Genomic DNA, 72,089 nt, shown 5'->3' with positions numbered 1-72,089 from the left:
ATTAGGTGCATACTGTAGTTGATTATCGGTTGTCCTGGTCAATTTTGTTTCGCCTAGTTTTCTCAAGCCAGTTAGAAATGTTGTGAGTTTGTTTTTAGATATAAAATACAAGTTTAAGAATGTTATCTAATGTATTTTTTTCTGTCATCCTCCCTCTGACAGAAACCACTGTGCCTATGTGGTTGAGAAGACTATGACATTCACCATGCAGAATGGTGTAACACCCATTGTTAAGGCTGAGTACAACAAGTGTGCCTGGGGTCAGAAGTGTTCAACCCTCATGTGAGTGACCGATACTGCATGAGACAACTATTACTAATAGTTCTACAAACAAACTTACTGCCTTTGACATTGCTACTGTTGTTGCTGTTTCTACTACTGCCTACCAAGACCATGGCGACTATGTGTATAACTGCTGTAAAAACAACCACTATTATTGTTTCTGCTGCTATTAACATATGAAAAGGGTATGAAAACAGTACTGTCATTCTTCCTCCTACTATTCACAGGCGTCACCTTACGCAGTTTCTTGAGCAATGTTTTATATTTTGTCGATCAACCCACAGGTACCGTCTGATGTACAAGCCCGTCTATAAAGTTGCCCATAAGACTCTCACTGAGCTGGAATGGCGTTGCTGTCCAGGCTACTCTGGCTATGGCTGCATGGAGGGACCCCCAGCCTACCACCACCCAATTAAGGCAATGCCTCCATTCAAGGGCTCACTGTTCAAGGGCCCACCCGTTAAAGGAACTCCCTGGAGTCAGACCAAGGGCCCTCCTCCCATGAAATCTTACCCAATGCTTGCCAAGGGCCCTCCCATGAAGGGACCTCCTCCTATGAAGTCTTACCCCATGAAAGCAAAAGGTCCTCCTCCCAGCAACGTCAAGTCCTACCCTATGCGTCACTTTGGGCCTCCTATGACCCAGCCTTCCTACCCAGTGTCCTCCTTTGAGCCTCACCCCTCTGTGCCACAGCACCACCGGCAGCCAGACCACCACCAGCCTGGACCAGACCATCACTCAGATCCAGACCACCACGAGCCAGACCAACATCAACCTGAACTAGAACACCATGAGGAACCAGACCACCAGGGGCCAGACCACCACCAGCCTGAATCTGATTTAGAGCCAGACCACCACCACCAGCAGCCTGGACCAGACCAACCTGATCACCCAGACCACACAGATCACTCAGAGCCCGTCACTGAAGAAACAGCTCTCCCTGCTGGCAGCCAAGAAATCGATGGTGAGACGGAGTGTTATTCCAATGCATATTCAGTACTGCTGCTCATCATGAATATTACATGCAGTTTTAATAAGATTTTTACCTTGCTTCCTCTACTGGAAGAGGATATCTATATGTATCTAGAGTGCATAACTGTCCAGAAATTCCATTGATTTTGGCAACATTCTTCAAATACTTTATGCAGACAAATAGTCCTTAACATTATGAATTATCTTACATTTACTCTCTCAATCTCTCTGATGTATGATTGTGTATGTAACACTCTTCTCCCCTCTGTAGGCCAGGCTCTAGACACAGTGGACAGTGAGTCTGCAGAGCGTCTGGATCGGATGGAGGAGGACGTGCAGCGCCTATCCCAGGGTCTGGAGGCTCTTAGGGGGACAGTGAACAGTCTGGAGGACAGCCTGCGTGCCTCACTACGAGAGGACGCCAGCAGGATGCTCTCCGCCCTTCTGTCTGCAGCACCAGGCCCAGTCCCTGCCCCCGCTCTGTCCTCCTCCCCCCACTCCACTGTAGGCTTTGCAGACATCCCTGGAGGGGACCCTGATGCAGAGGGCCTGGATGGGGGCCAGGCGTTCCCAGGGCTGGGCGAGCTGACGGGAAGGGTGGAGGAGATCCGGGCTGAGCTGCAGGCCAAGGCCGCTGAGCTGGAGGAGCTGAGAAGCACGGTTATCAAGCACGACGGCGCACTGAAGAAGATGTCAGGAGGGGCGGCTAGCTTAACAGGGACCCCAGTGAGAGACACCCAGAAGGCCATGGAGGATCTAGTGGATGCCAAGTTGGGCGGGGCCCGGACAGAGATCGTCGATGGGTTTGAGAAGCGCGTGGAGAGTGCTGAGAGCCGCTGTGAAGAGAATGCTGGGGAGGTGAGGCGGCAGTGCCACAGAGAGCAGCAGGACAGGCAGGAGCGGATGGAGCAGGCCCTGGAGGACAGTGCCACGGGACTGAGGAAGGAGCTGGGAGATGTGCAGGCTCAGATTCAGGGACATGACCTGACAGAGGGATGCTGTGGTAGAGTCACTGGCCTGGCTGAGAGGGTGCATATGCTGGAACAGTCAGTGGCAGGCCTCAACCAGTCCCAGGAGCACCTGAGGGTGGAGCTAGGCGGGCACAAGGCCCATGTAGAGGGCATGCTGGAGGGCCGGCTGGGGTATGTGGAGGCCAAGCTCAACCTGACAGGGAGTGGAAAGGTCAGGGGTGGCAGAAGTGGGAGCAGTGGTAGTGGTGGGGTCCAGGGCAGCAGCTCAGAGGGAGAGGTGGGGCCAGGCAGCCTGGAGGTCCGTCTGGAGGGGAAGCTGAAGGCTCTGGAGGGTCGTCTGCTGACGGCTGTGGAGGAGCTGGGGAACATTACAGCCCCTGCCCTGCAAGAGGGCCACACAGTGCCCACGCTGGAGACAGAGCTGGAGTCCCTCAGGAGAAGGCTGGAGCTGGACGTGGACAGAGTGCAGAAACAGCTGCGTGGCTTGGAACTCCTCTGCATCTCCTCCTCTCAGCCCATCCACCAGGGAGACACAGCCACATTGAACACTCACATGGTGGAGGAGGAGGAGAAGAAAGGAGGAGGAGAGGAGAAGGTGAAGGGTCTCCTGGACGTGCAGGCTGAACGTCTGAACAGCGTTAATCTCACCCTGCAGAGCCTCCTGACCAGACTGTCCCAGAGGGAAGACCACCAGGAGGGAGAGGGGAGCTCAGTCCAGGGTGAAATCATGCTGCTTAAGTTCAACGTCCGCTCCTTGAAACGCATCTTGAAGGGCCTGAAGGACTCGGTAGTGTCTGTGGTCCGGGATGTGGGGCATGCCAACACCACCTGGCAGGAGCGGGAGGAGCGCCTGGCCCAGCAGGTGAAGGGCGTGGTGCAGCTGGTGGGGCGCCAGGCCTCCATGCTGGGGGCGGGAGAGAGGAGGCTGACCCGGCTAAAAGGAGAGCTCCAGGAGCTGAGGAGGCGGCTGGCCGGGGAGGTGCAGGGCTGCCGCTCCACCGCGCTAGGAGTCCAGAAGGAGGTGGTGGAAGTGGGGGGCCGCTTGGCCAGCATGGAGGGCCAGTGTATAGGCTTCAGTCACCTGGCTGAGGATCTGGAGAGGATCAGGGCGGAGCTGGAGAGGCAGTCAGATGTGTACCTGTCCCAGGTCAACAGCACCCTCACTAATCACGCTCACCAGCTGTCTGAGCTAAGACAGGAACTCAGGAACTGCACGTGGAAGGCAGAGCCCACCCAACAGAGCCTATACCTCGTAGAGCAAGAACAGTTAAGAGGAGACCAGTAACATGTCATGAAACCATTTACTGTAAGAGGGAGGCCAGTGTTCTGTACTGAGTGATAATGGACCATTATCTTGAGCCCCTGAGACAAGGGCTGGTGGTGGTATAAACAAAAGGGCAATGTTTTAACCCACTGGTGCTCCATAGAGAATTTCTAATTGTGTTGAGTTTTGTTTAGCAAAATGTTTACATTTTTTAATTTTTTATTGCTGTTCTTTAGTAGGCCTTTCATTGTACAAGTATCCAAGATACTACGTTTTTATTTTGTATGATTATTGTCTTTTGTATTTTACATTTTTATAAAACATAACAGTTCTTTGTGATCTGCATTCCTCTTGCTGTTAAAGTATTGTTTGTATAATAAAGAGGCGTTATGTCACTGTTACTCTATGGTCTGAAATGTATATATTTGTAAGAATAAAAGTATAAATTTGACAACAGTAAATAAAAATATGTACTTAAGTCCATCAGTGCATGAACACAATGGCAAAAGTAGTACATTAGGCCACATCTAAAGCCACCAGAGGGCAACAGAGAGACGTTAGATTACTCTGTCACTACCCATTGAGAAGCATCTGTGTGCAGAATCAAGACAATACTGAACAAATCAGTCTGTCTGTCTTATTACACATATTGGCCAAGCCCATTGATACTGAAGCGCCTTCAATTTCATCCATTTGTAGAACATGAAATAAAATATGTAGTTTTGCTTACACAGAATGTATTATTCAATCAATATATTGAATTTGGCCATTCAGTACCCATCCTAAAAATGTGGTGCATGACACTCCTGATTGTAAATCATATATATATCAAAGGAAACTAAAACCATAATCAGGGTGAGGACTAGACATACCGAAACTGTTGACTGTCTGCTCAACATCCTCTCTCTCAATAATTGACTGTCTCTGTTCTCAAAGCACAGCTCTGATGGTTCCTTATGACGGCCCATAGGTGACCTTCCAACTTACCCTCCCCTGTCAGTCCCTGTTCCCAATCAGACGTCTCACCATTAAAATTACTGATTTGTGTGAGATGAACTGCGGTTATGTGAAAGTGTTTTGGCCACAGAGGTGGAGAATGGTGGTGCATAGTAACTCAATGCCTGGGAGAGAAGGAGAAAATAAAAAAATACACACAAAATGTAGGAGGCAAGATTGGGTGCTGAATGATAGTCATCTGCATGCACACACACACAGCACTGCGGTTGGTTGTATCCAGAGGGCACTGTCACACGTTATCACCTTCAGACCACTCTCTTAAGCACCACCATCCACTTCCTCCCTTTAATCAGCAGCACACCAAAACAGATCCATCCTGTAATCTTATCTCTCCTAATCAAATCACAATTGTATTTCTCCTCAGGGCAAACAACACAACCTCAGATCTTCTCATTAAAAAGGCGCTCAGGCTTAGAGATAGGGACTATCCCTTTCCATCAAAAATTCATTCTGGCATAACGTCCTTATGTCTTGGGAACGGGATTGTCAGAAAGGGAGCCGCATTACAGAAAATCCATTACATTAGAGATAAATGTTGTCTGAGCAAGGCGCCATCTTTAAACGCACAGCTCTCACGTCTCCTCTTGACTCCAACAGAACATCGCTGCGCAGGTTGCAGTCCTGCTTTTTTTCATTTAACCTACACTTAATTTACCAATTATTGTCACTACTGGTCGGAGAGTACAGTGCACTCACTAGGCTTCCTGGATCATATAATTCAGTAACTGATTAAAAGAAAAAAGACAAGAACAAAAACTAGCAGAAGCCTAATTTTGATTGCATCAGGGCTCCCCACAAAATATTACATTATACTATTGTCACTAGTTTTTTGCAGACTTTACACAGTAGTGTTTTTGCTGACATGACTATAGTATACTATAGTATACACAGAGTGTACAAAACATTAGGAACACCGTCCTAATATTAAGTTGCACTCCCTTTTGCCCTCAGAACAGCCTCAATTCGTTGGAGCATGGACTCTACAAGGTATTTATATGGGCAGGTTCAATCTAGGCCCTTCACCCAGACAGAGCTGAGTAGTTGAGCATGACAAACAACTCTCATAAACAACAACCAGTATGCATCATTAAAATGTGAGTACAAACCTTTTATCTTATAATATAGGATAGGAAGAGGACTCCATCACCATTGTTTGTTTTGTATAGTTGATGTCGGCCGCTAATGGCTGCAAAATGCATAGCTTTATGGCTATGCTTGCTACTTCCGTTAGCTTGATATTGTTTGCTTGCCATGCTATGTAGCCATTGATAAATTAGCCTGCTATAGTTTCTGTCTACCATGCCACATGCTACTGCACCCCCTTTCTGGCCATTCATTATTAACTGCTGCTATATCTATGCATAATTTTATTATGCATGCACATTGCTGTTATTGACAGTTATTATTTGCACCTTTCTTTGTCTCCTTTTAGTTAAATCATACTCCATACAAAGCCAACCAAGTCTCAATTCAAGACAAGAGTCTCATGTCAACAATTGTCAATCATTCCCTGCCATGTATCATTTCCATTACCTGAATCTATAAAGACTCTTAAACTGAACTGCATCTCTGCCTCTGCCTGCTCTTTAACTGTCCCACAGTAGATGGGCATCACCATAACCCTCACCTAAACATCAATCAGCTACAATCTTGTAACTGAATAATATTGTGTGGCAGGCTAGGAACCAAAGTATTGGCCAGTGTTTCCCCTGGGCACCCTTATTAGGGGAGGACATGCAGGACATGTATAAAAGCACCCCTTGGCCATGTTCAGGTGAGAAACTATAGGGGTGCCCGTGTGGCTGGGGATCGGAAGTGGCCGGTGTGAGAGAGGCAGGTTGAGGTGGCCAAGGAGAGTAGTGCAGAAGATGTTGTATGCTGAGGCAGTGAAGAAAGTAGAGGAGGGTGGATCAAGGGTGAGGAATTCTGAGAGGATTCCTGTGAATAGTAGATCTGTGCCAGAACAGAGGGATAGGCCAATGAGTGATATGTTTCAGTAAGCTTGGCTTCTTAGCGTTCATAGCAATGGTTATCAACTGTACCGCAGAGATGGAACGTAAGTCAGAACATAGATGTTGTGGTGGCAGCTGCAGAGAAGTACTTGGGTATACGAGATTTGACTTCAGAAGAGTTACAGGGTGTGTTGAGTGGTAGTGTCCTGTCCTCTCAGGTCGTTGGCCTGGGATAGGATCAGATAGGGTTAAAGTAGTGGAATAAGGTTGTGGGTTTTAATGAGTGTAGGGTTAGTTGGTAGGGTAATTACAAATATATTTATTTTATTTTTCCCGTTTCCCGTTTTCCCATTTTGTATCACGAAGTGTAATGGATTTATACTATAGTTCAGTTTGGGGCGGTAATGCAACAAATTGTATGCCAACCGCCGTTAAACTGACCCAACTCAATATGTGGCCTGTCACGAACCGGTCTTATATTCTGGTTGAGATGTTTCTCTCATTACAGTAACTGGTGTAGTTTGGTAGTTGTCCCATTTCAGCTAACCCTAGTCGGCAGGTGTTATTAAATATACTAGTCATGTCTGCAAAAACACTACAGTAAATACTACAGTAAAGTCTGCAAAAACACTACAGTCAATACTATAGTCTACTACAATCACATCTGCAAAAACACTACAGTCAATACTATAGTCTACTACAATCACATCTGCAAAAACACTACAGTGAATATTACAGTAAGTCCGTGACAAGAAGCTGCCACGTGGGGAATCGTAGGTGGCTCGTTTCAGCTAGCTTTATAGGTGCGTTCAGGTCGCTTGAACGTTTACTACATTGCGGAACGGTTTGTACTGAGCGACACGTTATCCCCAAAATATTATTGTACATTCTTGAACAGACTGAGGTACGTTTGTGGCTTGAAGCAATGATTGACATATTTAAAAGTGCAGTGGCCATGCTGACAGCGTTCCCACAACCCCTCCCCGTTTTTCAACTGGTTGTTCAGTACAGCACGTTCCAGAACGTAAAAACTTACTGAACGCAGCGAATTTGTTGTGAGGTGTTTTATGGCAACAACAAAATAACTGCTAGTTAACCAACAACTGTAACAATGTATTTGAGAGACAAGTGCTCATTGTGCACATTTGTGTATTCTACAGTAAAGTCCGCAAAAGCAATACAGTGACTACTATAGTATATAAATATAGTAACACTACATTATTTAGACCATATTTTAAACTGGGTGGTTCAAGCCCTGACTGCTGATTGGCTGAAAGCAGTGGTATATCAGACCGTATACCACGGGTATGGAAAAACATTTATTTTTACTACTCTAATTATGTTGGTAACCAGTTTATAATAGCAATAAGGCACATCGGGTGTTTGTGGTATATGGCCAATATACCACGGCTAAGGGCTGTATCCAGGCACACCGCGTTGCGTCGTGCTAAGAACAGTCCTTAGTCGTGGTATATTGCCAATATACCACACCCCCTCGGGCCTTATTAGTTAATTAAACTTTAGTATTTTTTCATGTGGGTTAGCTGTAAATGTGTACAATGTTTGAACTAGGACCACAATGGAAATACATTTGAAATTGTGTTATTTTCGAAGAAAAAAAATCTAAATGCATTGTATCCACATTTGTGGTTCTATTGTGTTTTTAAATAGTCAAATACAAAAACAATCAAGGAATACTACAGTGTGGAGTATAGTATTCTACAGTATACTACAGAATTGAGGGGAAACCTCAGAGGAAATCCTGAGCATGAGCTCCCCAAGGACAGCATGTTCAAATCTAAACAGAATCGACAAAGCTAGCAGCTAGAAGTAAAGCTAGCTAGCAGTCCAATTGATCTAAACATTCTAAAGTAAGCACTACTTGATCAGGGGATACTACAGTGTAGTATATTATTCTGAGATACAGGAACCGGAAAGCCTGGCACCGACGATCATATCATGCTCAAAGTCGCTTAGGTCACTCGTTCTGCCCATTCTAACGTTAAATTGAACAGTAACTGAATGCCTCGATGACTGTCTGCCTGCTTTATATAGTAAGCCACGACCAAGTGACTCACTCTGTAGGAGCGAACCATTTTTGTGAACGGGGTGGTGTACCTAATAAACTGTATAAACAGTGCATTCTGAAAGTATTCAGACCCCTTGACTTTTTCCACATATTGTTATGTTACAGCCTTATTCAAAAATTGATTAAATAAAAAATGTTCCTCATCAATCTACACTCAATAACCCATAATGACGAAGCAAAAACAGTTTTTTAGACATTGCTGCAAATGTATAACATTTTTTATAAAAAAATAACTTTTACATAAGTATTCAGACCCTTTGCTATGAGACTCGAAATTGAGCTCCGATGGATCCTGTTTCCATTGATCATCCTTGAGCTGTTTCTACAACTTGATTGGAGTCCAACTGTGGTAAATTCAATTGATTGGACATGATTTGGAAAGGCACACACCTGTCTATATAAGGTTCCACAGTTGACAGTGCATGTCAGAGCAAAACCAATCCATGCGGTCGAAATAATTATCCGTAGAGCTCCAAGACGGGATTGTGTCGATGCACGAAACTGGGGAAGGGTACCAAAAAATGTCTGCAGCATTGAAGGTCCCCAAGAACACAGTGGCCTCCATCATTCTTAAATGGAAGAAGTTTGGAACCACCAAGATTCTTCCTTGAGCTGGCCGCCCAGCCAAACTGAGCAATCGGGGGAGAAGGAACTTGGTCAGGGAGGTGACCAAGAACCCAATGATCACTCTGACAGAGCTCCAGAGTTCCTCTGTGCAGATGGGCGAATCTTCCAGAACGACAACCATCTCTGCTGCACTCCACCAATCAGGCCTTTATGGTAGAGTGGCCAGACGGAAGACACTTCTCAGTAAAAGGCACATGACAGCCCACTTGGAGACTCTCAGACCACGAGAAACAAGATACTCTGGTCTGATGAAACCAAGATTCAACTCTTTGGCTTGAATGCCAAGCATCATGTCTGGAGGAAACCTGGCACAATCCCTACGGTGAAGCATGGTGGTGGCAGCATCATGCTGTGGGGATGTTTTTCAGCGGCAGGGACTGAGAGACTAGTCAGGATCGAGGGAAAGATAAACGAAGCAAAGTACAAAGAGATCCTTGATGAAAACCTGCTCCAGAGCGCTCAGGACCTCAGACTGGGGTGAAGGTTTAGCTTCCAACAGGACAACGACCCTAAGCACACAGCCAAGACAACGCAGGAGTGGCATCAGGACAAGTCTCTGAATGTCATTGAGTGGCCCAGCCAGAGCCCGGACTTGAACCCAATCGAACATCTCTGGAGAGACCTGAAAATAGCTGTGCAGCGACACTCCCCATCCAACCTGACAGAGCTTGAGAGGATCTGCAGAGAAGAATGGGAGAAACTCCCTGAATACAGGTATGCCAAGCTTGTAGCATCATACCCAAGAAGACTTGAGGCTGTAATCGCTGCCAAAGGTGGTTCAACAAAGTACTGATGAGTAAAGGGTCTGAATACTTATGTAATTTTCTTTTTGAAAAACCTGTTTTTGCTTTGTCATTATGGGGTATTGTCTGTAGATTGTTTTTTCATCAATTTAATCCATTTTAGAATAAGGCTGTAACGTAACAAAATGTAGAAAAGTCAACGGGTCTGAATACTTCCGAATGCACTGTATATGTATGAATACAGTACCAGTCAAAAGTTTGGACACACCTACTCATTCCAGGGTTTTTCTTTATTTTTACTATTTTCTACATTGTAGAATAATAGTGAAGACATCAAAACTATGAAGTAACACATATGGAATCATGTAGTAACGAAAAAAGTGTTAAACAAATCAAAATATATTTGAGATTTTTCAAAGTAGCCACCCTTTGACATGATGACAGCTTTGCACACTCTTGGCATTCTCTCAACCAGCTACATGAGGTAGTCACCTGGAATGCATTTCAATTGTGGCCGAGTATTGGTGCTAAACCGTGTTGTTGGAGGCTGGCATGCTAGTTGGCTGTGGCGTCATAGGATTCGGTGCCCTATACGGTTTTCACGGAAGAATACTGTACCAAGTTAGCTAGCTGAATAAACTAAGTTAGTCTATTCCTAGAAAACATTGAACCGCTGTAGTTTACAACAATTATAGTTTCTGAGGTGGAAGTTGGGAGAGTTATATTTGGGTGTTTCAGTGAAACGTAAGTGAGGGAGGCCCCGCTCTCTCGCTTTCCCAGATGTTTAGTTCATTTAATTCCGATCTCCTTTGCATTATTGTAGCCATTTTCTGTAGCCTGTCAACTATGCCTCTGTCTATCCCTGTTCTCTCCTCTCCGCACAGGCTATACAAACGCCTCACACCGCGTGGCTGCTGCCACTCTAACCTGGTGGTCCCTGCGCGCACGACCCACGTGCCGTTCTGCGGCCAACAAGGCAGAGTTCATCTCAGCCTATGCTACCCTCCAGTCCCTCGACTTCTTGGCGCTGACGGAAACATGGATTACCACTGAAAACACTGCTACTCCTACTGCTCTCTCTTCATCTGACCATGTGTTCTCGCATACCCCGAGAGCATCTGGTCAGCGGGGTGGTGGCACAGGAATCCTCATCTCTCCCAAGTGGACATTCTCTCTTTTTCCCCTGACCCATCTGTCTATCTCCTCATTTGAATTCCATGCTGTCACAGTCACTAGCCCATTCAAGCTTAACATCCATATCATTTATCGCCCTCCAGGTTCCCTTGGAGAGTTCATCAATAAGCTTGACAAGTTCCTTTCCTGAGGATGGCTCACCCCTCACAGTTCTGGGTGACTTTAACCTCCCTACGTCTACCTTTGACTCATTTCTCTCTGCCTCCTTCTTTCCACTCCTCTCCTCTTTTGACCTCACCCTCTCACCGTCCCCCCCTACTCACAAGGCAGGCAATACGCTTGACCTCATCTTTACTAGATGCTGTTCTTCTACTAATCTCACTGCAACTCCCCTCCAAGTCTCCGACCACTACTTTGTATCCCTTTCTCTCTCGCTCTCCTCCAACACTACTCACTCTGCCCCTACTCAGATGGTAATGCGCCGTCGCAACCTTCGCTCTCTCTCTCCCGCTACTCTCTCCTCTTCCATCCTATCATCTCTTCCCTCTGCTCAATCCTTCTCCCTCCATTCTCCTGATTCTGCCTCCTCAACCCTCCTCTCCTCCCTTTCTGCATCCTTTGACTCTCTATGTCCCCTATCCTCCCGGCCGGCTCGGTCCTCCCCTCCTGCTCCGTGGCTTGACGACTCATTGCGAGCTCTCTCAGAATGACCTTCTTGATCCAAACCAGTCAGGTTTCAAGACTGGTCATTCAACTGAGACTGCTCTTCTCTGTGTCACGGAGGCTCTCCGCACTGCTAAAGATAACTCTCTCTCTTCTGCTCTTGTCCTTCTAGACCTGTCTGCTGCCTTTGATACTGTGAACCATCAGATCTTCCTCTCCACCCTCTCCGAGTTGGGCATCTCCGGCGCGGCTCACTCTTGGATTGCGTCCTACCTGACAGGTCGTTCCTACCAAGTGGCATGGCGAGAATCTGTCTCTGCACCTGGTGTCCCCCAAGGCTCAGTTCTAGGCCCTCTCCTATTCTCGCTATACACCAAGTCACTTGGCTCTGTCATATCCTCACATGGCCTCTCCTATCATTGCTACGCAGACGACACACAACTAATCTTCTCCTTTCCCCCTTCTGATAACCAGGTGGCGAATCGCATCTCTGCATGTCTGGCAGACATATCAGTGTGGATGACGGATCACCACCTCAAGCTGAACCTCGGCAAGACGGAGATGCTCTTCCTCCCGGGGAAGGACTGCCCGTTCCATGATCTCGCCATCACGGTTGACAACTCTGTTGTGTCCTCCTCCCAGAGTGCAAAGAGCCTTGGCGTGACCCTGGACAACACCCTGTCGTTCTCCGCTAACATCAAGGCGGTGATCCGATCATGTAGGTTCATGCTCTACAACATTCGGAGAGTACGACCCTGCCTTACACAGGAAGCGGCACAGGTCCTAATCCAGGCACTTGTCATCTCCCGTCTGGATTACTGCAACTCGCTGTTGGCTGGGCTCCCTGCCTGTGCCATTAAACCCCTACAACTCATCCAGAATGCCGCAGCCCGTCTGGTGTTCAACCTTCCCAAGTTCTCTCACGTCACCCCGCTCCTCCGCACACTCCACTGGCTTCCAGTTGAAGCTTGCATCTGCTACAAGACCATGGTGCTTGCCTACGGAGCTGTGAGGGGAACGGCACCTCCGTACCTTCAGGCTCTGATCAGACCCTACACCCAAACGAGGGCATTGCGTTCATCCACCTCTGGCCTGCTAGCCCCCCTACCTCTGCGGAAGCACAGTTCCCGCTCAGCCCAGTCAAAACTGTTCGCTGCTCTGGCACCCCAATGGTGGAACAAGCTCCCTCACGACGCCAGGACAGCGGAGTCACTCACCACCTTCAGGAGACACTTGAAACCCCACATCTTTAAGGAATACCTGGTATAGGATAAAGTAATCCTTCTACCCCACCTTACCCCACCCCCAAAAAATTAATAAAAAAACATATTGTAAAGTGGTTATCCCACTGGCTATAAGGTGAATGCACCAATTTGTAAGTCGCTCTGGATAAGAGTGTCTGCTAAATGACGTAAATGTAATTAACAGGTGTGCCTTGATAAAAGTTAATTTGTGGAATTTCTTTCCTTCTTAATGTATTTGAGACAATCAGTTGTGTTGTGACAAGGTAGGGGTGGTATACAGAAGACAGCCCAATTTGGTAAAAGAACAAGTCCATATTATGTCAAGAACAGCTCAAATAAGCAAAGAAAAATGACAGTCCATCATTACTTTAAGATATGAAGGTCAGTCAATCCGGAAAAGTTCAAGAACTTTGAAAGTTTCTTAAAGTGCAGTCGCAAAAACCATCAAGTGCTATGATGAAACTGGCTCTCATGAGGACCGCCACAGGAATGGAAGACCCAGAGTTACCTCTGCTGCAGAGGATAAGTTCATTAGAGTTACCAGCCTCAGAAATTGCAGCCCAAATAAATGCTTCATAGAGTTCAAGTAACAGACACTTCTCAACATCAACTGTTCAGAGGAGACTGCATGAATCAGGCCTTCATGGTCGAATTGCTGCAAAGAAACCACTACTAAAGGACACCAATAATAAGAAGAGACTTGTTTGGGCCAAGAAACACAAGCAATGGACATTAGACTGGTGGAAATCTGTCCTTTGGTCTGATGAGTCCAAATTTGAGATTTTTGGTTCCAACCGCCGTGTCTTTGTGAGACACAGAGTAGCACGGAGGAGGAGGTGTGATGGTGTGGGGGTGCTTTGCTGGTGACACTGTCAGTGATTTATTTAGAATTCAAGGCACACTTAACCAGCATGGCTACCACAGCATTCTGCAGTGATACGCCATCCCATCTGGTTTGTGCTTAGAGGGACTATCATTTGTTTTTCAACAGGACAATGACCCAACACACCTCCATGCTGTGTAAGGGCTATTTGACCAAGAAGGAGAGTGATGGAGTGCTGCATCAGATGACCTGGCCTCCACAATCACCCGACCTCAACCCAATTGAGATGGTTTGGGATGAGTGAAGGAAAAGCAGCCAACAAGTGCTCAGCATATGTGGAAACTCTTTCAAGACTGTTGGAAATGCATTCCAGGTGAAGCTGGTTGAGAGAATGCCAAGAGTGTGCAAAGCTGTCATCAAGGCTACTACTTTGAAAAATATATTTGTCCAAACTTTTGACTGGTACTGTATACAGTGAGGGAAAAAAGTATTTAATCCCCTGCTGATTTTGTACGTTTGCCCACTGACAAAGAAATGATCAGTCTATAATTTTAATGGTAGGTTTATTTGAACAGTGAGAGACAGAATAACAACAACAAAATCCAGAAAAACACATGTCAAAAATGTTATAAATTGATTTGCATTTTAATGAGGGAAATAAATATTGGACCCCTCTGCAAAACATGACTTAGTACTTGGTGGCAAAACCCTTGTTGGCAATCACAGAGGTCAGACGTTTCTTGTAGTTGGCCACCAGGTTTGCACACATCTCAGGAGGGATTTTGTCCCACTCCTCTTTGCAGATCTTCTCCAAGTCATTAAGGTTCGAGGCTGACGTTTGGCAACTCGAACCTTCAGCTCCCTCCACAGATTTTCTATGGGATTAAGGTCTGGAGACTGGCTAGGCCACTCCACGACCTTAATGTGCTTCTTCTTGAGCCACTCCTTTGTTGCCTTGGCCGTGTGTTTTGGGTCATTGTCATGCTGGAATACCCATCCACAACCCATTTTCAATGCCCTGGCTGAGGGAAGGAGGTTCTCACCCAAGATTTGACGGTACATGGCCCCATCCATCGTCCCTTTGATGCGGTGAAGTTGACCTGTCCCCTTAGCAGAAAAACACCCCCAAAGCATAATGTTTCCACCTCCATGTTTGACGGTGGGGATGGTGTTCTTGGGGTCATAGGCAGCATTCCTCCTCCTCGAAACACGGCGAGTTGAGTTGATGCCAAAGAGCTCCATTTTGGTCTCATCTGACCACAACACTTTCACCCAGTTCTCCTCTGAATCATTCAGATGTTCATTGGCAAACTTCAGACTGGCATGTATATGTGCTTTCTTGAGCAGGGGGACCTTGCGGGCGCTGCAGGATTTCAGTCCTTCTCGGCGTAGTGTGTTACCAATTGTTTTCTTGGTGACTATGGTCCCAACTGCCTTGAGATCATTGACAAGATCCTCCCGTGTAGTTCTGGGCTGATTCCTCACCGTTCTCATGATCATTGCAACTCCACGAGGTGAGATCTTGCATGGAGCCCCAGGCCAAGGGAGATTGACAGTTATTTTGTGTTTCTTCCATTTGTGAATAATTGCACCAACTGTTGTCACCTTCTCACCAAGCTGCTTGGCGATGGTCTTGTAGCCCATTCCAGCCTTGTGTAAGTCTACAATCTTGTCCCTGACATCCTTGGAGAGCTCTTTGGTCTTGGCCATGGTGGAGAGTTTGGAATCTGATTGATTGATTGCTTCTGTGGACAGGTGTCTTTTATACAGGTAACAAACTGAGATTAGGAGCACTCCCTTTAAGAGTGTGCTCCTAATCTCAGCGCATTACCTGTATAAAAGACACCTGGGAGCCAGAAACCTTTATGATTGAGAGGGGGTCAAATACTTATTTCCCTCATTAAAATGCAAATCAATTTATAACATTTTTGACATGCGTTTCTCTGGATTTTGTTGTTGTTATTCTGTCTCTCACTGTTCAAATAAACCTACCATTAAAATTATAGACTGCTCATTTCTTTGTCAGTGGGCAAAAGTACAAAATCATCAGGGGATCAAATACTTTTTTCCCTCACTGTATGACCACCTCCATCCTGGTCCCGTGACTGTCTTATAAATTAAAGAATAACATTACAATAGAAAGGCATTTCGTAATGGTTTGCTGTATGGTGATGCTATTGATCGATATCAAGCAGAAGTAGCTACTGTTATGCATCTGTTCAGTGACTAGTTAGTTGTCCTGTGTTCAGTTATGTTTGAGATTTGAGCCACTGACATGAGATATTAGTGTTTGGCAATTGTGTATGGTCAAGTAACAAACAGTGGTATATAACTTGTTTCATTATTGTTAATTCATTTCTGCAGATGTTAATGTCAAGCATGCATTTAAAATAGGTATTTACTGATTGCTGAATGTTAGCATCTGTCTGATGGTGGCATTTTGTGGTGCTTAAAAACAAGGAAAGGCTGTGTGTGAGAGATAAACAGAGAAAATATGCCCACGCACAGAGGGTGAGTGGTAAACAGATAAAGGGAGGGGGACAGAGAACGAGAGGAGGGGGGGGGGGGGGGGGGGGGGTTGAAGAGAGATGGGGAAGAAGAGGGGCAGAGACAGAAAATAGAGAAAGAGGAGGAGGGAGAGTCAGAGAAAGAAAGAGGTAGAGAGAGTCAGTAACAATGAGAGCGAGAGAGAGAGATGGGGGGTTGGAGGGAGAGAGAGAGGTTTATGGGGGAGAGAGAAGGGTAGTGGGGAGAGAGAAGGAGGAGGAGAGAGAGGGGTAGGGGGACGGTGGTACTTTGATTCGTCAGTGACACTCAGAGCCTCCCAGTCAGTGTTATGCTGATTTCTCTCTCTCGTTCTCTGGTACATTAGCATCACCCTGGCCTTTTCTTCCTGGCTGCACTACAATGACCCACTGCATCTCAGAGGAAATGTGTGCAGGCAAATGTACTGTCTGTCTGTGTGTGTATGTATGTATGAGTGAATGTGTCTGTTAATACATTCCTGGCTCTCCACCTGGCCTCCATGAGTTTATCTGAGGACACACATTTCCTCCCTGGAAGGTAGGTACCATAGACAGGCACAGTATTTGGCTGCATGGTGTGGGGCTGTAGGCAGGGTGTGGGGCTGGGGCTGGCTGCATGGAGGATCCGTTCTGTCTGCTTTCAGTTCAGTGTTGGGGATTAGAGGATTACATGGCTGGTTCATGGGGATCACTGTTGTTGATGCAGCTACATGACCTTACAAGTTATAGCTGATGTTATTTTATTGGACTATTTTAGTGTAGGGATAGTGTACAGGCATGACATTTGATATAGGGGAACTACACATGCCGAAGAGAGAATGTTATTTGTCATATTTACCCATTCACTGTCTGCATGTCTCGGTCTCTCTCTCTCCATTTCTGTGTGTCTGTCTGTATGTCCCTCTCTTGTGTTCTCTCAAATATGTTATAATTGGTTAATTTGTTACTGTTTTAATTACATGTATTTGACACATCACCTGATGTGTAGCGGCAGGTAGCTTAGTGGTTAAGAGCGTTGTGCCAGTAACCGAAAGGTCGCTGGTTCTAATCCCCGAGCCGACTAGGTGAAAAATCTGTCGATGTGCCCTTGAGCAAGGCACTTAACCCTACTTGCTCCTGTAAGTCGCTCTGGATAAGAGCGTCTGCTAAATGACTAAAATATAAATATATATAAAATATGTGATGTTGTTGTCAGGGAAATGGCTGCAAAAGCAACATTTAAAAGTGTGACAGCAGTGTTGTATGTGTCCATGCATGAGTTGATGTACTGTAAATGGATGCTATCTAACAAGGTTGAAGCACTCTCTGGAGTAGATTTAAATGACTGTGTTTTAGATTTAAATGTTCTGCATTGTGGGTCTCTACTGATTAGATTAAGGCAACAATGTCACCCCTTCTCCTCATGTGGATTGTGTCAAGCTGGACTTTTGCTTAGATCACAAATAATGTATTGCATCTTACCACTACTGCTTATAAAAGTCCATTATGTGAATGGCCACTCTGGAAAATCCCTGGTTTCTAAAGCTATAATGATGAAAGATAAACTCAAGGCTTTATTTACCATTTTCCAAGAACTGCATCAAATTAAGGCAGAGATTAGGTCAGGGTAGCGGACTACACAGTAGACCTCGATATTGAGTTACCCTTGATATCTGCACGTCTCTAAAGCTCATTCAGTACCACGGAGTCTGGTTTGTTAGACCGAGTCAGGTTTGTTAGAGTTATTTCACAAAATTGTTTGACTGAGGTTGTATTTCACACAATCACGTGCTTGTGTGTTTATAGGGCAGGGGAGTAAAGAATTTGTGTTTATTGGGAGATGGAGTATGTATGGAAATGTTTAGATGCGCCTGGATAGAGAATGTATACGAGGGAGAGGAGGAACAGGGCACACAGGGTGTGTGTGTGTGTGTGTGTGTGTGTGTGTGTGTACAAACCATTAGGAATATTGAGTAGGACCCCCTTTTTTCAGAACAGCCTCAATTCGTTGGGCCATGGACTCTACAAGGTGTCGAAATGCTTCCCACAGTTGTCAATTTGGCTGGATGGACCATTCTTGATACACAAGCAAACTGTTGAGCGTGAAAAACCCAGCAGCGTTGCAGTTCTTGACACACTCAAACCGGTGCACCTGGCACCTACTACCATACCCTGTTCAAAGGCACTTCAATATTTTGTCTTGCCCATTCACCCTCTGAATGGCACACACACAATCCATGTCTCAATTGTCTCAAGGCTTAAAACTCCTTCTTTAACCTCTCCTCCTCTTCATCTACACTGATTGAAGTGGATTTAACAGGTGACATCAATAAGGGATCATAGCTTTCACCTGGTCAGTCTGTCATGGAAAGAACAATGTTCTTAATGTTTTGGAACACTCAGAGTATATAATACTGCTGTAATCTGAATGCTGTTGATGTTTACATGATTTATATCTAAACTAAAATCTTAAGAGGGCACTTTTGTGGATTGCATATGTAAAAGAGTTAAATACTTAATTGTAGATGTTAGTACTAGCTTTTTGATTTTTATGGATTTGAGCATCATTGATGTAAGCAACAGTAGCATGCTGCAATCCTACGTAATGTCTGCTCACAAACATGAATCAAACCATTACAAGCTAACTGCCTGTGAATGGGGCTAACTAACTGAATGCTGCATAACACCTGCAGTCGCCCTGACTATGAACACACCAAAAATAATCACCTCTCCTCCCAGGAGAAGAAAAGCTCTCTCTTACCTCTCAGGGACCCCAATATGGATAATTTGCCAAAGAAAAGTGGGCACTGGTTCAAGAGGTAAAATATATTTTTTTAATTAAGCAAAAGCGTAGAAACTTTGTAGAAGTTAAATGTATGAAACTTATAATAAGATACAAATACAACAGCTCATCAGGGCTAGATAGCCTAGTAGCAGAGCCACTGCAAACCAATGGTGTCAGAGACAACCCACAAGGTCAGTTTACTCAAAGCTTTATTTTGAATGACAACCAAATGTTAATGTTTGCGTTATGCGTATGTTGGATTATGTTCTGTTTAAATGTATGTTTATTTATTGAAATATTTATTAATTCAGTTGAATGTTTTTTTATGTTGCATTTCAAAATGTGTTTGAGTTCAATGCCAAAATTGCTCTGCTCTAACTGTATTGTACAAACTACACTTACGTTTATGTATCTATATATATTTTTTTCAGTGACATTTGATATTCCATGTAGTAGTGTTATTATTAGTTAATAACAGGGTGATTATGTAATATGGTTAGCGGGGAGGGGGCATCTGAGGCAGAGTAGAGTGATGATGACATGAGTAGCTGGGGCAGTGAAAACATTTATTTGCATTCCTCTGGGCCGTTCTCCTTCCCATGGGAGCAGAATAGTCTTAAGGAAGGCTCTCCAACACTCACGTGCCCATTAGCCTGTCTTAGCGTACTCTATTTGTCAAGACGTCATCCAGAAATTCTTAGGGAATTCTTACCGAGATTGTAACAGAGGAAACGGAAGCAAGTCTAGTAGGCCTAAACTATTTAATTGTTAGCACTGCAGCCAGTGAAAATTGACCAGGGGGAAAGGGGGGTATGTCACAAAAAGCTGGACTAATATTCCTAAATACTGACTCAATGTTCTTATAACCCATTGTCAATGGTATAGCTTCTGTAATCAATTGGACAATCAACTGTCATTTCTGAATGTTTATCAAAGTTACTTAGCTATCTAATTGATCCTGCTTTGTTGTTATGTTAAGATAAGGAGCCTTTACACATAACAAGCACACAATCATCCCAAACAATGGCTGTCAATGAGAAAAGATAGAAGCTAGCTTCCTCCACTGTCCCTGTCCCAATACTGGGTTTGAACCAGTGGGCCTCTGATCGCAAACACCTCGTTGACAATGTACAAACCAGTTGAGCTATAGAAAAGGATCCAATTCGATAACTCAATTGGCAACATTTCAAGCTAGCTCTGGAGTGAGTTTACGGCACATTCTTATCTCCGTTACACTCACCCCTTCTAAATTCGCTACACAGCGAGCAACCCCAGCTGTTGAGCTGAGCTCAACTGCGGATCCCGGTCTTCACAAAACCAGGATAACCAATGTCAGTGTGCTGCTAACAGTTTAGTTTCCCACACTGTCCCCATCCCCATACCAGGCTCGACCCGCCTATACTTTCTTTGGATTGGTGGATACATCTCATTGTTGTCATCCTTCTATAAATATTTGATGAGGGTTGTTGAGGTCAACCGCCTGTATTCAATGGAGAGAGACGCTATACTACTAGCCTCATGCCATGAATATGCATAGCCAACTCAACTCTGATATCACGTGTCCTACTTATATCAGTACACTCTTAACAACTTAAGCATTACGAAACTCTATTCTATTTGATCAAATAAACCTCACATAGCAAGTAAGCCATACATTTTTTGGTTGACCAAACTCGACACACGCTCATTGACCTCAATACAAAAACTCCTTGCTTGGTGAGTGAACAACAACAAAATGCCACCTGCTGGAGGGAGACAGATTTTCTGCTGAGTTGGGCCTCTCTCTTCCTCTCTGATTGAATGCAAGGGAAGCCAGCGAGCATTTGGCTTACCTTGATCAAAATAATAGCCAATCAGCTTTGAGCTAAACTGAGTGTGCTCAACTGTGAATGGTCCTGGCGCACCAAAAAAATAACAAATATTGTTAAGGGAAGCCAGTTTGGATTTGTCTTCACACTAATCACATCAAAAGCAAAATGTCATTGACAGAAAAAACGTGAATTGTTGCATCAAGTTGTGTTGTCCTCCGGTTGCTAGCTAAAATTGGCCTTTTCCTAAATTAGCAATGGATGACGATAGGGATTTGGACTTGTGGTTTTACCCAATTCTCCTTACTGGCCAATGATTATAATGCCGATTCTGATCCAACCATAAATTCATACATTGTGCCCCTGGCCTGAAAGGATGAAAGTTGAATATGTAGTAGGCTAATGTTAAATAGGTGGCACATCATTGCCCATGAAAGGAAGTTAGGCTAGCGAGCAAGCATTTTAGCCAGGTAGCCTAAGACAACAAAAGTGAGGAGGATGGCATTGGTGTTTCTCTACAAGTAGGGTGAGTCAACATGTTTTTTGTACTTGCACGCACGCACTAGAGAAATCAGAACCATGGACAGCCACATCATATTTAGCTTATGTTGACTGGACTAAATTGTTTTTGGTATCTTTTAGTTGTGGAGGCAGCTCCTGTTTATTTTGCGACTTGCGGTCACAATCTGTGGTTCTAAATCAATAGTTGTTAAGTAGTCTGAAAATGTTGGAAACATTAACTTGCTTGACCATGCTGTAGGTCATGTAACGGTTTGTTACATGCAAAATGCTTTGTGGACTTCACTGCTCTCTGGTTTTGTGATGAAACAAAAGTGTGGTTGAATTTATTCTGCCACTGTCTTCTTATTGTCTCGGCCTTAGGCCAATATATAATTGTGGCAAGGCATATGAACTAACAGGTTATACAGTCGTGGTCAAAAGTTTTGAGAATGAAACAAGTATTGGTCTTCACAAAGTTTGCTGCTTCAGTGCTTTTAGATATTTTTGTCAGATGTTACTATGGTATACTGAAGTATAATTACAAGCATTCCTTAAGTGTCAAAGGCTTTTATTGACAATTACATTAAGTTTATGCAAAGAGTCAATATTTGCAGTGTTGACCCTTCTTTTTCAAGACCTCTGCAATCCGCCCTGGCATGCTGTCAATTAACTTCTGGGCCACATCCTGACTGATGGCAGCACATTCTTGCATAATCAATGCTTGGAGTTTGTGGGTTTTTGTTTGTCCACCCGCCTCTTGAGGATTGACCACAAGTTCTCAATGGGATTAAGGTCTGGGGAGTTTCCTGGCCATGGACCCAAAATTTCGATGTTTTGTTCCCCGAGCCACTTAGTTATCACTTTGCCTTATGGCAAGGTGCTCCATCATGCTGGAAAAGGCATTGTTCGTCACCAAACTGTTCTTGGATGGTTGGGAAAAGTTGCTCTCGGAGGATGTGTTGGTACCATTCTTTATTCATGGTTGTGTTCTTAGGCAAAATTGTGAGTGAGCCCACTCCCTTGGCTGAGAAGCAACCCCACACATGAATGGTCTCAGGATGCTTTACTGTTGGCATGACACAGGACTGATGGTAGTACTCAACTTGTCTTCTCCGGACAAGCTTTTTTCCGGATGTCCCAAACAATCGGAAAGGGGATTCATCAGAGAAAATGACTTTACCCCAGTCCTCAGCAGTCCAATCCCTTTACCTTTTGCAGAATATCAGTCTGTCCCTGATGTTTTTCCTGGAGAGAAGTGGCTTCCTCGCTGCCCTTCTTGACACCAGGCCATCCTCCAAAAGTCTTCGCCACACTGTGCGTGCAGATGCACTCACACCTGTCTGCTGCCATTCCTGAGCAAGCTCTGCACTGGTGGTGCCCCGATCCCACAGCTGAATCAACTTTAGGAGACGGTCCTGGCGCTTGCTGGACTTTCTTGGGCGCCCTGAAGCCTTCTTCACAACAATTGAACCTCTCTCCTTGAAGTTCTTGATGATCTGATAAATGGTTGATTTAGGTGCAATCTTACTAGCAGCAATATCCTTGCCTGTGAAGCCCTTTTTGTGCAAAGCAATGATGACGGCACATGTTTCCTTGCAGGTAACCATGGTTAACAGAGGAAGAATAATGATTTCAAGCACCACCCTCCTTTTAAAGCTTCCAGTCTGTTATTCTAACTCAATCAGCATGACAGAGTGATCTCCAGCCTTGTCCTCATCAACACTCTCACCTGTGTTAACGAGAGAATAACTGACATGATGTCAGCGGGTCCTTTTGTGGTAGGGCTGAAATGCAGTGGAAATGTTTTTTGGGTTAAATTTTGCCATTTTCATGGCAAAGAGGGACTTTGAAATTAATTGCAATTCATCTGATCATTCTTCATAACATTCTGGAGTATATGCAAATTGCCATCATCAAAACTGAGGCAGCAGACTTTGTGAAAATTTATATTTGTGTCATTCTCAAAACTTTTGACCACGACTGTAGAGCAAAGAACGCTATTATCACAACACAAAGTTATAATATGGCTTTTTCCCCCTGGTTTGGCTTCCCCAGTGGTTTTACCCACGCACCTCTACTGCAAATTCGATAGCTCCATTGGTGACATTTCAAGCTAGCTGTAAAAAAAGCTTACGGCACGTTCTTATTCCGTTACACTTGTGGAGTAGTAGTTGTTTTGGCTGTTTCTGACTAATTTAAGGCACGGACACACCGGTAGCGTTTGCCGGCTGAGAGTACTTAGAACCTCTGAACAGAGTGGCAGATGTAATTTGCAAACCGATTCTACATATTTCAAAACAACAAACCGAGCTCGCCATCATTCCGCATTCAGCATGAAAAAAAAGTGTTCTATTGAAAAAGTTTGGTTACTAGCTACCTTTTGAATTTGGATCCCATGACGTGGTTAGCCTCAGTTGCTGGGAAAATAGCTTCAATGGCTTTTTACAAATACTGATGGATTCAACTAACAAAATAATTGATAATTTGACCAGAGAGGTCCAGAACCTTAAGATCAGTTTGCAGTTCTCCCAGAGAGAGGTGGATTTCCTGAAATAGATTTGCAGCAAGATAACAACAAATTAAGTCCACGTGAGATGACATCAGCACTGTCTTGGAAGCATAATTAACAATGAATGGAAAAACAGACTATCTAGAGGGACAATCCAGGAGGAATAACATAGTTGTGGATGGCATACCAGAGTCTTCACATAAGAACTCGGCTGACTCTGAGGAGAAAGTAAGAACATATATCAGTGAAAAGCTGCAGATGGATCATAAGTAGATTGAGGTGGATGGAGCGTGCCCACAGATCTGGAAAACCTGTAACCAGCCCAGGTGACAGACCCAGGCCGATAGTGGTCATGTTCCTGAGGTTTAAAGACAAGATGGCTGTTCTGGAGAGAGCCAAGAACTTGAGAGGAACTTGCTTACATCCGCTACGACAGGCTCATTGCCCACTCTCCCTCCCAAAAGACTGGGAGGAGTGAGAGAGCTTCCAGGTCAGTAGCTTCAGTCCCACATCTCACACACACACACCAACTGACACTCACAAGTGCCTGATTGACTGACTCTATTAACCAAACCATGTTCTTGCCATGCTTTGTGCGTTTAATTTCTTTATATTATGTCTATCTCCGATTAGCTACCCAGGAAAGGGCAATATTAATATATGTAGCCTTAGAAATAAGGTTCATGAAATCAATAACTTGCTAACATCAGATAACATTCATATATTGGCAATCTCTGAAACTCACTAAGATAATTCCTTTGATACAGCAGTAGCAATACAAGGATATAACATATACAGAAGAGACAGGAATGCTTATAGGGGAGGTGTTGCTGTATATGTTCAGAGCGATATCCCTGTAAAGCTTAGAGAGGACCTCATGTCTAATGTTGGTGAAGTGGGCCTTAAAATAGTGTATGAGCTCATACAAAACGTTTTGTAATGACTCCTATGTTGAATATGTAAAGAAATATGTTTTGGTCTGATGTGTGTAATGAGGAGCATCCAGACGCTGCACTTGATGCATTTATTAAATTGTTTCTTCCAGTTGTTGATAGGCATGCACCTATTAAGAAACTGACTTTTAGAACTGTTAAGTCTCCATGGATTGATGATGTATTGAAACATTTCGTGTTTGAGAGAGATGAAGCAAAAGGAGTGGCTAATAAGACTGGCTGCACAGCTGATTGGCAAACTTACTGTAAATTGAGAAATGATGTGACTGAACAAAAAGAAAAGAAACTGTATTATGAAAGATACTTTATATAATTTGGAGTACTTTAAATGAAATTAAGAAAAACTAATTCAACTCCATCTTTCATTGAATCAGAAGGCTCATTCATCACAAAACCTTTTGATATTGCCAATTATTTTTAATGACTTTCACTGACAAAGTGGTCAAACTCAGACATGAAATGACAACAACAAACTGAGCCATCATATTCATGCATAAAATACCAAATCATGAAAGAAAAACACTAATTTTGAATTCTGCAAAGATATTGTGGGACAGGTGGAAAAATGATTGTTGTTGTCATCAACTTCCAGTTAGAAACCAAGGAAAAGTAATGGAATCCTACAGTAGAAACATATTTACTTTGTGGAGGGAGTACACAGATCAATTCTCTATGGCATTGAGTAATGTTGTTGTGGTCCTCAAGTCTCTTCGAGGTTCATTCAGGTCCCAATTTGTATTTTTTGTCGTTCCTCTAACTCATTCTAACACCCGGGCGGGCCCGAGCATTTCTGCCTCCATGCAAAATGGTTTCTAACTCACTGCTCATTTCATTTTAAGGAGCTTTTCGCAATTTCATTTTAAGGAGCTTTTCGAGGGTGAAAGCACTTCAAAGCCCCCTGCTTTTCTTGATATGCAATTTATGATGACAAGGCTATTCACCGTTAAGTTCACATGCGAATGTGGAGGAGAAGCCATGCAGAATATTCAGATGTGAATAAGAGATGTGAGATGTAGCCTAAATGTGAGAGAGAGACTCAGTGGTATGAGAAGAGGCAGTTTTCGAGGGCTGGTAAGATAAGGTATTAGGTCTCAAAGCCCATGCAGATCATGTGTTTATAATTATCTAATTTGAAAGAGACATCAAGGCACATGCATCATTGGCAACCAAAGGGTTGATTTCCAGGTCATATATAGATTCATGACTATGACTAATGCAACTACATTTACTGCATCTAAATGTTTCATATGCTGACAGAAACCAATTCCCAGCTAAGTCAAGGCATAGGCTATACACAGCAAATACAAGTCAACGGAAACCGCAGGATTATGGTGACATTTACTTGTCAGCTCTGGGTCGGTGGAGGATGCTTTTACACGGAGAGCACACATGCGGTTCAACTCACTCCCATGACCTCAAGGAATCTCCAGAGGCCCACTTTGGGGATGTGACACACAACATGCCACATGTGTGTGAGACAGTATGGGGTTTAACATATTTACATAGCTTATTCTTCAACGTGGAAATGCAACAACATGCATGTGATGCACCACTTGTATTGTGATCATAACTGGCTTTGGCTTCCAAAATTAAATGATCCATGCTACTACAAGGGAAAACATACAGAATGAAAGACATCCTGGCGAACAGTATCATATGATTACCATCTGAAGATAAGCTCTTTCATAACATTTAGCCTTGATGGAAACACAGTTTGAAGGTCTTTTTTTTCATATGCATGCTTTGCAAGCATTATCGTGTCACCGCTCACATGCTCATTCATGCGGCAAATGCCTCAAATTTAATTCAGACTGTACACGGCCACCACCATGCTACAACAGGCACTGATTCCCCCAGTTATCTCACGAGTCAAGACCATCACACAGTATGAGTGACATTTCTAGTTAAAGTGGAGTCCTACAGTATGTCGCAGACTAAATAAATGTAACTGAGGGGGAACACAGAACGTGTGAACATTTGACTGACATCCAGCCAACTATAAGAGGAGAGCATGAGACAGACATGACCAGACCACAGCCGTTAGTGCCTGGAACTTCGTCTCTGGAAATCAAACAACTGAAGTGTTTTAAAGGCAACAGTAACATGGCAGAAGAGAGAGACTGAGAATAACTGAGGAATTGAGTCAGATGAACACTGTTGTGCCCATGCAATCACAGGGTTCAGTGTCCCTGCACTAAGGGGTGTCATGTACCCATTATTTTAGAGTGGGCACGAAGTACGTGAGGATGGAGGGGCCGTGGTCTTTGCATTTTTCAAACCCCTGAAACATATTTTTTTCTGCAATCTAGAGCCATAATCATTATGCTTAATTCTACAGTGCCTTCAGAAAATATTCACACCCCTTGACTTTTCCCACATTTTATTGTGTTACAGCCTGAATTTAAAACAGATTAAATTGAGATTTTTTCTACTGGTCAAAAGTTTTAGAACACCTACTCATTCAAGGGTTTTTCTTTATTTTTACTATTTTCTACATTGTAGAATAATAGTGAAAACATAAAAACTACGAAATAACACATATGGAATCATGTAGTAACCAAAAAAGTGTTAAACAAATCAAAATATATTTTATATTTGAGATTCTTCAAATAGCCTTGATGCCAGCTTTGCACACTCTTGGCATTCTCTCATAATAATGTTTTTCGAAATGTTTGCATATTAATTAAAAATGAACAGCTGAAATGTCTTGAGTCAATAAGTATTCAACCCCTTTGTTATGGCAAGTCTAAATAAGTTCAGGAGTAAAAATGTTCCTAACAAGTCACATAATAAGTTGCATGGACTCACTCTGTGTGCAATAACAGTGTTTAACATGGTTTTTTAATGACTACCTCAACTCTGTACCCCACACATACAATTACCTGTAAGGTCCCGCTGTTGAGCAATGAATTTCAAACACAGATTCAACCACAAAGACCAGGGAGGTTTTTCAATGCCTCACAAAGAAGGGCACCTATTGAATATCCCTTTGAGCATGGTGAAGTTATTAATTACACTTTGGATGGTGTATCAATACACCCAGTCACTACAAAGATATAGGTGTCCTTCCTAACTCAGTTGCCGGAGAGGAAGGAAACCGCTCAGAGATTTCACCATGAGGCCAATGGTGACTTTAAAACAGTTACAGAGTTTAATGGCTGTGGTAGGAGAAAACTGTGGATGGATCAACAACATTGTAGTTACCCCACAACACTAACCTAATTGACAAAGTGAAAAGAAGGAAGCCTGTACAGTATACAAATATTCTAAAACATGCATCCTGTTTACAAGGCACTAAAGTAATACTGCAAAAAATGTGGCAAAGCAATACACTTTTTGTCCTGAATACAGTGTTATGTTTGGGGCAAATCCAATATAACACAATACTGAGTACCACTCTCCATATTTTCAAGGATAGTGGTGGCTTCATCATGTTATGGGTATGGTTGAAATCGTTAAGGACTGGAGAGTTTTTCTGGATAAAAAAGGAAACAGAATGGAGCACAGGCTAAATCCTGGAGGCACTGGGAGATGAATCCACCTTTCAGCAGGACAATAACCTAAAACACAAGGCCAAATATACACTGGAGTTGCTTACAAAGAAGACATTGAATGATCCTGAGTGGCCTAGTTACAGTTTTCACTTAAATCTACTTGACTTAAATGGTTGTCTAGCAACAAAGTATTGACTCAGGGGTGTGAATACTTATGTAAATTATATATTTCTGTATTTAATTTTCCATAAATTAGCAAACATTTCTAAAACATTTCATTGATATTGTGTGCGTAGATGGGTAAAAAAATATTTAAAAATAATCAATTTTCAATTCGGTACTCTTTGCCTGGTCCAGTCAGTGTGCCCCCGCCTCAAAATACAGCTGACAGATCTTTTTATAAATAATTATGATAAAACATGGGCTTAAAAATTAAGTAAATAAATTAACATCTGAATAAATTAACATCAGACATTTTTTTTAACAGTACAAATCTGAGGGGGCACGTACCTTTGTGCCCCCTATGGGCATGACGCCACTGCCTACACTCATCATTATTACTACCTGTGTTTAAACAGGTAGAGACTAGAGACAGATGCACAGAGGGAGATACAGGAAGGCATAGATTCAGTATGAAAAATAACACAGTAGTGTCAATTGTAAATCATTGACTTCTGATATTTGTGCAGGCCGATCTAAGTTTGGACATCTAAACTGGGTCTGTGGTTGCGTCTCAAATGGCAACCTATTTCCTATATAGTGCACTACTGTTGACCAGGGCCCAGTAGCGCACTAAATAGGGAGTAGGGTCTCAATTGGGACGCAGTCTGTGTTTGTCACTATCCAGGGCACCCAGTACACTAGAGCCGACCAGAGCAGCTATTCAACTGAACTCAAAGACACATTCGCTGTGGCACAGTTCAGCTGGTCCCCAAAAAACCAGATTAGCCACAGTTGACCAACGTCGCAGTTCAGCCGGTCAACCAGTGGTAACTCAGCTTTCTAATGTGGTGACAAGCACGCATGGATGCACACACAAACGATCACGCATGTACTGTACTCACACATGCACAGGCACACACACACAGCTGAGGGAGGGTGTTCTGGATGTTCTGGTACTCATGTACTGTTACTAGTGAGCATGCCCGTTTCTTTGGGAAAAACACAGTGAGCAGAACATGGGCATCCACTGTAGAGCTGTCATTGGAAAATATGGTTTGTTTGAAAGTGATGACACACATTGGTCTGTAACGAAGCTTTCCAATGTATATTCAACATGTTAAAAAAGTACCAAGAGGTTTGGTTTGCGTGATATCAAAAAACAAGATCTGAAATATTAATGTCAGGGTCTTTTTGAAGTAGTTCATAACAGAGTTGTTATTGGTGTCTGTTTGAGTAGCAAAGCCTGGCTGTCTCTTAAATGAAGGAACACCCTCAGTCTCTTTTTTTGGGGGGGGGGGGGGGGGGGGCGACACTGCTAACTTCCTGCAATTTTACAGTGTATGTAAATTTGAATGTTAAGTAGGTCAACGATGTGAACTCACTGTTCTTGGTGCGGTTTAAATAAAGAAAACCTGTTTGAGATGGTTAATGGTTATGACACGGATCATTTACACCTGGCTCAAGTACCCAAGTGAAATATGACTGAGGTACATTAAACATACACAGTTCCATGTGCTGTCATGACATGATCAGTACATTCAGACAACCAACCCATTTGCTAATGTCTGTCAAGCATACATGTAACATTGTTACCTACATGCACCTGAATATATCGGATAGGGTTGTTATGTAATCATGTGAAACATAATGACAAGTCAGTCTATTGGAAATTGATATTCAGGTCAAGGGGAAATGCAAGGAGTAATGAGTTCTGTGGTGCTCTTCCAACCAGACTCAATTACTGAGAATCACTACGTTATATAGCCTTGCTTCTAAAGCACCGATGTAATACATTATTAATATTTCCTAGAGTTGTGGTGCTAGAACTATTGTCTTGCTGAGTAAGATATTGAAATACTGATTGGAGCAAGGCTACAGGTTCAAGGACTCTCCCTATATGACAATGAACGGTGACCTAAATGTTTATTTTTAACAAAGTTCCCCATTGATTCTGCTGTCTGTCAGACTGGGCACGTCAAATGAGGTAGCAGATTCAGTTTGATGACTGTGTTGGGTTGCATATAGAACCATACTGTAATGTGCAATGCATTGCTGCACATAAGATGCAACACACTTGGCTTGTCTCACACTTACACCCTCATCATCATGCAAACGCATTGGGAACACTTTACATTAGGGTTTACTTTATAAAGGGTTTATAAGTAGCTTATAAACTGTTAATCATTTGTTTAAAGATTTTTTTTAAACGGATAGGCAATAAATCCTTATTCATTTGGTTACTAAATATGGACTAGAAAAACAAGCACACTTGGGAACCTACATAAGGATGGATGCTTGAGGGCCATGAATGTCTAGGGAGATTAGAGCCTCTGGGGGACTGGGAGGCCCATTCAGAACACATTACTGGTGCTCAAGGCCCTTTGTGTTTTGACTATTTCCTGGCTTTCATTTTATGTTTTATTTAGCTTTCCTCTGTCTGCATAATACACACTGAATTCCTCAGCAGGAAGCATTTCCATGTGGACAGCTAGGGTCTCTGAACTGGCTCTGTCCAGCTCCTCTGCATGACTCATAACAGGGAACATGTGTGTCTCTGATATAATACTGTAGCTAGTCAGGCTTTGTTAGCAGAGGGACTGCCAGGCTCCTCCAACATCCCTCACATCAACTGTCACAGACATATCCAACAACCTCTGCTTATCATATAGCATCAGTGTGTGTGTAGTTTGTAGTATGTAGTGTGTGTGTGTGTAGTGTGTGTGCGAGAGAGATAGAAAAGTCTCACTATCTGAGATAATACACATTTATTTTTTTCTATCTGCTCAACACTCTCTGGAGCAACTTTAAGCTCCCATTTATCTCCCTCTCTGTCTCTCTCTCATGACTAATCTTCTCTGTGGGATATTTGGGTTCAGTAAGATAATCAGACTTTTTGGGCATTCATTTTTGAGTGCCACCATATCTGCTGTGAAACGTTCAATCTCTCCAACTATATTTCCCTCTATTGTGCCTTTATACCACTTCAAATGTGTCTTTATCACAAAATCTTGGTCTTTATCTAACAACACTTCTCCTATAGTATATGCCATCCACTCTGCAGAAACTGCAGCATAAAACATAATAATACAGCCTCCTTAACACATCTACTCCAACATACAAACCAACAGCTGCTGGGTGAAGAGCACACATTCAAACTCTTAGCAAAAGTACAGGCAGTGTCTTGATTCAGTGCTCAACACAGCTCTCTACATAACCACAGTCCCAAATCTTGGCACAATTTGGGTCTCTGCAAATAGATTTATTGTAAGGACATGTATGGTGCAACGTTTTCAATGGTGTGATTTGGCTTCTATTTGTCTCTCTGGAGTAATGAAATAAGATTAACTAGAAAGTAGTGCCCTTTTGAAAAAATATGTTAGGCCAATTCATTCTTTTAAATTCGATGTATTTTCAATTAATATATTTTCCATTTTGTTGTTTATCAAAAGCAGACAACTGTAGGGCTAACAACAACAACAAATAGTGTAGGGAAGCCTTTGTTGCTAGACTACTTTCTCACTTCCGTTATCTGTTTGTTTCCCCTCTGATGTTTCCCTTGTCACACATTCACTGATTATTAAATGAGATGATTTAGAGAGAACTTGTGGCTGTAGTGGAGCAGATCACCAACAAACTAACATGGTCCAAGCACACCAAGACAGTCGTGAAGAGGGCACGACAAAACCTATTCCCCCTAAGGAGACTGAAAAGATTTGGCATGGGTCCTCAGATCCTCAAAAGGTTCTACAGCTGCACCATCGAGAGCATCCTGACTGGTTGCATCACTGCCTGGTATGGCAACTGCTCGGCCTCCGACCGCAAGGCACTACAGAGGGTAGTGCGTACGGCCCAGTACATCACTGGGGCCAAGCTTCCTGCCATCCAGGACCTCTATACCAGGTGGTGTCAGAGAAAGGCCCTAAAAATTGTCAAAGACTGTTCTCTCTGCTACCGCACGGCAAGCGGTACCGAAGTGCCAAGTCTAGGTCCAAGAGGCTTCTAAACAGCTTCTACCCCCAAGCCATAAGACTCCTGAACATCTAATCAAATGGCTACCCAGACTATTTGCATTAATTAACGCTAACAAATATTACGTAATTACATAATTAACAATCAACTGCACTGCTGTTCTCTGACTAACCGTTACTCTCCTCTGTCCTCTGCAGATGGGAAATGCTTCAGACACAACCCTGTTTGTCTCCACAATCTCAAAGGAGCTTGACTTCCTCATGGGCATGCTCTACAGCATATTCTGTGAGTTCATATTCCCTGCCAATGGGTCATATTTACTCACTGTTGATCCAATCACAAGTCCTTACATTTGAGTAAATCTGATTCCAGCTAAGGGGAGTCAGTCACTGCCACATACAGATCAAATAGAAGATTCAAGGCATTTTCAAGGCATTTACCCTCATCCATTCTTAGAGTACTGTATGATTTTATGCCTGGATGTATACCCCTGATTTGACATATTCTTAATTCTTCCTCTATGTTTATGACTTTATTTACAGTGCATTCGGAAAGTATTTAGACCCCTTCCCCTTTTGCACATTTTGTTACGTTACAGCCTTATTCTAAAATGTATTCAGTAATTTTTTTCCCTCATCAATCTACACACAATACTCCATAAAGACAAGGCAAAACAGGTTTTTAGAAATGTTTGCAAACTTATTAAAAATAAGAAACAAAAATACCTTACTTACGTATTCAGACCCTTTGCTATGAGACTCGAAATTGAGCTCAGGTGCATCCTGTTTCCATTTATCATTCTTGAGATGTTTCTACAACTTGATTGGAGTCCAACTGTGGTAAATTCAATTGATTGGACATGATTTGGAAAGGCAGACCTGTCTGTCTATTTAAGGTCCCACAGTTGACAGTGCATGTCAGAGCAAAAACCAAGCCATGAGGTTGAAGGAATTGTCCGTAGAGCTCCGAGACAGGATTGTGTCGAGGCACAGATCTGGGGAAGGGTACCAAAAGATGCCTGCAGCATGAAGGTCCCCAAGAACACAGTGGCCTCCATCACTCTTATATGGAAGAAGTTTAGAACTACCGTCTGTGGCGATGGGAGAACCTTACAGAAGGACAACCATCTCTGCAGTACTCCACCAATCAGGCCTTTATGGTAGAGTGGCCAGACAGAAGCCACTCCTCAGTAAAAGGCACATGACAGCTCACTTGGAGTTTGCCAAAAGGCACCTAAAGGACTCTCAGATCATGAGAAACAAGATACTCTGGTCTGATGAAACCAAGATTGAACTCTTTGGCCTGAATGCCAAGCGTCACATCTGGTGGAAACCTGGCACCATCCCTACGGTGAAGCATGGTGGTGGCAGCATCATGCTGTGGGGATGTTTTTCAGTGGCAGGGACTGGGAGACTAGTCAGGATCGAGGGAAAGATGAACGTAGCAAAGTACAGAGAGATCCTTGATGAAAACCTGCTCCAGAGATCTCAGGACCAAAGACTGGGGCGAAGGTTCACCTTCCAACATGACAACACAGGAGTGGCTTCGGGACAAGTCTCAATGTCCTTGAGCGGCCCAGCCACTTGAACCCAATCTAACATCTCTGGAGAGACCTGAAAATAGCTGTGAAGCGACGCTCCCCATCCAACCTGGCAGAGCTTGAAAGGATCTGCAGAGAAGAATGGAAGAAACTCCCCAAATACAGGTGAGCCAAGCTTGTAGCGTCATAACCAAGAAGACTCGAGGCTGTAATCGCTGCCAAAGGTGCTTCAACAAAGCACTGAGTAAAGGGTCTGAATAATTATGTAAATGTAATATTTCAGGGTTTTCTTTTTATAAATTTGCAAAAATGTCAAAAAACCTGTTTTTTCTTTGTCATTATGGGGTATTGTGTGTAGATTGAGGATATTTTTTTATTTAATCCATTTTAGAATAAGGCTGTAACGTAACAAAATGTGGAAAAAGTCAAGGGGTCTGAATACTTTCCGCATGCACTGCAGTTGTCCTCTTTTTTTCCTCATATTTCAGTCTTTCTCTTCTAGGTGTTCTGTCTCTCCTGGGGAATGGCATCTTGCTGCTTGTTGCGTATCGTAAGCGATTGTCCTTGAAGCCTGCCGAGTTCTTCATCATTAACCTGTCCATCAGCGACCTTGGGATGACCCTGTCTTTATTCCCTCTGGCCATTCCCTCATCATTCGCTCACAAGTATTTGATATTCTTTCTCTCTTCTGGCTCATGGAACAAAAAAACCCTAGGGCATTCTCGAGATCTCACTGTTATTCTGTGTTGCAATGACAGTGACTGAATATTTTAGTGAAAACTTTCTTCTGTTTAACTCTCTTATGATCTCTCCCCACTGTGTAGGTGGCTGTTTGATGAGATCACCTGTCAGTTTTATGCTATGTGTGGGGTTCTGTTTGGCCTGTGCAGCCTGACCAACCTCACAGCTCTCTCCTTTGTCTGCTGCCTCAAAGTCTGCTTCTCTAACTATGGTGAGTTAGATTTCAAATCGGCTATAATCAAACCTTTATTTTTTACTGTACATTAATCTCTGAGATGGTGAAGTAGTCTTAAAACTGATGCAATCTAATGTGCGCTTTGGAGATTAATAAAGCCCTATTTTATCTCATGTCAAAATGCACATTTCTCCTCCTTCCTTTTCCCCTTTGTCCCATTTTCCATCCCCAGGTAACAAGTTCTCCTCATCCAATGCCTGCTTCCTGGTGGTGGTTGTGTGGTGTTATGCCTCTGTGTTCGCCATCGGTCCCCTGGCACATTGGGGACACTACAATGCAGAGCCTTATGGCACTGCCTGCTGCATTGACTGGAACGTACCAAACTACAAGCTGTCTGCCATGTCCTACATTGTCTGCCTGTTCCTCTTCTGCTACGCTCTGCCCTGCACCGTCATCTTCCTCTCCTACACCTTCATCCTGCTGACGGTGCGCAGTTCTCACCAGGCCGTCCAGCAGCATGTGTCGCCCCAGACCAAGACCACCAACGCACACGCCCTCATCGTCAAGGTCAGACAGTATCCCTGTGTCAGCAATCCAGTTCACAACAACAGCAGCTCAGGGATTATGTAACTTTGTGTGTGGTTAGGCTTGTATAGTTTGCAGGGTCTGTGCCAAAGTTAAAAAGCCTTATACCTGCAGACTTTAAGTAAAGAGATATTGAATATTTATGCCTATTTATATATATTGTGTGTGTGTGTGTTTTTCAACAGTTGTCGGTAGCAGTATGCATCGGCTTCCTGGGTGCATGGAGCCCTTACGCCATAGTGGCCATGTGGGCGGCATTTGGTGACGCCACCCTGGTGCCTCCTACTGCATTCGCCCTGGCGGCCATCTTTGCCAAATCGTCCACCATCTACAATCCTATGGTCTACCTGCTTTGCAAACCAAACTTCCGCAAGTGTCTTTGTCGAGACACATCCACGTTCCGCAATAGGATCTGCAGGGGCAGCCCCCAGCCTGAACAGAAAGACCCATTTGGATCCACATCCCAGAGAAACAACAAGGACATGAGTGTCTCAAACGGACAGCCAGAAAGCCACAGGGCGTGTCTGCACTCTGACGAGGACGGAGCGCACTGCCACACTGGGATTACACCCCAAAGGACTGCCCGAATACAGACAGGCTCCACCTACAGCAATGTGACTGTCGGTCAACTCTCTGCCAAACTGCAGGCTGATTTCCTCTAGTAGTGAATCAGAACTGTATCCTACCCTAATCATTCAGACAGGGATGGAGATGGCCAGGTGGAAAGACATGGCCAGGAAGGGAGAGACAGACAGTCAAATGGCAAAAATGATTGGTGGAATTCAGATCTTGCACACAGGGCAAGATGTCAGCATCTGTGAGAGATGGGCCCATCTTGCCTCATCAGCATTTGCCTCAGCTACAAAACCGTGCATGCATTCCCCTGTGCCATCCATCACCTCAAACATACATTTGTTTTTCGCTGGCTGAGTTGCTGGTAATGGCGCTTATCTGTGCAGTATTTGTCATTGCCTCCATTCCAGAACGAACATTATTGGCAGTACAGCAAGGTGCAGCCTGCCTCAGCATCCCTATAAAGAGAGCCTCAGTCCATTCTGCTCTGACTAAGGTCACTGCCAAAAGGACCACAGCTTCAAGGTTGGATGTTTTGCAAGAAAACATATTTCCTGAAATGTTTATGTATCTCAGCAGCTGTTGCACTCAGTCTCACTCACCATAGCAAACAAGTTGGTCAATGCAAACAACATTAAGTTGTACATTTACATTTTAGTCATTTAGCAGACGCTCTTATCCAGAGCGACTTACAGTTAGTGAATACATATTTTTTTATACTGCCCCCCCGTGGGAATCGAACCCACAACCCTGGTGTTGCAAACGCCATGCTCTATCAACTGAGCTACATCCCTGCCGGCCATTCCCTCCCCTACCCTGGACCAATTGTGCGCCGCCCATGAGTCTCCCGGTCGCGGCCGGCGGCGACAGAGCCTGGATTCAAACCAGGATCTCTAGTGGCACAGTTAGCACTGCGATGCAGTGCCTTAGACCACTGCGCCACTCAGGAGTACAAGATGTACAAGATGCCTAAAGACAAAAGTGTTAACTGAACTATTTAAATATAACAATAAATGTTCTCTTTTATAAATATAAGTGCAGTGGATTTATCCAGGACAATCACATGACAGAACCAAAGGAAATAGGAGCCCAATGATCCCACACATCATGCAATGTTCACATCCGTGTAGTGGGGGCGATTTGAACATCTTTCAGCTAATCACTAAACTCGTCTGGTGATACTATGCCAGTGTAGAGAGAGGCCTTGGCAACATTTCTCCTGACATTATTTCCAATACATTGCTGATAGTACTGGGCTGTGAAGTAGTGTGTATTTGTAATAAGAGAGCATATCTAGGCTATATTTTCATCATGATGTCCTTATTAAAACTGTGAAACAAATATGAGGAAATTGCTTTAATTAGCAAATTGTAGAAACAATATGGAAACTACCAGTCTGGTGCATGGTTATAATTGTTTGAAATTTAAGTCATGTTTCAAAATGGGCAATCAAAATAGGCCTACCTGTTGTTCTGATGGGCAGGGAGGTTCAGGCCTGCATGCTGTGGGTCAGGTAAGGTAAACTCATTATTTGCGGCATGACATATGTCATGTGCTGTAGCCTAATGAGATTAGATTAACCATCATCTCTGTTTTTTCAATAACATTTTCATGGCTGCCAATTTTTGAAGAAAGCTTGGAATGAGATTTGCTATGTGAATTTCATTGCCCTAGATGGAAAATGTTACTGTTTTAAAGTTAATTCCCTGCAATTCTACATATTTTGACATGACTTAGATGTATGACCAGGATGGAAAAAATTATCATTTCAACCACTCAGGTCAGGTGTATTCAGGATGCTTTAAACATTAAATAAACACTCCAAATTCGACGACTTTGTTACTTTGAGATTTTTGGGGGGTGAAATTTTAAGTAAAATTGTAATATTAATGGTTGATGGCAGTGGGTAACCAAATCATAGATTGCAGCCTCCTTGTCCATAGACTGCTTTCAAGGTAAGGACACAAACATTTTGTAATTTGGGTGAACTCTCTCTTTAAAATAGGGCTGGAAGAAAATCCTGCTTGCTCTACAGGAGGGTTGGCCTACCCTGAAGTGCTGGGTGTTTGAAAATGTTATTGTTATAACAACACATTTCTCAAAAATCACCCAACCTTCAAGAAAAATCAAATGAATCTTAATATTCAGGTGGTTTATTCCTACTAGTTGAAGATCATCATCTTACTCTACATAGACAAAATATTATGTGTTTATGAATTGTGAGTACCCCTACCATCTCTGCCTAGCATGTGCACAATACTAAAATGTCAAACATTATATTTGAATTATAGAGAATTTAATATCCAATGCTTATTTGTATGACTTATTCAAAACGGTCCATGAATGGCTGCAAAAATACATAGCCTCATATAAATCATTTTCAAAGTCCATATCAGATTTCAAATATGTGATTACACTAGCAAAATAGGGAAGTGGAATAATAAAATGTGTGGGGAATAACAGTAGTGTTCTTGCTGACAAGCACAGTAATTACCCTATATTTTAGCCCATTGTTAAGAATGAGAGTTGTTCCACTGATCCGACTAAATAAAGTAAATAAGTAATACAATCTCCTGAAGACAAGATGACATAAATCTGCCCTTACACCCTAAGCAAATGATTTGTCTATTTATTGTCGTCGTCGTCCCCCTAGAATAAAACGTACACTTTAGGGTTCACAATCTGTTTGACAAAATTATTTTCATAGTTACAAATCAGGTCACCCTACCAAACTTCCCTGCTAAAACATACTGTAGGTCTGTCTGCTGCCTATTCGTTGTCACAGCCTAAACGCCAATCACCAAAACGAAGGTGGATTAAATCGATTTTAGTACATGCTGTCAAAAGGCTGCATTCAGCAATAGAGAGTAACAGCAACCTAATTTTGCTGACAACATTCTACATAAAACAACGCTACTGTTTACTGCTTTTTTTTTATTAATTGTTTGCTATCTAAGCTGGTTAGCTAGCTCTCAATCTATTGACCACCCAACGTTGCTAACCCTAGTTAATATATATACTGTATATATATTTTTTTTTATGTTAGCTACCTAAGTTAGCCATATTATGAATACAACTCATCTGCTGTCGACATCACGATACAATTTGAGAGCACTAGTTTGCTCCAAAAGTGGTTAGTAACTTGGGCTGCATGCTGACAGTCTGTGAATCCTAAAACAAGATAGACATAAAATGCATTATTCTGACAGGTGGTAGGGAGCAAATAAAACTAAATGTTATTTGTCACATGTGCCGAATACAATGGGTGTAGACTTTAACGTGAAATGTTTACTTGCAAGCCATTTTCCAACAATGCAGAGTTAAAAAGTAAGAATTAGCAAATAAAAATAGAAAATAGTAACACAATAAATAACAATAATAAGGCTCTATACAAGTACCAGTTAGGGTTAGGGGATGCCCTTTTTTTTTGCACATGCCCCCCAAAAGGTCTGTGCACGGCCCTGGCTGGGGTAATAGGACAGTTTGACTGTGTGTGGGGAGTCTTTTATGACCAGGGCCAACATAATCAGGATGACATCCAAGCTACATCTGAGGGCAGGAGCTCGGATGTCTGTGTCATCACAAAATAAGTTCAATACTGCATTAACAGAAAGTGAGCATTCCAAAACACAGACAACTTAGAGTTGAGGGTGACCCAAAACGAGCTGAATAGTAAACTGAAGGAGGCACAGAAAGAACATATGAAGTGTGTGGAGCAGAACTTCCTCACAATGAACTCTAAGAAACTATGGGACTCTATTAGAGTGATATCAAACATGAGCTCTGCTAAGAAATCAGTGTATGCACCTAATGAACTTGACAAAGCAAACAAACTTAATGACTTTTATAATCTATTTTATGTCCGATTTTTCTACAAAGTGTTGTCACAAGTGTTTTTAAGAGCATGCGCGCTCACATCCATAGTGATGAAGTCCTTAAGAGAAAATCATGGTTGGAAACCTACACACTGATGTCCAACAATTCCTAGATCCCTATCAGTTTGCATACAAGGAGGAGAGGGACACGGATGGCACTATTAGCACAATAATGCATCTTATCCTAAAACCCTACCTCTTTAAGGAATACCTGGGATAGTATAAAAGTAATCCTTCTACCCCCCCCCCCCCTACCCCACCCCCACAAATTTTGTTTTAAAAAAATGAACTAACATAAATTAAAAATATACTAAAAAATTAAAAAATTTAAAAAACTGAAAAAAAACATTTAAAAAAAAATATATATATATATATATATATATATATAAAAAAAACATATGAAAATTAAAAATATACTCAAGAATTAAAAAATTAGAATAAAAACAAAAAAGGTAAAGTGGTTGTCCCACTGGCTATCATAAGGTGAACGCTCCAATTTGTAAGTCGCTCTGGATAAGAGCGTCTGCTAAATGACGTAAATGTAAATGTAAAACACCTTGAATGCCCAGTAGCATATGCAAGACTCACATTCATTGACTTCAGCTTCGCCTTTATTACAATCAAAGTGCATTTCCTACTGGAGAAGCTGAAACAGATGAATGTGAACCCATTCACAATAAGGTGGTACCACTCCTTCCTTCCCAACAGGATGCAGCAAATCAGAATTACCTCTACACTCTCTGATGCCCTGACCATCAGCACGGGGGCGCCCCAGGACTGCGTGAGTTCCCCTATCCTCTTCACGCTGTATACAAACGACTGCGTCAGCAGGCACCCAAACAACTACGTCATTAAGTTCTCGGACGACACCGCTGTCCTCGGGCTCTTAAACAAACGCTATGACGCCAACGGCTACAGGACAGAGACTGAAGGATTTGTCAGATGATGTGATGAACATCACCTACAACTGAATGTGAAAAATACTGAGGAGATGATCCTTGACCCTACGTCCATTGGGGACCACAGCCCCATAGTGGTACACGGAGAGAACAATGAGCCGGTGATCTCATTCAAGTACCTGGGGGTCCACATTGACAGTGGGCTGTGCTGGCGCACACATGTGGAGCAAGAGCTCACGCATCCAACAGTGCTTGCACTTCCTGTGTCGACTCAGGGTCTATGGAGTCAACCAGAAGATCATGCTCCTCTTTTATAGATCCACCATTGAGTAAATCCTACGCTACGGCATTGTTACATGGTTTGATAACCTGACAGTGCAGCTCAAAGCCCAAATCTTGAGACTGACCAAGACAGCAGGGAAGATTATAGGCATGACACTTCCCTCCTCTCTCCAGGACATTTTTGAGGAGACCATCATCAGGCAGGCCAGAAAGGTCATATCGGACCCCACTCATGCACTGAACACAGAGTTCCAGCTGATGCCACTGAGGAGGCTGAACAGAAATAAAGCCCTGTCAATGAATCTGCTTAACAGCAGGTGAGACAGAGGCAGACGAGGCAGATGGCAATAACGGACTGTAGGCCTTCATCATTTGGAACTGCCACCTAGTCACAGCCTTGCCTGGCATTGACTTACAAACTTTTTGTGTGGATGGGGGGGGGGTATGATGGGGTGTTAATTCTCAATTGATTCTATGTATTATGTGGAAGCGGCAGTACTCTAGGTAAATATCTCCCTTGGGGACAATAAAGTATATCATTATCTCTGTCAGAATTAAACCTTCATTCTCTCTACATTAAATCTAGGCTGCCGTCACCTCATCGTTCCACCGGTTTGACCTGAGCTGAATGGTCCTCTGTAGCTCAATTGGTAGAGCATGGCGCTTGTAACGCAAGGGTAGTGTGTTCGATCCCCGGGACCACCCATACGTAAAAATGTATGCACACATGACTGTAAGTCGCTTCGGATAAAAGCGTCTGCTAAATGGCATATTATTATAAATTCAGAGAGAACAGGAATTAGCAGGAACTAGCATTTAGTATGAAAACTGGTAATTCTGTATGAGTGTTGTGTTTCTTAAGGGCTACAACAAAACCCCTCTGACTTTATCAAAGCTGACAGGCTAATAATAATAATAATAATAATAATAATAATAATAATAATAATGAGTGGTTCACAGTGATGCAATTACATAACCAACAGATGTAACTAACACAAAGTGATGCTCAACATTTGATTGGGTACTTTTACATGATTTTGTATTTTTTCATGCTTACATGCTGCACAAGCTTCACCATTGTTCAACTTCTCACATTAGTACAGGAAAGAGTCATGAACATGGTGGAAATTAAAACCAGGTAAAACAGACAATCCAAGAGTGGCGCACATAACAGAACAGACAGTCAACCTAGTTTCTGTAAAATGCCTTGTTACTTATTATATTCAAGCTGAAGATTAATCTGACTATTTTACATTTGTTTCTATTGGAACTGCAGCAGTGCACCATACAAGGCTTTTATTCCCCTCACTCCCTGCCCTCATCAATGTTCACTCCCTCCCTCTCACAACTGCTCTTTCTTTTTCCCCTTTATCATCCCCCTCTCTCCTATCTCTCTCCCTCTTTCTTTGATGAAACCCTGTGGTCATTATAGTGGGTAGTGTGGTTTGCGCCCTCTTCAAAGACTTGCTTCACCAGCTGTTATAGAGCTTCGCCACTGCTCCCGGCACCCAGTTAGCACAAAACACAAATTTATTTTGCCGTGTTTATTTCTCATCCTGCTGTCCCCGCCTCAGCAGATACTGGGGGGCATGTCTGCTCTGGTGCGTGTGTGCTTTTGGGAGTTGCACTGTGTGTGTGTGTGCATGTGCAAATTAGTAATTCCATTTCCCCTGGGATTTATGTAACTGTCAGTTACGTAAATCAGTAAGGGCTGTCCTGCTCACATTACGGGTGGCCTAGACTCCCGCAGGTAGTATTACGTTTTAGGGGCTTATTTTAGTACCTCAGTGGGTGATGCAATTTCATTTGCTTTTGGGATACTGTATTTCATAGCTGATATAGTAGAGGGAGACTTCTTTCCATTTTTTCAAACTAAGAAACAATACAGAGTTTCTATGGCCCTGAGGAGAACACAAAACACTACTAGGGTTATCGTAAAAGAGAATGGAAACGGACTAAAACGGTCTTGGTATTAGTTCAGGCAAGATAGAGTAACACTGCCCCCAGCTGGTTATAACAGGGAGTGAAGAAATTAAATGAACATCACATGCCAAAACAAAACTGGTTCAATTAAATCAATTTAGCTACTATAAATTAATCAAATCCAAAGTTTAATGCCGTTTATTATCAAAGAGTTTCTATTTGTTTTAGGGTGGAGCCACTGTCAACTTTTTAGTTGGCGCTGGCACACTAGTGCTCACACACAATTTTGACATTACAAAACATGATCTGTTCAAGATTTCCTGTACTTTAGGGTAATACATTTTTGGATTAGCTAATACTTACAATTATATGGAGGGTGATCAGTGCCAGTTCAAAAATGCAATGCTTACATGCTAAATAGGAATGTGATCAATGTATTTTTATTTTCATATCCAGTGCTTGACTTGTGTCGGAGCTGTCCGGAAGGCCGTACCGGCACTTCTAACTTTGGGGGAATTGTGTACCAGCTCCTCTATAAAAACAAAGTAGCCTATCGCTAGCCCAGATTCACACACCGAGGCAAAAAAGGTTGATTAAAGCGGAATGAAGGCAGGATTTTCATTGAATTGCAATGAAGAGTGGGCATTCATTTCCTGATTCCACTTTGTTCAAGTTTATTTGCCGCTAGTCTGTGAATCTGTGTGACAGTATGCTGTTCGAGATTGTGCAGATTTAAAATGTGCCAACATGAATGGCATGATGCACTGTTCCAAGTTGTCAAATGAGGGTTTGTAAGGTCATGAAAAGTCACGGAAATTAGTTTCATAATTGTATATCCTGCCTGGTTGGCCCTCTCTGGGGGTATCGTCGGACGGGGCCACAGTGTCTCCCGACCCCCCCGTCTCAGCCTCCAGTATCTATGCTGCAATAGTCTATGTGCTATGGGCTAGGGTCAGTCTGTTATAACTGGTGTTATTCTCCTGTCTTATGTGGTGTCCTGTGTGAATTTGATTTTGCTCCCTCTAATACTCTCTCTCCCGGAGGACCTGAGCCCTAGGACCATGCCTCAGGACTACCTGGCCTGATGACTCCTTGCTGTCCCCAGTCCACCTGGTCGTGCTGCTGCTCCAGTTTCAACTCTTCTGCCTGCGGCTACGGAACCCTGACCTGTTCATCGGACATGCCACCTTGTCCCAGACCTGCTGTTTTCAACTCTCTCTCTCTACCGCACCTGCTATTTCAACCTCTAAATGCCCGGCTATGAAAAGACAAGTGACATTTACTCCTGATGTACTGACTTGTTGCAACCTCTACAACCACTGTGATTATTATTTGACCATGTTGGTCATCTATGAATGTTTGAACATCTTGGAGAAAAATCTGGCCTTAATGGCAATGTACTGTTATAATCTACACCCGGCACAGCCAGAAGGGAACAGGCCACCCCTCAGAGCCTGGTTCCTCTCTAGGTTTCTTCCCAGGTTTCTGCCTTTCTAGGGAGTTTTTCCTAGCCACCGTGCTTCTACATCTGCATTGCTTGCTGTTTGGGGTTTTAGGCTGGGTTTTCTGTATAGCACTGTGACATCTGCTGATGTAAAAAGGGCTTTATAAATACATTTGATTGATTGATTGATTGTTAATGTAATTGATGAAAGCACACTTTTAAATATGATCAATCAATAAAAAAATGACATATCAGCCATTATGGGAATGACCCTTCAGTGCATGTCTGTGGTGCTGCGTGTGTGCCAGTTCGAGTGGGCCGTTGCCCGAAGAGAGAGAGTGCGACATTTCAGCAGCAGGTATAAAATAATGACAGACAGACTAACTAGATCACCAATTCAAAACATAACTTGTAGCAGTTATCTCGCTAGTTAACTATAACTAACTAAGCATTCATTTCGTTGTTGCCATTCCACCGGCACTGTAGAGCCTAAATAAATCTGCACCGTTGGAAAGACGTGATTCCTACCTTATCCATTTGATCCCTGATTTATTGAATGAGGGAATAATTTTAGAAAGACCAAATTATTTGGTTGTAATGTTAAAAAAGCCAAGCCTGCATACCCAGGAGCTGTTGACAACATGTGACTAACAGTGCAGTTCTATGTGGGGGGCTAAGTGTCTTGATCAAGGGCACAGTGGCAGGAGGTGGTAGGTCTACATGGGATCAGACACAGCAGCTTTCCAGTGTCAATAATGCTTACTTTTTCATGAACATTTGGTTAAAAGTCATGGAGAAGTCATGGAAAATGTGTACAAACCATTAACAGTGAATCAGAGGTCTCTATAGCATAATGTAATTTGTGAATTTTGGTGTACTCCTGAGTGGCGCAGTGGTCTAAGGCACTGCATCGCAGTGCTAACTGTGTCACTAGAGATCCTGGTTCGAATCCAGGCTCTGTCGCAGCCGGCCGCGACCGGGAGACTCATGGGCGGCGCACAATTGGCCCAGCGTCGTCCAGGGTAGGGGAGGGAATGGCCGGCCGGGATGTAGCTCAGTTGATAGAGCATGGCGTTTGCAACGCCAGGGTTGTGGGTTCGATTCCCACGGGGGGCCAGTATAAAAAAAAAATATGTATTCACTAACTGTAAGTCGCTCTGGATAAGAGCGTCTGCTAAATGACGTAAATGTAAATGTAAATGTATGGTGAACATAGTCTAATGGACTGACTTGGAAAAAGACAGCACCTGCACTTCAAACCCAAGTCAGGCACTGTTCATATCAGTGTGCATGATTCATGCCACAATTAAATTGCAAAGTTAAAATGAAAATAAACAATTGTTAATTTAAAATTGGAAATGGTAAACAGAAATTCTAAATAAAAATTGTAAAAGTAAAAAGCCAAATGGTAAACAGAAAATCGTAAATGCAATGTGCAAAGAGAAATTGTGTCTGTTTTAATTTTACAATTACCCAATTAAGCATTTTCTCTTTTCAATTTCAATTTCAATTTTCAAAGTGCATGCAAATAGCTTCTTGGAGGCATGAGCCAGGAGAGCAACACCACACCCCCATGTAGTGGTACATCTTAGCCATATCGGGCTCTCTGTACATTGATTTGACTAGTGTAACCAACACACAGGGTGCTAACCCAGGTCTCCCACGCACCAGAAAAGCATAGCCCTGCTAAGCTGAAGCTTAGGCATTGACTCAGGGAGCCAATGCAACTCTTCAGGTCTCAGGAAAGGTTAGGCCTACTCATCATGCATGTGTGGTAACTGAACCGACTGACAGGGTTCAAACAAGGGTCGTCTGCACATCAGTCCGCTAAACCAAAGCCTATAACCAATGCAACTCATCATATGAACAATAAACCAGGAAGAAGTGGTTCGATGACCACGCACGTGATGAGTAACTTTGCCTAGTGTTGAGTAACTTTGCCTGAGACCCAAATACTTGCATTGGCTCTCAAATCATATCAAATGTTATTGCTCACATACACGTGTTTAGCAGATGTTATTGCGGGTGTAGCGAAATTATTGTGCTTCTAGCTCCAACAGTGCAGTAATATCTAACAATTTCACAACATATACCCAATACACACAAATCAAAGTAAGGAATGAATTAAGAATATATACATATATGGACAAGCGATGTGGACTAAGATACCGTAGAATAGAATAGAATACACTATATACATATGCGATGAGTAATGCAAGATATGTAAACATTATTAAAGTGGCTAGTGTTCCATTTCTTAAAGTGGCCAGTGATTTCAATAGAAAGTAGCCTCTAATGTGCTAGTGATGGCTGTTTAACAGTCTGATGGCCTTGAGATATAAGCTGTTTTTCAGTCTCTCGGTCCCAGCTTTGATGCACATGTACTGACCTCGCCTTCTGGATGATAGTGGGGTGAACAGGCAGTGGCTCGGGTGGTTGTTGTCCTTGATGATCTTTTTGGCCTTCCTGTGACATCGGGTGCTGTAGGTGTCCTGGAGGACGGGTAGTTTGCCCCCGGTAATGCATTGGGCAGACCGCACCACCCTCTGGAGAGCCCTGCGGTTGCGGGCGGTGCAGTTGCCGTACCAGGCGGCGATACAGCCCGACAGGATGCTCTCAATTGTGCATCTGTAAAGGTTTGTGAGGGTTTTAGGTGCCACGCCAAGTTTCTTTAGCCTCCTGAGGTTGAAGAGGCTCTGTTGCACCTTCTTCACCACACTGTCTGTGTGGGTGGTCCATTTCAGTTTGTCCGTGATGTGTACGCCAAGGAAGTTGAAGCTTTCCACCTTCTCCACTGCGGTCCCGTCGATGTGGATAGGGGGTGCACCCTCTGCTGTTTCCTGAAGTCCACGATCATCTCCTTTGTTTAGTTTACGTTGAGTGAGAGGTTATTTTCCTGACACCACACTCCCAGAGCCCTCACCTCCTCCCTGTAGGCTGTCTCGTCATTGTTGGTAATCAAGCCTACTACTGTTGTGTCGTCTGCAAATTTGATGATTGAGTTGGAGGTGTGCTTGGCCACAGTCATGGATGAACAGGGATTACAGGAGTGGGCTGAGCACCTACCCTTGTGGGGCCCCAGTGTTAAGGATCAGCAAAGTGGAGGTGTTGTTTCCTACCTTCACCACCTGGGGGCGGCCCGTCAGGAAGTCCAGGACCCAGTTGCACAGGGCGGGGTTCAGACCCAGGGCCTCGAGCTTAATGATGAACTTGAAGGGTACTATGGTGTTGAATGCTGAGCTATAGTCAATGAACAGCATTCTTACATAGGTATTCCTCTTGTCCAGATGGGATAGGGCAGTGTGATGGTGATTGTGGATCTATTGGGGCGGTAGGCAAATTGATGTGGGTCTAGGGTGGCAGGTAAGGTAGAGGTGATTGTTATGTATGGTACGACGTGCTGTACGTCGTACTGTACGTTGTTATGGTTTACGACAGTGTGCTGCGTTACGGATGAATGGGTTGTCAGAATGCGTGGCACATGTCATTAAACGACAGAGTGATGTTCAATGTGAAACTGTGCAGATGTCCGTTCTTCTACAACTAGGCTAGATATAACATTGGCGACGAAGATGGCTGAATTCAGTTTACCACCGCCAGCACCATTCATCGCCGTGCCTGGCGAACCTCCAGTCCCGTGGAATAACTGGCTTGATAGTTTTAACACTTATCTAGAAGCTATGGACTTTTCTACAATCTCCGACAAGCGGAGGACAGCACTGCTCTGTCACTGCCTTGGTACAGAGGGACAGAGGATTTTCAGAGCGCTTGGATCGGCTCCCACATTCACTGCTGCAGTCAGCCTCTTACGGAACCACTTCGCCGGGAAAGAGCGAGTGCTCCTCCGACGCTACCGGCTACGGAAGACACCCCAACGGCCGGGTGAGTCCATTCAAAGCTACGTGGCTAATCTGAGGGATTTGGCTAGCTCTTGTAACTACGGGACACTTCAGGACGAGATCATCAGGGATCAGTTGATAGAGGGGACGTTATGTGAAAAGACAAGGGAGAAACTGCTTTTGGAATCGGATAATTTACAACTAGATGGAGCTATTAAAATAGCACTCCAGGTTGAAGCGGCGTTGGAATGCTCTTCTATGCTAACAGACAGCTCTGCAGCATACACTCGGCCCCCAGCCATTCTCACACAGCAGCTTCAGCCCGAGCAGGCGCACTACAACGATCACACGCTGCGCACGCCCTCCCACGTCGATAGCTGCATGGACACAGACACCGACATGCCCGTGCAGCAGGCACACAGACAAACAAACAGAAGTAGCTGTGGCAACTGTGGGGCTAGCTCTCACAATTCAAGGGCTTCAAACTGCCCAAAATACAATCACTTTGCGAAAGTGTGTCGTTCTGCCCCTGCTACTAGCTCCACCCAGAACAGGCCCTTAGTTTCATCTCACTCTCAACATGAACACACGGAAATCCGAACCGTCTCCACCAACCATGTGTCATTCAGGACATGCACTGTGCAGCTGGGTGAGGTGGGTTTGCCTTTGCTGCTGGATACTGGCGCTGCGGTGTCGTTGCTCAACCTTGCCACTTACTACAAGTTTTTCAGTCACCTACCACTCCAACAGCCCTCCACTGCCCTGTGTGGGTACGGTAGATCCAAGATAGACATTGTAGGCACCCTCCAGGTCCCAGTACACTACGGCACCAAACATCTGCCATCATTCACATTTCATGTTGCAAAGCGGGGTGCCAACCTCCTGGGCCTCGACCTCTTCACAGGCTTGGGATTCACACTGAGAGATGACAGTGGGTCAGCTATCTACCAGGTTACCTGCACATGGCAGCAGAACTGGCCGACTCTGTTTGATGGACTGGGCTGCCTCACAGCCTTTACTCACAGGCCCCTAGTGAATCCGGAAGTGACCCTAGTCATGCAGCCCCTGCGGTGCATTCCCTTTGCACTGCGTGATGACGTCACAAAAGATCTCCAGTCACAGTTGGATGCAGGCATCATTGAGCCAGTCAACGCTGCCCCCTGGATTTCAAACTTGGTCATTGCAACCAAAAAGTCAGGTGGAATCCGGACCTGTGTGGATCTCCGTGCTGTGAACAAGGCCGTTGTCCCGGATAAGTACCCCTTGCCTACAGCTGAGGAGCTGACCGCACAATTCCATGGCTCCACGATCTTCACGAAGCTTGACCTTCGTCAGGGTTATCTTCAGGTACCCCTCCATGCAGCTAGCAGAGACCTCACGGCCTTTGTCACACATGCTGGAGTGTTCAGATATACACGCATGCCTTTTGGACTTAGCTCCGCCCCCAGCTGCTTCCAGAAGGTGATGAGCACCATCCTCGCTGGAATACCTGGGGTGGCGGTCTATCTGGATGACATCGTGGACCACGGCCCTGACCTCCACATCCATGATTATCGACTCCACAGAGTATTCAGTGCTCTACTGCGGAACAACCTGACCCTTAACGGTGGAAAGTGCACCTTTGCAGCTCCAGCCGTCGAGTTTGTGGGCTTCCGCCTGTCGGCCAAAGGCATTGCCCCACTCATGTCGAACATTGAAGCCGTCCACCGGATCCCGGAACCGACCTCAGCCTCTCAGGTGGCCTCATTCTTGGGCATGACAGCTTACTACCTCCGGTTTCTGCCCCACTACTCTCAGACCACAGCGCCCCTTCGCCAGCTCCTCAAGAAGGATGAGCCATGGGCCTGGACGGCAGCCTGCTCAGACGCGGTCCGCTCACTGAAGAGCCAGCTCACCACAGCCCCAGTCTTGGCTCACTTTGACCCCGTCTGCCACACCATTGTCACATGTGACGCCTCAGCTGGAGCACTAGGAGCTGTCCTCTCACAGCTGCAGAATGGCATTGAGAGGCCCGTCGCCTTCGCCTCAAGGGCCCTGAGCCCCACAGAACAACGGTACTCTGTGGGCGAACGAGAAGCACTGGCCTGTGTCTGGGCGTGCGAAAGGTGGCACCTCTACCTATATGGCCGTCTGTTCACACTCCGAACCGACCACCAGTCCCTCACAACGCTACTGTCAGCATCAGGAACTGGCCACAAGCCACTTCGGCTGCACAGATGGGCCGACCGCCTCAGACAGTATGACTATCAGCTGAAGTTCACTCTGGGGAGGGATAACGTGGTGGCAGACCTCCTCTCACGCTCCTTTGACGCTCCTACTCCGACCGTCTTGCCAGACGACAACGAAACAGAGCTTGTACAAATGCTCTACGCTCCTCTTCAGTCAGTCGTCTCACTGGAGGAGCTGAAGCAAGCATCGGAACAGGATCCCACACTGTCTACCCTGCGCACCTACATACGCACTGGATGGCCAGCACATGTGCCGGAAGAGCTGGCGACTTTCGCCAGAGTGAAGCACGAACTTTCTTGCTGGGAAGAAGTCTGTGTCTCTCGAGGGTTTTGCACTGTGGTCCCGAGTGGCCTGCGTGCGCGTGTTCTATCCATGGCGCACGAGGGTCACTTGGGCATAGTCAAGGTCAAACAGCGATGTCGAGACCTTGTGTGGTGGCCAGGCATCGACCACGACATTGAAGCCCTGGTCAGGGATTGTGCTGCATGCCTCCTCAGTGGGAAAACAGGACAGTCCGCCCCACCCCCCCTGCAGCCTCTCGCATGGCCGTCCCACCCCTGGGAGCACATCCAACTGGACATCTGTGGCGAGATCCATGGACACGCAGTCCCTCACCATCAGCGCTTCCTGGTGGTGGTGTATGACCTCCACTCTAAGTGGCCAGAAGTGGTTCCTGTCGGAACTGTCACAGCACAGGCCATCGTGGACATCCTAGACAGCCTGTTCACAAGGTGGGGCCTACCCCTCACCCTTACCACGGACAATGGGCCCCAGCTAACCTCTGCCGAGTTCTCCTCATATCTCAGCAACAAGGGAATCAAACACATCCGCACGGCCTACTACAACCCACAAGCTAACGGAGGGGTGGAACGCTTCAACCAAACGCTGAAGAACGGCATCAGAGCGCACCTGGTCCAGGGGTGCACGTTCCAAACTGCTTTGAATCAAACGCTAATGCACTACAGAGCAAGCAAACACACAACAACACAGGTCTCCCCGGCATCCCTCATGCTAGGTCGTGAGATGGAACTGCCACTGGACAGACTCAGAACACAGAGAGTAGCAGAACCGGCGACTAGGCGCACCCAAGAACAGCAGGCAGTGACCAGGCACCAAAGAGCAATGAAACAGCGTTTTGACAAGGCACACAGGGTGAAGAAGTCGATCATCCAAGTGTCAGACTGGGTCCGAGCCCGACGGCCTCAGCGGTGCAACAAAATGGCCTCATTCTGGTCGGACCCCTTGCAGGTCAGTCGACAACTGGGGCCCGCCACATTCATGATGAGCAATGGATCACGCTGGCACGCCAGCCGCCTCAGAAAAGTCCCTGCCCCTCAAGGAACACGAAGGCACACAAAACAGACATGCAGGCCAGAGACGCCACCGGATGGACCTCCTCCACCACTACCACCTGAGCCCCAGCCTCTGTGGGTTCCCCAAGGGCCAGAGCCACAAGCGGTGGCGGTGGAAGAAAGGCCTATGCGGGCACGAACTCGCCCTGCTTATCTGGGGGACTACTTAACCTCTTTTCATTCTTAGGCTCCGTTAGGTGTCTTAGTCAACCTCCAGGTTAATGGACTGAACTGGCTAGTTTGGAGAGTCCATCCGTTTAAGGGTTAATGTTTATTTCTTACAGGTATCACTCTAGGTTCTTGCCCTATGGACATTTTATATATGGTACCAGTCCCTGGTTTTGGAAAGGGGGGGGGAATGTTATGTATGGTACGACGTGCTGTACGTTGTTATGGTTTACGACAGTGTGCTGCGTTACGGATGAATGGGTTGTCAGAATGCGTGGCACATGTCATTAAACGACAGAGTGATGTTCAATGTGAAACTGTACAGATGTCCGTTCTTCTACAACTAGGCTAGATATAACAGTGATATGATCCTTGACTAGTCTCTCAAAGCACTTCATGATGACAGAGGAGAGTGCTACGGGGCGATAGTCATTTAGTTCAGTTACCTATGCTTTTCTGGGTACAGGAACAATGGTGGCCATCTTGAAGCATGTGGGGACAGCAGACTGGGATAGGGAGAGATTGAATATGCCCGTAAACACACCAGCCAGCTGGTATGTGCATGCTCTGAGGACGCGGCTGGGGATGCAGTCGGGGCCGGCAGCCTTGCGAGGGTTAACACATTTAAATGTTTTACTCACGTAGGCCACGGAGAAGGAGAGCCCACAGTCCTTGGTAGCGGGCCGCGTCGGTGGCACTGTGTAATCCTCAAAGCGGGCAAAGAAGGTGTTTAGCTTGTTCGGGAGGAAGACGTTGGTCTCGACGACGTGGCTGGTTTTCCTTTTGTAGTCCGTGATTGTCTGTAGACCTTGTCACATACGTCTTGTGTCTGAGCCGTTGAATTGCGACTCCACTTTGTCTCTATACTGACATTTTGCTTGTTTGATTGCCTTGCGGAGTGAATACTGTTTGTATTCTGCCATATTCATAGTCAACTTGCCATGGTTAAATGCGGTGGTTCGTGCTTTCAGTTTCGCGCGAACCCTGCCATCTATCCATGGTTTCTGGTTAGGGTAGGTTTTAATGGTGACAGTGGGTACGACATCTCCTATACACTTCCTGATAAACTCAGTTACCGTATCAGTGTATTTGTCTAAATTATTTTCGCAAGCTACCCGGAGCTAAACTGCCTAGGCTTTGGCTTAGCAGGCTAAGATGTTCTTCTGGTGTAGAGTACACCAGGTTCGAACCCTGTCAGTTACACTAGTCTAAAATCAATGCACAGAGAGTGTGACATGGCTAGGATCTATCACTGCATGGTGGTGTTGCTCTCCTTGGTTCAAGCCTCTAAGAACAATTCGCATACACTTAGAAAATGTAAATGAAGGAGAAAATGCTAAATTGGCTAGTTGGGAAATGAAAACAGCCACTTTCCATTTTGACTTTGCATTTACTATTTTCTGTTAACCATTTGCCATTTTCTGTTAATCATTTTAATTTAGAATGTCTGTTACCGTATTCGGTTTTATTTGAATATTGCAATTTCATTGTGGCATGAACCATGCGCACTGATATGAAAACATAAACGCATGTATCATGTTCACATTCCTATTTAATGGTTAAGCATTGCATTTTCGAACTGGCACTGATCAGCATTGCATTTTCGAACTGGCGCTGATCACCCTCCATACAATCAAGCATAAAAACACAGAGGTACTGTCTTTGATAAAAACGTTGAAACCTCAACGAACCATGGTGTAGCTAAATTGATAGCTATCACTTTGCTTGAGACAGGTCTCGTGCCATGCTGGTGCCAAATACGCGGGCTAATATTGTTATCTCGCGCCATCGCTACCTAGTTTTTCAACTTGTTACCACCTTCAAAACAGGCTTACTTTAGACTTAAACGTGTGAGTATCAAGTTATTGTATTTTATCTGAAAACGGGGCTAACATTGTTCAGAAATTGAACTTTTTTCCTCAGCTACAGTAACTAGCTAGCTAGTTAATTTGGTAGCTGACTATGTAGCAACGTCAAAGGTTAGCTGTAGCTCGTTGTCAACGACGCTTTCGAGAAAGAGGCGGGTTTTTATAGTCCGCTAGCTAATGCTTGTTGAAAAAATAATTTGCAAGTGAATTGTGCCATATCAAATTAACCAACTTCTTATCAAACAAACCCCACAGCTATCAACAGGTGGAGAACTAAGTTAAGTTACGTTAGATAGACCACCAAGCCAAGGCTTTCACCATGATGTTCTATACTCAGCTCTTCACATCCAAGCGCGGGCCTCTGGCCAAAATTTGGTTAGCAGCTCATTGGGAGCGGAAAATCACCAAAGCTCATGTGTTTGAATGCAATTTGGAGAACACCATCAAAGACATCATTTCCCCACAGGTAACATTAGGCTAAACTTTGTTCTGTCTTCAAAAGGGTACAAACAAGGGGATGAAATGTGTTTGCCTCTGTTTTAACGTTCATTCGGACTATGTTAGCTCACCATCATGTAATGTTACACTTGTCTACTTCAACAATGCTTTTGAGGTTTCCTGTTAATGGCCATATGTCTCAATGTCTGTAAAAAAAAATCTGATACTGGTAGCCACACAATGAGCACATCGCCTATGACATGACTGATATAACTTAGGTCTGCCTCTGTCTGTCTCTGCATGTGTGCAATCATTTTTAGATAAAGATCGGCTTGCGAACTTCTGGCCACTTACTCCTGGGAGTAGTGAGGATATACTTCAGAAAAGCCAAGTATCTCCTTGCTGACTGCAATGATGCTGTTGTCAAAATCAAAGTGGCCTTCAGACCAGGTTAGCCAGGCATCCTTTTTGTGTTGTCAATGTCAACATTTTAAGGACAGTAACCATGTTATTCTGATCATTGGAAGAATATATCAGTTGAAATCTTGTGTCACCATCAGGACAGACTGACATGCCTGTTGAGGCACTGGAGGCCACACTTAAAGCCATCACGTTAATGGAGGATTTCACTGACTTCGATTCCCAGCTACCAGACGCAAAGTACCTATGTTTTTCTTTCTCTCTCTCATTTCACCCGCTCACATTTAAAGCAAAAAGATATGCACCCAATACCCCATTTAGGCTAGTGTCAGTGTTTCAATAGATCATGGGGGTGTGGATGCGTCACATCACAGTATTTGTATCAAAAAGTAATTTGTTATTTTCTCTCTCTGACGCTAGTGCCATAGGTGTTGTGGATCATTTTTCACTGAATCAGTGCCGAACAGAGGACATCACCCTCAAAGAGGATTTTGGAAATAGCTTTCTCACATTTGAGGACTTTGGTAAGGGTTAGGGTTGCTACTCCACAGTGCCTGCGTGTGTCTCTCAAAGTTAGCTTACCCTCACTTTCAAAACCCTCGTTTTATCTTGCCTTCTCACCATAGCCCACCTTTCTCTCCTTCACTCACATTGCTGTCAGTAACTTTCTCTGACTTACTGTGTCTAATATTTTTAGGTGATGAGACCCAGTCTCACCAAGGGGGCATGTTAGACGTGAGTTTCCTAAGCCTGGCCCAGCACGGAGATGCTTTTGGTGACGAGGACACAGGCTTGGACATCCTGGGTAACGTCCTGACAGGGTTGGGTAGGTTACTTTCTAAATGTAATCTGATACTCCCCAACCCTGCATCCTGACCTGGACTCTCAGGAGCAGATTCACTTCAAGATAACATATCGGTTACACATCTGAACACATCAACAATGTTTCAAAGGAAAACCTACACAATGTCTCAAATCCCTTTCCAAATCCTGTTTAGACTTTATAGCCAGTTCCAGTGAGCATGCTGTTTTGACTGACTTTTTCGAAGCCGAACGACAAAATGTGTTGCCGGAGGCTGCTCTGATGGACGTTAACCAAGAAGGTAATTTTTTGTGTTTATTTTGCTACGGGCTTTTAGGAAACTTCTAACTCTGTCAAAATATTCAGTGTAGCTGTAGATTTGGGAATGAAGGTGTCTCCATCTGTATGAGACCACAGTTCTACCACAGATAGAACAATGAGACAGATATTTCACCAGATGTATAAATGTGAAGCATCCGTTTGGCGTTTCCACTCACTACCAAATATGGTAGTGAGAGAAAGCCCAGTGGCCGGCAGTGGGAGAAGATGGAACGAGATGGATTTTGGCTGACATACTGTTAATTTACTCATCGATGAAACATTTGATCTCAATACAGTTTTCTGTTCCCAAAACTACAATATGGTATGAACAGAGTGGACTAAGTTTTATAGACTTCACCCTTTGCCAAAGTTTCAAAAACAATGTGTTGTTTAGAAGGAGTGCAAAGGACAAATTGAGTTATTGCACACGCGCACTTCAGAGTAGGTGTTCCCCAACGGAAATATGCAAATGCATGCTAGAACACGCCAATAGGATCTCGCTAGCTCGTGCTTGGCTCTGTCCACCTCCTTGCTTGTTCTGCCCACTATAGCTCCTTGGTTTCCATTTGAAACGACAGGCTGTGATCTATCTTGGTTTAGTTATACAAAATCTTTGGTTCTACTTTGTGCAAGTGTTGAAGCGCCCTCTCTGGCAGCAAGTGGCAATGCATACTGGAAAATTGTCCTTTCATTATTATAATGCCATTTTCACTTTGGTATAAACTTTGCAGAAAGTAAATTAGATTTTTCCTGTGCTGGAACTTTTCCCAAAATGGGGTGCTTTATCATTATTACATTATACATTATAATATTAAACCCCAGAGGTGCCTTATTGCTATTATAAACTGGTTACCAACGTAATTAGAACAGTACAATTACATGTTTTGTCATACCCGTGGTATATGGTCTGATATACCACGGCTGTCAGCCAATCGGCATTCAGGGCTCGACCCACCCAGTGTATAATTTATGTTATCACATTAATAGACTGAGACGGCATGCCCTTCATTCCAAAACCTTGTCATTGCAGGTTGTCCAGACACCCCTACTACATCTGTACCCATGGAGGAGGATCGCCCTGTCCTGAATGAGACAACTCTGTTGGGCAATGAGGAGGATGGCTTCACTCTGGAGCCTGTCGCTGTGACGCGTAAGTATTTACCTGCCTAACATGCAACATCTTTACACCCCAACAAGGCCATTCTCATAAGCACATTTACTGTCCTTCAAACACACAATTATCTAACTGGGCACAACCTCTATCATACATCAAATACATAAGTAACACACTATCCTGTTACTTATTAACTGTGGTGGAAACTTGTGTGAGAAGCATAGGTAAGCCATTGGAGTTAAACCTTCTGTTTGCCCTCCGCTTCCTTAGCGACCTTAGAGAGGAAGAAGGGGAAGAGGAGAAGGAAACTGTTGGTGGACCAGGCCAAGGAGCTGTCCAACCAGGCCATCAGGGAGCAACTCTCTGACTACTCAGATCTTACTGCCCCACTGGACATCGCCCCGCCTACCCGCCAACTCATGCAATGGAAAGAGAGTGGAGGAGTGGACAGGCTCTTCAGTCACCTCTGTGCCCCTGTCATTCATCCACATCTTCAACAGGTAAGCAGGGTGTGAAATTAACATCTGTCCCATCACTCAAATGTAGGTTGACATGTTTACCTGTAATGTTTATCTCATCTGTTACATAAAAAATACAGGTTTAGCTTAAGAATGTTGTTCCACCTAAGTCAAACCTACAATAGATACATATTGGATTCCACGCTTAAGTGAGGAAATTGAGTTCACATCTGTAACCAGTGATGTATAGCAGCAGTGCATTTTGGTTCAACAACTGCCCCCATTCTGCCCCTGCAGCTCTATTCCAAGGATGTGTTTTGGGGGAAAACAGATGGAGTGGTCAATGAAGACAACCATGAAGAGATGAGAGAGGAGAGACATGAGGGTAGGAGGTCATATTTACACAGAACAACACCATGTTATAGAAATTATCGTCTGAAAACATTACGCTATCCATTATATGAAATAGGGAGAATTGAAGTGCCCCTGGGCCCCATTACCTTTGAACTGTTATGTTTCCTATTTGGGTTTATACATTTTATGTGTCTCTGTACAGTGGAAACAGATGAGAGCGCCTTGCTCAGTGTCCTGCATGAGACTATGGATCCTGAGAGAATGGGACACAATGTGGAGCTCACTCCTCTGCACCACTATGGGAATGACAATCCACCTGACAACATCTGGGACGCAGTAAATGTAAAGAGCTCAACATGAACACAAAATATGCCTTTTTTCCATTTAAAAATACTTCATTTAACCTTTATTCAAGAAGGTTATCCCATTGTCTAACTTTGTCTGACAACTTTCCTTGTTCCCTCTCTCATTTTCTCTCTTTTTATTGTCTCTCAGGATGGGAGTATGTTGGAGGTCTCTCTCCCTGAGCTCCCGTCTGAGGATTCCATGCATGTTCATCCTTCTGGAATGGAAAGGGAAACTCCATTGACTGTGACACAGAACACACAGGTGCTTTCACATGCTTTGAATACACCCACAGACACACATACATATATACACTACCAGTCAAAAGTTCTAGAACACCTACTCATTCAAGGGTTTTTCTTTATTTTTTACTATTTTCTACATTGTAGAATAATAGTGAAGACATCAAAACTATGAATAACACATATGGAATCATGTTGTTATTATTCTACAATGTAGAAAATAGTAAAAATAAAGAAAAACCCTTGAATGAGGAGGTGTTCTAAAACTTTTGACCGGTAGTGTATACATACATACAGTGGGGGAAAAAAGTATTTAGTCAGCCACCAATTGTGCAAGTTCTCCCACTTAAAAAGATGAGAGAGGCCTGTAATTTTCATCATAGGTACACGTCAACTATGACAGACAAAATGAGAAAATAAAATCCAGAAAATCACATTGTAGGATTTTTAATGAATTTATTTGCAAATTATGGTGGAAAATAAGTATTTGGTCACCTACAAACAAGCAAGATTTCTGGCTCTCACAGACCTGTAACTTCTTCTTTAAGAGGCTCCTCTGTCCTCCACTCGTTACCTGTATTAATGGCACCTGTTTGAACGTGTTATCAGTATAAAAGACACCTGTCCACAACCTCAAACAGTCATACTCCAAACTCCACTATGGCCAAGACCAAAGAGCTGTCAAAGGACACCAGAAACAAAATTGTAGACCTGCACCAGGCTGGGAAGACTGAATCTGCATTAGGTAAGCAGCTTGGTTTGAAGAAATCAACTGTGGGAGCAATTATTAGGAAATGGAAGACATACAAGACCACTGATAATCTCCCTCGATCTGGGGCTCCACGCAAGATCTCACCCCGTGGGGTCAAAATGATCACAAGAACGGTGAGCAAAAATCCCAGAACCACACGGGGGGACCTAGTGAATGACCTGCAGAGAGCTGGGACCAAAGTAACAAAGCCTACCATCAGTAACACACTACGCCGCCAGGGACTCAAATCCTGCAGTGCCAGACGTGTCCCCCTGCTTAAGCCAGTACATGTCCAGGCCCGTCTGAAGTTTGCTAGAGTGCATTTGGATGATCCAGAAGAGGATTGGGAGAATGTCATATGGTCAGATGAAACCAAAATATAACTTTTTGGTAAAAACTCAACTCGTCGTGTTTGGAGGACAAAGAATGCTGAGTTGCATCCAAAGAACACCATACCTACTGTGAAGCATGGGGATGGAAACATCATGCTTTGGGGCTGTTTTTCTGCAAAGGGACCAGGACGACTGATCCGTGTAAAGGAAAGAATGAATGGGGCCATGTATCGTGAAATTTTGAGTGAAAACCTCCTTCCATCAGCAAGGGCATTGGAGATGAAACGTGGCTGGGTCTTTCAGCATGACAATGATCCCAAACACACCGCCCGGGCAACGAAGGAGTGGCTTCGTAAGAAGCATTTCAAGGTCCTGGAGTGGCCTAGCCAGTCTCCAGATCTCAACCCCATAGAAAATCTTTGGAGGGAGTTGAAAGTCCGTGTTGCCCAGCGACAGCCCCAAAACATCACTGCTCTAGAGGAGATCTGCATGGAGGAATGGGCCAAAATACCAGCAACAGTGTGTGAAAACCTTGTGAAGACTTACAGAAAACGTTTGACCTGTGTCATTGCCAACAAAGGGTATATAACAAAGTATTGAGAAACTTTTGTTATTGACCAAATACTTATTTTCCACCATAATTTGCAAATAAATTCATTAAAAATCTTACAATGTGATTTTCTGGATTTCTTTTCCTCATTTTGTCTGTCATAGTTGACGTGTACCTATGATGAAAATTACAGGCCTCTCATCTTTTTAAGTGGGAGAACTTGCACAATTGGTGGCTGACTAAATACTTTTTTTCCCCACTGTACATACAGTTGAAGTCGGAAGTTTACATACACTTAGGTTGGAGTCATTAAATCTCGTTTTTCAACCACTCCACAAATTTCTTAACAAACTATAGTTTTGGCAAGTCGGTTAGGACATCTACTTTGTGCATGACACATTTAAGTCATTTAGCAGACGCTCTTATCCAGAGCGACTTACAGGAGCAATTAGGGTTAAGTGCCTTGCTCAAGGGCACATGACAGATTTTTCACCTAGTCGGCTCTGGGATTAGAACTAGCGACTAGTTACTGGCACAGCGCACTTACCCACTAAGCCACCTGACACAAGTAACTTTTCCAACAATTGTTTACAGGCAGATTATTTCACTTATAATTCACTGTATCACAATTCCAGTGGGTCAGAAGTTTACATACACTAAGTTGACTGTGCCTTTAAACAGCTTGGAAAACTCCAGAAAATAATCTCATGGCTTTAGAAGCTTCTGATAGGCTAATTTACATCATTTGAGTCAATTGGAGGTGTACCTGTGGATATATTTCAAGGCCTACCTTCAAACTCAGTGCCTCTTTGCTTGACATCATGGGAAAATCAAAAGAAATCAGCCAAGACCTCAGAAGAAAAATTGTAGACCTCCACAAGTCTGGTTCATCCTTGGGAGCAATTTCCAAACGCCTGAAGGTACCACGTTCATCTGTACAAACAATAGTACGCAAGTATACACACCATGGGACCACGCAGCCATCATACCGCTCAGGAAGGAGACGCGTTCTGTCTCCTAGAGATGAACGTACTTTGGTGCGAAAAGTGCAAATCAATCCCAGAACAACAGCAAAGGACCTTGTGAAGATACTGGAGGAAACCGGTACAAAAGTATCTGTATCCACAGTAAAACAAGTCCTATATCGACATAACCTGAAAGGCCACTCAGCAAGGAAGAAGCCACTGCTCTTGCTGCAGGAGGGACTGGTGCACTTCACAAAATAGATGGCATCATGAGGAAGGAAGATTATGTGGATATATTGAAGCAACATCTCAAGACATCAGTCAGGAAGTTAAAGCTTGGTCGCAAATGGGTCTTCCAAATGGACAATGACCCCAATCATACTTCAAAAGTTGTGGCAAAATGGTTTAAGGACAACAAAGTAAAGGTATTGGAGTGGCCATCACAAAGCCCTGACCTCAATCCTATAGAACATTTGTGGGCAGAACTGAAAAAGTGTGTGCGAGCAAGGAGGCATACAAACCTGACTCAGTTAAACCAGCTCTGTCAGGAGGAATGGGCCAAAATTCACCCAACTTATTGTGGGAAGCTTGTGGAAGGCTACCCGAAACGTTTGATCCAAGTTAAACAATTTAAAGGCAATGCTACCAAATACTAATTGAGTGTATGAAAACTTCTGACCCACTGGGAATGTGATGAAAGAAATAAAAGCTGAAATAAATCATTCTCTCTACTATTATTCTGACATTTCACATTCTTAAAATAAAGTGGTGATCCTAACTAACCTAAAACAGGGAATTTTTACTAGGATTAAATGTCAGGAATTGTCAAAAACTCAGTTTAAATGTATTTGGCTAAGGTGTATGTAAACTTCCGACTTCAACTATACATACATACATACATACATACATACATACAGTGAGGGGGGAAAAGTATTGGATCCCCTGCTGATTTTGTACGTTTGCCCACTGACAAAGAAATTATCCGTTTATAATTTGAATGGTAGGTTTATTTGAACAGTGAGAGACAGAATAACAACAAAAAAATCAAGAAAAACACATGTCTAAAATGTTATAAATTGATTTGCATTTTAATGAGGGGAAATAAGTATTTGACCCCCTCTCAATCAGAAAGATTTCTGGCTCCCAGGTCCCTTTTATACAGGTAAAGAGCTGAGATTAGGAGCACACTCTTAAAGGGAGTGCTCCTAATCTCAGTTTGTTACCTGTATAAAAGACACCTGTCCACAGAAGCAATCAATCAATCAGATTCCAAACTCTCCACCATGGCCAAGACCAAAGAGCTCTCCGAGGATGTCAGGGACAAGATTGTAGACCTACACAAGGCTGGAATGGGCTATAAGACCATCGCCAAGCAGCTTGGTGAGAAGGTGACAACAGTTGGTGCGATTATTCGCAAATGGAAGAAACACAAAATAACTGTCAATCTCCCTCGGCCTGGGGCTCCATGCAAGATCTCACCTTGTGGAGTTGCAATGATCATGAGAACGGTGAGGAATCAGCCCAGAACTACACGGGAGGATCTTGCCAATGATCTCAAGGCAGCAGGGACCATGGTCACCAAGAAAACAATTGGTAACACACTGCGCCGTGAAGGACTGAAATCCTGCAGCGCCCGCAAGGTCCCACTGCTCAAGAAAGCAGTTTGCCAATGAACATCTGAATGATTCAGAGGAGAACTGGGTGAAAGTGTTGTGGTCAGATGAGACCAAAATTGAGCTCTTTGGCATCAACTCAACTCGCCGTGTTTGGAGGAGGAGGAATACTGCCTATGACCCCAAGAACACCATCCCCACCGTCAAACATGGAGGTGGAAACATTATGCTTTGGGGGTGTTTTTCTGCTAAGGGGACAGGACAACTTCACCGCATCAAAGGGACGATGGACGGGGCCATGTACCATCAAATCTTGGGTGAGAACCTCCTTCCCTCAGCCAGGGCATTGAAAATGGGTCGTGGATGGGTATTCCAGCATGACAATGACCCAAAACAAGGCAACAAAGGAGTGGCTCAAGAAGAAGCACATTAAGGTCCTGGAGTGGCCTAGCCAGTCTCCAGACCTTAATCCCATAGAAAATCTGTGGAGGGAGCTGAAGGTTCGAGTTGCCAAACGTCAGCCTCGAAACCTTAATGACAACTACAAGAAATGTCTGACCTCTGTGATTGCCAACAAGGGTTTTGCCTTGTCAAATACTTATTTCCCTCATTAAAATGCAAATCAATTTATAACATTTTTGACATGTGTTTTTCTGGATTTTGTTGTTGTTATTCTGTCTCACTGTTCAAATAAACCTAACATTAAAATGATAGACTGATCATGTCTTTGTCAGTGGGCAAACGTACAAAATCAGCAGGGGATCAAATACTTTTTTCCCTCACTGTACATACATAGATACACTTACACAAATGGTTATCATGAGTGTGGTGTGACGCTGTAATGTGTTGCTATCTCAAACTACAGTCTATGGTGGATAGCCAGGATGACTTTGAAGAGAAGAGGATGACCAGCCGAGCACAGAAACTACTAAATGCTCTCAAAGTAAGAACCCGATACCCCTATGCAGCAGGGCATCCATTCTTACACTTAGTCAGCTTGCTAGCTCGATTACGATCAGACTCAGAAATCCTCAGTCACTGAGGACAGGGATTTAAAAGCGGCTAGGGCAGGATTAGGGAAATGTGGAAATGAAATTGCTGCGATTGTGTGTTGTGTAATAACAAACAGGGATGGGATTTTCTCTTCATTTCTGACATTTATCCTTCATATAAAACAAAAACTGACCTATCCCTCAGACAAAATTCTGATGTTCTATGTTGTCCTGACGTCCCTGAACAGATTCAGAGAAGCAACGCAATGTTCAGCCTGCAGACGCTGTGTGAGAGGAACAGTCGCTCCCAGGCCGCAGCCACCTTCTTCTGCCTCCTGGTGCTGAAGAAACAACAGGCCCTGGACCTGCACCAAAGCGAGCCTTACGCTGACATTATAGCCACTCCTGGACCCAGGTTCTATGAGGCGTAGAGGAGGACTCGTAGTGGAGGGAAGAGGAGGTTTTGATATGAAGACGCCGTGTTCATAGACTTACTGCTAATTGTGCCTTGTTCATAGACTCACTGCTCTGTCAACAACTGCACAAACTCTGTAGTGGTCTTGACACCCTCGTCATATGTGGACCTTAGGAGGGTAGCGTCTCAGAGGATGGACGCTGATTAGGAACTGAATACACCAATAAATATCATTTTGATAAAGGTGGCCAAACTGGGTTGTGACATAAAGCACTTACCAGCACAACTGAGATAGTTATGGCACCTCAATGTGCTGTATCTCCCAGGACCCAGACCCAAGTTAGTCACTCACTCCCTTTGTAAGAAAACAGGGCTTGCTACAAGACATTATTTGGGTCACAGTAAAAGTTTGTGAATGTTGTGTTGTTGTTTTGTTCAGGTGCTTTACTTTACTTGTTTGAATAATATGGTTTGTTATTTATTATGCCGACAGACTAAGATTTGTTAGATTGACCAATTTTAGTAATAAGGGCGGTTTTGGTTCAGTGTTTTTAACTAAGCTATTTTTTTAACCTGTTACTGTGTTTTTATTCCTAAAGATCTATAAATATACCCGGTGAATCTTATTCAATGTTAAGAGCCTTAATGTAAAACGTGTAAAGTCTCAATTAAAAGAAGTACAAGTTCACCATAGTATGTTGAACTAATACTCTTAAGTGTAATGCTGATACAATGACAAGGATTTTAATGAGTCTGTATTGAGTTTTACATGCCTACATCACTGATGCTCTGATCATGTCCTTGTCCCTTATGCCCTTGCCACTTGTAAATACACTTGTGAAATAGCTGCTACCATCTGCCTAACAAGCTTTAATCCCCCGACCATCCCCACCAATGGTAGGTGTTAGATAATTGCCGAATGATGCGGCATGATCCACTGTCTCTTTAAGAGAATCCGATGCAGTGTAGTCCTACGCAATTGCCTCAATGTCCTCTTCGTGGCTGGCTCCGCATGGATTCTCATCAGCAGCACAGCATCCATATACATGCCACTAGTGACGGTTCTCACGCATTCAACCACAAATCCGGAGCATCCACAAGTCCTGCGGGAACCAATTCTACTCCAGGATGTAGGACTATTTATCGGCCTGGCAAATATGGTAGCATATATGTTGGGATTCGTGTCATCATCTTTACTGTACTGTTATGTCTGAGATCACAGTCAGGTAATCGCTGCATGAGAGAGGAGGCTTTTATTTTATCCCCTATCAGTTGCCTATGTAGGGTACAGCCTGGACGAAATTAGTTTGTCAGCTATTCATTGGATGGGATGTTTAGGTTCACCGGAAAGTGATGTTGGCTGGTAGGATTTTGTTTTTAGATTTACACTGGCATATAATCTATGGTAGACTAGTAGTTGTTTTCTATGATGTCCGTGTCTGTTGCACAGAGCTGCAAATGATATTTCGCATGTCGTTCTGCGTCTTGTCAATTCGTCAACATTGCCCGCAGATGAATTATCAATCTTTTTTATTGTGATGGCAATATTCAGTTTGTTCAAGGACGAAACCACAGCGCCCTTTGTCATTTTGCATTCTACAGATAATGTAAAGCACCATGCTCAATTTTATTCAGTAATTTCACTGAAAACTAGGTAGCCTACTACGGACATAATGTCAATCAAATTATCGTAGACCGCGTACATGCAACCCGTACATGCAATCCTACAGTTATGCCGCCTGATGCTCACTATTACCGAATAAGTACATTGCATGTCCCCACAACCTGTTGCACAGGGAGTCCTCAATCATTATCCAAGGGTCCTGTAGGGTAGGCCTAGTTGTGATCCCTTCCTCTGCCACTTTCCTGTATTGCTCAAATGCACTATCCTCAACTGCCCCATTGACACAGTGACAACAGACACCGATATCACATGGCATATCACAGGTATAATGCTGTCTTTGTATATGAGCTGCTTTGTGCTCAGAAGTTTTTTTCTCTCGCTTTGATCATACTTTTTTGCTCCAATATTGTTTGAGATTGTTTTTAATCTATGATAGTACAGCAAAGCTAGCCTTCTCAGCTCAGTCACAGTCACAAAAGTGCTGATGAGACAATCCTGTTTTGCACAATTTTTTTAAATATGTCCCTGTCCCAGCTGGGCTGGGCTGGTTTTGTTTTGTTATTTTCTTTGTTTGCTGCTCTTCATTGGATTTTGCCTGTGGATATTATGATTTATGTTTATTCCTGTCTGTCTGTGGTTACCAGGTGTGTGCAGCAGTGAGATGGCGATGAACTCACATAATGCCTTGTGTCTGTCCTGTGAAAGGCTTCTTTATCTGTTGAAGGGCTCCTGATAGCCAGACTGGTTTACTCATCAATGGGCTCCTAACAGGCAGGGCAGTCAGGGCCACAACAAGCAGTCAAAATACTTAATTGTCTTATGTTGAATGTGTTTCTTTAATGGACAGTTTGAGTCCATCCCACTGGGCACACCACATCATTTCAAAGTGGAAATGCGGATAATATTTGGTTGAGACGTTGATCAATGAGATTTCAACCTTTATTCACCCACTCAAAAAGACTGCCAGAAGGTTGTTGATATCCCAATGTGTTATCACTATGCTTTCAACCATCTAAAAGCACTACCAAATTCCAATGGAAAAACAATGTCAGATGTTTCGGTTTAGTTGTCATCTAAATGTATTATCTGCGCTTTCAACCATTTAAAAGCACAACAAAGTTCAAATGGGAATACAATGTCAGATATTTTGTATTTATACAACAACTTGTTAAGATTCTTTGCAGATTATTACAGCAATTGTGAAGATCTCCACAGACCTGTGATCTTTGCATGCTATCTTGAACATGCACGCTTTCTATGATTACATAAGAAGATATGTATAGTTACAGTAGGCTAACCTCAAAATGTGGCCAAGGATGTGTTACTCATTTTAAGGTTGAATAAATACTGTTACATTAGTTTGTAAGAGCCTTAACATTAGGCTATTTACTGTATTACAAACATATTGAATTGTGTTTGGTTGACACAGCATAGTTTCATCTAAGCCTCTGGCTTAATCCTATTATTTAACTTTTATTTTGGGTTTAGTTGGAGACGTGAATCCAACATATAATTTGTTAACTTGTCGACAAGTTAATAGGCTATTTACTGTATTGTAAAAGTGATATTGAATTGTGTTTAGTGTCAACAAATTCCAGTTTGTCTACAAATGAATACATTAATGTTGGATTCACGTCTCCATCTCAACCAATAATCAAAGTTAATGAATAGGACTAAATCAAATCAAACTTCATTTAAAGTGCATTTATAGTTTGATTTGATTTAGTCCTATTCTTTAACTTCGATTTTTGGTTGAGCTGGAGATGTGAATCCAACATATCAATTATTAATTTGTAGACAAACTGGAATTAAAGCCAGACTAAGTGGCAGAGATGGAACTATCCAAGCAGAAGATACATCTTCAAATGTTGATATTTGGTTCCGTTGACAACCAAACACAATTCAATATCCTGTTTGTCTACAAATTAATAATTTATATGTTGCATTCACGTCTTCATCTCAACCAAAAATCTAAGTGATTCAACCAGTGTGTGCCCAGTGGGATGACATAGGACTATGTCCTTGCCCAGAGATTAAAAGTGGTATCTGGTAGGCAGAGGAAATGCCAACAAAATGTATTGCTTTTCCACTATAGTTTTTAACAGATTATCTCCTGACTACATCCATTCTGTTTTCTCTATGTTTGAACATTATGTATTGTGCAGTCCAGCTGTGAGCCATCTTCCTAGCTTTCCTCTTCGAGCCAGCAGCAGAGCGATAGCGGTGGTCCACACCCATGTCACTCCCTCAAAGTCGGAAGCCCTCTGCAGGTCAGCACAGGTAATGCTGCTCCCTTCTCTCCCTATATGGTATTTTTGCTAATGTGTGATGATCTCAAGTGATGATGTATGAAAATGACTGCACCAAGCAGCACACACATGTTAGGGTAATATAGTGCCACATGTATAGTGAGTGAGTTGTTGGAAGCAAGGCATTGATTTTGTTTGTTTTCTTAATGTTAGTGACTGATGGTCTCATCAATATGTAACATTAACATAGCCTCTCTGTTACAGGCGGTCAGTGGCCACTAGCAGTGGGCGCCATTCCTATAGCGATGCCTCCAATACCAACACTTACCCCACCAACACTTACCCCGGCAGGGCTAGTGAGGGCAGTCCTACAGCCCGGACATATCCTGGCACACCCAGGTAAAACACATCATCTGTACATCATATGCAAGACCCATGCAAACATAATTTTGTTTTAAGAATCTTATTTTTTTTGGTCGAGGCCAAAATATCATGCATTAAAGATGATTCAGAAGAAAACAGAGCCAATGTTTTTAGAATAAGGTGCAAATTAAAAATGTAATGTAGTCTTGAGATTCATAATTTATTATGGAAACCGAAAGGTGCAGAGCTTGCATAAAAACCCCACTGACATCTACTCATAAGATATAAAGCCGGCTGCTCACCTCAGTGAAAACGAATTCCTCTTCCTCAACCTCTCTTATGATGACAGTTCTTTACAGTTCATTATCTGATCATCTGATGCATAACTGATAATCACTATAAACACCCCTATGCAAACCCAGGCATCAGGTGAAGCATGCAACCTGCAGTGATAACCATGGGATTTGGCCCCCCACACCAGAGCAGTACCTCACCCCGCTGCAGCAGAAGGAGGTGTGTATCAGACACCTGCGAGCCAGGCTGAGGGAGAATGTCCAGACGCTGCAGCACAGGTGAGTCTGAAGGGATGCGTCGTGACAAAGAAGCAGAATCTTTTTCAGATAGGAAGTGGCTGACTTGTTTAAAAATAGCATATTGTAGATCTCATAAAAGTGGCTCTTCCACAACCCAACTCTTGGGTTGCATGCAACCACACTATGATTACAAAAATATCAACATCAATAACGGTCTAGCATTTCACTACAGAAACTGGCCTGGGATAGTATCTCTAAGACCTTTTAAAGCTGGAATCCTTCATGGTGAAACTGCCACGTCTGTTTGGGATATTACAACAACAAAGAAGTTACTGCAAACCACGAACACTGTTTTTTTCCCCCTCTGACATCATTGCACATTCGATAGAACAGCAGAATATGTACTGCCATTTTTTTACCACACTGCTCAACGCACCTTACCATCTGTTTTGTCCACAAAACAATAACAAAAGTGCAGGGGTGGATAGTGGTGCTGTTTCCCCTAATACGGATTCCATCTTTAAGGCATACCAATCATTGATTCTCTGCCCTAGGTAGCCCACATACTCTCAACCTCTCTCTCTCTCTCTCTCTCTCTCTCTCTCTCTCTCTCTCTCTCTCTCTCTCTCTCTCTCTCTCTCTCTCTCTCTCTCTCTCTCTCTCTCTCTCTCTCTCTCTCTCTCTCTCTCTCTCTCTTCTCTCTCTCTCTCTCTCTCTCTCTCTCTCTCTCTCTCTCTCCTCTCTCTCTCTCTCTCTCTCTCTCTCTCTCTCACACAGGGACAGTGAGATAGCTGAGATGAAGACCCAGCTGTGTCGGATGCAGGAGGACTGGATAGTGGAGGAGTGTCACCGTGTGGAGGCCCAGCTGGCTCTGAAGCAGGCGCGCAGGGAGATCCAGCACTTACACGAGGTCGTGGAGACAGTACGATCAAACCTCGGCACCCCAGAAAAAGCCCCCTACGGACAAAAGCCATACCTCTCACCGCAGGGACCCCGGACAGCAAGGTCCCGCTCCTGTGGGTGCTCCCCAGCCAGCACCCTGAGCCGCAGCACCACCTACACCCGGCTGAGCAGTGAGGCCCTGCATGTGGACCGCAATGGAAACGCCCCAGGGCCTGACCCGCGTGCAGCGGCACGGGCAGAAAGGGGGCGGACCCACCTGCATCTGGAGGCGGCCCTTCTGTCAGAGCAGCAAACCCCGTCTGGCCCCGCCCTGATCCACGGCCCCTCCTCCTCTACCATGCCACGCTCCTCCACCTACGAGAGGCTGTGCAGTGGAGGGGCTTTGCTGCCAGTCTCCCACTCCTGCCACTCCCTGAATAACAGCTGCAGGTGCAGCGGACACACCTACCTCCCTCATCACCACCTCTTCCTTCACCTCCCCCAGGAGGAGCCCCCGGCTGCATTGGCAGCGGTTGCTGTTGTCCCCGTGAGGGAGGCGAAACCGGAGGTCCGATCCCAGGCCTGCAGCCCCACCATGACCTGGGTCTCAGAGGAAGGAGGGGGAGAGGAGCTGAGCATCATCTCCCTGGAAACAACCGACATCACCCCAGCCTACTCAGAGCAACAGCCGTTCCCTCCCTCCTTGTCTTCCTCCTCTCCCCCCCAGCCATTCCCTCCCTCCTTGTCTTCCTCCTCTCCCCCCCAGCCATTCCCTCCCTCCTTGTCTTCCTCCTCTCCCCCCAAGCCATTCCCTCCCTCCTTGTCTTCCTCCTCTCCCCCCCAGCCATTCCCTCCCTCCTTGTCTTCCTCCCCTCCTCCCCAGCTCTCCTACAACCTAGAGCCGCTGCCTCCAGATGGCCATGTGGAGATGACAATGATGCCAACAGTGGCCCAAACCTGCGAGCCCAAGCCTGGGCCACTGTTGTCACCAGAGAGGCAAGGAGGCGCGACAGTGGTGGAGGATGAAGAGAAGGGTGAAGCTGTTGAAGTTGAAGGTGAAAACATTGTGGGAGGGGAAGAGGGGGAGGACGGGGCTCCCCAGCGGAACTTCTGGAGCCGATACTTACTGGTGGACCTGTTGGCGGTGGCAATGCCGGTGGTGCCGACGGTGGCCTGGCTGTGCCATGGGGCCTCGCGGGAGGTCATGCCTGCGTACCACATCGGTTCTCTGCTACGGGGCTGCTGCGCTGTGGCCCTTCAATCTCTGCGACGCTCGGGACGTGGCAGTGGCCGTGCCCCCACAAGCATGAATGGGGCGACCAATATCTGACAACTTTACTCCTTAGTCCACTGACTTCCCTCACAGCAACCATGCAACCCCAACCTCTTACGAGTCGCAGCCAGAACAGCAATCATACAGACTTTGATTTGGACTTGAACTTATATTGCTTTTTCTTCTCCACCACTGGTCTGATTTGAGGATGACCTTGAGATTTACATGATCCGATTGTATTGCAGTTGACCCTTGTGAATTGAGTTCATTGGTTACAGCTGACATGAATTAGGCCAATTGTATAGGTCTAGTCTTTTTCTGTTCGATTTTTAATCATGCCTTGCTATCAAGGAAATCAAATGCATTTGATGGGGAAAGCGTGAGCCTGCTTAAATATACTTTTTGCCACAGGTCTACAGAGTGGCTCCCATGACTGTACAGCTCATTGCATGTAAGCCTGAGAAATGTTCAACCCTTTGCCATTAACTCACCTTAAACAGAGCCTCCAAATACACACCTGCTACGTTTTAACCTTGAACACGTTGATGTACTGTATGCTCCATGAATGTTCTCGTGTGATTCAGTATGAAAATGTATGCACTCTCTAACTGTAAGTCGCTCTGGATAAGAGCGTCTGCTAAATGACTAAAATGTACAAATGTGTTGTCTTTGAAATTAGGGTGAACATGGTTCATCTTGTTAAAAACATCAGCAACATTTTCTTTTAGTTTTTAGAGCTAAGTGAATGAGGGACCTGAGTAGGAGTTCTAGTTGAATGTCTTCGAATTCTTTATTTTCTCAAGAAAGTAGAGGATGGGGAAAGTAGATATGTTTGCACATCGACCAGGAGATAGAGAATCTATTACATTTCAGGGATCAAAAGTTTATCTTCTGGTTTCATTTATTTTATATATAGTCCAGGGATAAAAGAAAAATTCTGAATAAGACTAGCACTGTCACTATCCATGTCCAAATGCTGAATGCCAGTGCAAGTCATTACAAAATGCCAGCAATGTATGTATTTATTGTTGGAATTTCAACATTTACAATATTAGGAATTTATCAATTGTTTTCAAAAGGCTCAATATTTCTTT

At 44.0% G+C, this 72,089-nt stretch overlaps 4 protein-coding genes across 4 annotated transcripts in view; all 4 read left to right on the top strand.

Annotated features, from left to right (window-relative positions):
* LOC311150036 (EMILIN-3-like) overlaps positions 1-3,510 on the top strand; it is a gene marked incomplete at both ends in the record, with an annotated part of 3,712 nt that extends 202 nt beyond the window's left edge. The window contains 3 exons of the mRNA XM_084187280.1: positions 163-282; positions 567-1,246; positions 1,526-3,510. Of these exons, the coding sequence (XP_084043406.1) occupies positions 163-282; positions 567-1,246; positions 1,526-3,510 (2,785 nt within the window). The remainder of the gene's footprint in view (positions 1-162; positions 283-566; positions 1,247-1,525) is intronic.
* Positions 3,511-32,663: 29,153 nt separating this feature from the next.
* On the top strand, positions 32,664-36,169 carry LOC311149563 (opsin-5-like; the record flags this gene model as incomplete). The annotated part of the gene is made up of 5 exons (XM_084186740.1): positions 32,664-32,751; positions 34,509-34,671; positions 34,831-34,958; positions 35,155-35,489; positions 35,693-36,169. The coding sequence occupies 5 exons, from the start codon at positions 32,664-32,666 to the stop codon at positions 36,167-36,169; spliced, it is 1,191 nt and encodes a 396-aa protein (XP_084042866.1).
* An 18,109-nt stretch (positions 36,170-54,278) lies between these two features.
* On the top strand, positions 54,279-64,087 carry LOC311149908 (double-strand-break repair protein rad21 homolog; the record flags this gene model as incomplete). Its single annotated transcript, XM_084187137.1, has 13 exons — positions 54,279-54,425; positions 54,718-54,847; positions 54,958-55,057; positions 55,238-55,341; positions 55,515-55,643; positions 55,816-55,920; positions 56,971-57,090; positions 57,325-57,554; positions 57,810-57,897; positions 58,069-58,208; positions 58,362-58,475; positions 63,530-63,607; positions 63,905-64,087. The coding sequence occupies 13 exons, from the start codon at positions 54,279-54,281 to the stop codon at positions 64,085-64,087; spliced, it is 1,668 nt and encodes a 555-aa protein (XP_084043263.1).
* Positions 64,088-67,931: 3,844 nt separating this feature from the next.
* On the top strand, positions 67,932-71,052 carry LOC311149664 (syntaphilin-like; the record flags this gene model as incomplete). Its single annotated transcript, XM_084186864.1, has 5 exons — positions 67,932-67,975; positions 68,209-68,343; positions 68,730-68,879; positions 69,618-70,410; positions 70,567-71,052. 5 exons carry the CDS (start codon positions 67,932-67,934, stop codon positions 71,050-71,052), a joined length of 1,608 nt encoding a protein of 535 aa, XP_084042990.1.
* Between the last annotated feature and the right edge of the window lie 1,037 nt (positions 71,053-72,089).

The sequence above is a fragment of the Coregonus lavaretus genome (assembly GCF_964263955.1).
Source record: "Coregonus lavaretus genome assembly, chromosome: 22".
Classification (NCBI taxonomy): Eukaryota; Metazoa; Chordata; class Actinopteri; order Salmoniformes; family Salmonidae; genus Coregonus; species Coregonus lavaretus.
Note: the sequence above shows the minus strand (reverse complement) of the source record. Positions and strands in the feature narration are given on the sequence as shown.